We start from the raw sequence: 51,981 nt of genomic DNA on the forward strand, positions 1-51,981 counted from the left end.
TATTTAAATGTAAAAGAAACGTGTTTTCATTTACATTGTTCAAACTATTTGATTTGTATTCATTTACCGTATAGTATTTAGATGAAGCAAACTGTTGTACTGGGTCATTGTCATCAAAGTTAAGGGACAACTCTTCTGAGTTTGTGTTTAAATCATAAGAGATGCTGTTGTCGTATTCGGGATTATGTATAGCTCTAGTGATTTTCCTATCTGCATGAAGCTGGAGCAAAAACTCGTCGTCGTCAATAGAATTGAAAGGAAATTCTGTTGCTAACGCAGGAGAGACTGAGGAACGAATCCCAATACTACATAAATATTTTTAGTTATAAATACTTTCAAATTCAAATTGAGCAAGCCAGATAATGATCCCAACATTTGGAAATAGGGACTAGATAGTGCAATGCATGTGTGTAGTGAGATATAACTAAGTGATGAGAAGGAGACAATGATATGGGAAAAAGAAATAAAAGAAAACATGACATGAAATGAAAACATAAAATTTAAGTAGAGCATGTTTGAGATAAGCGAAATTGTGAAACGGCGGTGGTTAACCCCTGTTTGTATACATAATACATAATACATATATACACATGTATACATAATACATATGTTAATTGAAGAAAAACCAAGTGCAGCCTAAAATCGAATTATTCACCATTTATCACAAAGAAAACTCTGTAAAGAAACCTGTAAGTTTATCAAAATATAGGATTTATGAGAAAAGATTACTATCTTCGGACCTTCCCGCACACTCACATCCCACCCCCATCACACTCAAAACCGATTCACGCACAAACACCCCCTGCCCACACACCCTAACACACACACACCCACACCCGCACACACACCCTCACACACACATACCTCCACCAGATCAAATGCATTTCATCTGTCCGCATAAGTGTTAAGGCAGCTGTCATGAAAATAAGTGCCATGCATTTATTAAAAACAAAAACAAATGGATTCGGAGTGCCTCGTCATCATGAAGTATGAAAATTGTCCCACTTCCTCAGGTGACCGGATAATTTTCCACGTGCCTCTGCTATTCTTTTTTCCTCCTTTTCATTTTCCAATATCTTTTTCCTTATCTCTTGAGGGGTTGGGGGTCTTCTTTTAGCCTTACTATGCTCAAATATCATAAATTTAATTAGAAAGATAATATGATTTAGTAATTGTTCCTTCCCTATATCAAAAACCTTAACTCCAATATGAATATCCTTCCAATTAACATTTTCTATTTGACGTAATTTAAATGAACAACCACAGTCTTTCCATAAAGTTTTTATGTATTCGCAGGTGAAGAATATGTGCTCGTATGTCTCTTCACATTTTCCACAGAACGAACATAGATTATGTGTTGATAATTTAAATCTAAACAAATATTTTTTAGTATATACAAGTTCATACAGCAATTTAAATTGAAACTCCCTTAACTTGCTATTTAAGGTAGCTACCCTAGGTCTTAAAAATATTGTATCAGTATCTTTTTCAGAAAAGTCATATATTCTTTCAATGTTTTTAACAGCGCATGACCTCTCAGATTTCATGTTTAACAAAGCTTTATAGATTTTCTTTGATGTAACATTAGCTATTGTGTTCACATTTCCATGAAACATAAATTCGAAATTTAAAACTGTGTCCCTGCATGTGTCTGTTTTCTTCAAGAGACATTTCCACGTTGCTGGAATATTTTCATATACTGTGTGGAGATATTCTATCTCATCTTCTTTTAATCCCATCCTCTGGAAGGCTCTAGATGATTTAAAATTACCCCTGTCATCAACTAAATGATGTATTTTATAAATATTTTTAAGAAATAAGCTTTCTTCAAATAGCATATTTCCGTCCAAACGAATAAATTTATTATTGAAGAATATCTCATTTCTTTTTGACGTTTCCTTTTTAAGCAATATTTCTTTCGTAGCACCCCATATTTCCAACATGTTTATGTAAAAGCTTGGTAAGGACAATCTGCACAAATTTAAAGATATGTTACTAAAAAGTATTAGTAAACCTCCAAAATTACGTGTCCTATTTATAAAAAATCGTTTCCATCCTATTTTCGAATCTCCGAGTATGAGTCTCTTTAACCACATAATCCTTTGTGCAAATACAAATAAGTGAAAATCTATCATTCTAAGCCCTCCTTTTTCGTAATCCATGCACATAATGTTCCTTTTTATTTTGTCTTTCCCATTCCATAAAAATTCAAACATTAACGTTTCAATATCATGAAAAACCCAAGGTGGTACTGGGGTGAGTGACGATACAAAAATTATTTTCGAGAGTGCAAATGTTTTCAACAATTGAATTTTTCCCATTAGAGTGAGATCTCTCTGTTTCCACCAATTCAACAAATTTTTAATTTTGCTTAAGATCTCTTTATAATTTATCCTTTCCTGTACCTCCACATCCAATGAAAAAGTTATACCCAATATTTTAATGACTTCTACTACTTTACCAAAAGGCATTCTAACGTTTTCTTCGGAGAGGGGGCCTAACAGCAAAATAAAGGTTTTGTCTTTATTTATTCTCAAACCTGATATTTTTTCAAATTTTTCAAAGGTTTTTTCTATGTTATTTATTGATAATGTATCTTTTATGAAAAGGGTCATATCATCTGCATAAAGTATTTGTTTAACTTCAAAATCACCAAAGTGAATTCCACGTATATCGGAATTTTTACGAATCGAATGAGCTAAGACCTCGATACATAAAATAAATAAATAGGGAGAGAGCGGGTCCCCCTGCCTTACTCCCTTTTCAACGCAGAAATACCCTGTAGATATGCCTCCATTAAAAACACAGCTTGAGGCTTTATTATATAATGTTTTAATCCACCTACACCAAGATGCTCCAAAACCGAAATGACGTAAAACATTTTGTAAAAATAAGTGGGACACAGAGTCGAATGCTTTTTCAAAGTCTATTGCCATTAAATAGCCAGGAATATTATTTTGTTTCGTATAAAAAATCATGTCGTCTATTAACCTTACTGCCTCTCCTATATTTCTGTCTTTTATATATCCAACCTGATCAATATAAATAATTTCATGCAATACTTTTTTAATTCTTATTGAGAGAGCTTTTGCTAAAATCTTATAGTCGATACGCCAATTCGATCGATCAACATCATGGGCATGGAGAAATGGCTTGTACTTTTCGTTGTCGTACTGGTGCTATCAGCCTATGTGGCATAAAATCTCAATATCAAAGCAAATATACTATTGATTACAGGATATCTTTATTTTCCAATCATTCTATTAACTTTGACTAATGAGTGGTGTTGGTTTATAATTGCAAATGCAATTGAAACGTCGCCCGCCTGGGAAGCGGGGTTACTGGGGATGCAGGGGCACCCGCCCTACAATGGTAAATTGCCAATTCGTCCACTTCCGGCCAACTCGTCCACTCACCACATGGTCTACCTTCATTTAGTCTATAATGCCATTCCGTTCATTAACATTTCGTCTAACAACCCAGTTTGGTCGAATAACCATTTAGCGCAATCGTCACTTCATCTAATCACCAGTTCGTCTAATACCGTTTCTTCTAATCATCAGTAACTGTTTGGTCTAACACCCATTTTCTTTTCATTCCCTTTGCACAATAAACACAGTTTAATCTATAATATAGAGACTGAATGGCTATTGGACCAATCTGTTATTAGACAGAATGGCGTTAGACTAAATGAAAGTATACCATGTGGTGAGTGGACGAACTGATGGTAGACCAAAATGGACGAGTTGGCAATCGAACAAATTGGCATTAGACGAATTGGAAATAACCCTAAAAAATCCTTGAGGTGCTGCGTTTTCTCCTTAAGCAGCACCCCAAGTATTCTGGGACGTGTGTAAAAATGGAAAATGTAAAACGAAAACGGCCTTCCTTTTTGGGGCCAATTTGACTTCAATTCTTTAATATTTTTTTTTGCTTTTCAAATTTTACATCATCACCCAAACTTAATTTTTTTATCGTTACGTATATAACAACGAACGTAGAGGGCAGCAACACACAAGCGTGTTGCTGCCCTCTACGTTCGTTGGTACACACCATACTTTCGTTAATATTAAGCCTAACATAAATCATTGACTTAATTGGGTCATAAGATAGTGTTGCAATAAAGTAGCATGAACATATTAATTGTTTAAAACGATTGTAGATTGCTGTCAAATTGGTAAAAAGGTGCACAGTGGCGTAACTACGTGGGGGCACGTGCCCCCCACCCAATCTGTTGGCAACAATGAACAAAAACAAAAACGGGAAACGGAGAAAAACATGGAGAACATGCTCGCATTGTCTGTTTACCGAGATATACTAAAACCTCCTGTTTTAAAGTCAATATACACCAAATATATTTGCTCGCACTTCGAGTTATTGTTTTATGTAATGACATAACATGCTTCTTTTTCATGACTAATTAAAGTGATTGCCCCATTTTAATGCCTTAATATAAAACATTTCCTGTCCGTTCGCATTAGAGAATTGGAGAGATGTACTCTGCTCTTCATAAATTCATAAAGTCAGTCCTTAAAATGTCTCTTTTTCTGATCTGAATATCAAAATTTTCAGTTCGCGCTTCGCGCTCGAATCATTCGGTTAGTAAAATACGTATGGTCTTAGTGATTTCATACAAACAAACCTTAGAATGCCCCTCTTCAGGTCTTAATTTTCTTAATTTTCAGCTCGCGCTTCGCGCTCTCATTTTCTTGCAATATTTTGATTAGTGAGATGCATATGATAATCATGATTGCAATGACTACAAAGAGTGTTTCATGTGTTAATTTGTAATTCTAACAAAATCAGCATGCGTTTGGCACTCGCATTAGGTGACTATGGTGAGAAATGTTCACTCTTGATGGATTTCGCAAAATGGTCCTTAAAATGTCCCTTTTTAGGTCTAAATATCACAATTTTCAGCTCGCGCTCGTATTGTTCGTTTAGCAAGACAGGTACGTATCATGATTACAAAAATTTGCCAATAATGTCCCATTTTAGGTCTAAATATAAAATTTTCAGCTTGCGCTCGCATTATTTGATCAATGAGATACATATCCGTTTAATGGCACTGTCCTTAAAATTTCTCTTCTGGTCGGTATACCTTGCAAACTATACCAGGCAACTGAGCGCGCTTCGCGCGCTCACTATAAAGTGACTAAGATGTTTTGCTGGTGCCCCCCCCCCCCCGTGACCCACGGTACGCCATTGGGTGCACATGATCTTGATTAAGATTAGATATGTTAGTCAAAATGAAAGCAACCCAAATGGACATAAACTTGTTGAAGTTAATTAGTTTTTCATGCTGTACTTGTCGCCGTGTCGTTCTACTGTGTCTTTTTTACTTTCATCTCTCTAGAAACTTTTAGGAGCAAATTTACAAGCCCTGTCTAATAGTCGGTTTCCATTACGCAACATTTTGTAATTGAATGTCACAACCTAAATTGCTCAGTTGCCGAATTTCTTGTACAATTCAATGAAAATTGTGTTTTTATCCAAATTCAGGAATGTATCGCTGTTTTTAAGCTCAATTAACGGTGTTCATGATCAGAATAAAGTCGCCGACTTTTTCCGTCGAGGAAAAAAAAATCGAAAAACAGAGGAAGGGATAACATTTATATTTAAACATGAGAAAAACGTTGGCCTACCAAATTTCTTTAAAAGTACATTACTTTTGCAAAGTACCTTTGACCAGAATCCTACGAAGAGTTTATGAATCTAAATATATATGTGCTTATTTAGTTAAAGTAGACAACCGAAGAATCAAAAGTATTTTATGATGACTTTTTTTGGTCATCATTGTAAAGGGGAAGTATTACTAATCAGATATATAACTTCACCTTTTAAAATAGTGATTAGAGTTTGCAGAAATCAGCTCTCAAAAATGACTTATTTTCATGGCATATTTCTGCCTTCGTCCGTCCTCTGGCGAGCTCCAGCTGAGTGACGTCACACCACGAGCAGTGAGCGGCTGAGCTGACAGCAGCCCATTGAAGACGATCTTTCCAATCAGCGTTTTTGCTCTTAGAATAGTTTATTCCTCTCAAGATTGGTCTTATTACATAGATAAAAGTTTGAATTTTCTGAACAGTAAAATGAAATGCACATTTAACATATTTTGGTAACCGATATTTAGCTTAGAAAAAATTATTTGTTTTCAAGAAATATACGTGAATAAACAAAGCATATTTTCACTTAGAAATCATGCTTGCACCACATTGATATTATTATCAATATAAAGCATAGACATTCGTCTTCACAACTGAATAAAAAATTATGAAATTCAATTACGTAGCAAGTTCAGGAACCACAAAAAACACGGCAATACATGATCGCGAAATGATTGGAATTGCAGTTGGATTGCCGAAGCATTGCGAGGCAACAGCAGCGAACCCACTTTGTTCATATATCGTTATGAACATTGTCTATATAAGGACACGGTCTGTGGACAAATCTGTACGTTACGAAGGTTTTTTTAAGAGTGCGGGGATCCTGGTACGAAACTCTTAAATTTTTTTTTTTGGTTCTGGATTTTTTTAAAAATTATATTCCTTCCCCATTCCTATCAGCTCTTTTTTCTCTTTTTATTTTCATGTGAGATTTTATTCAGTCCTGTATTTATTAAATCTTACTTCTTAATTGCTGCTTAATTGCTGCTTTTCAAGTTCTTGATTAGATTCTCTACTTATATTATTTGGGCAGCGACTCACTCACTGACTGGAGTGGAGCAACACAATGACGACTGCATGCAGTGGACAAAATTGGTCTTTACAGTCCACAATTCAATAAAAACGGGCAAGGGGACACAGTTCTGATTCACGTTTGGTCTGAAGTTGTCAAAAACAGAAATTGAATATCACATTACATGAAGAAAACGGTAAATTCGGAAGATATTGAACAGGTCAGTAAGGTACGTACGTGATTCAGTGCATGATGCACAGAGAGATGATGAGCACGTCGATTGTGTGACGTCATTATTCTCGACCGTTTTCGGCTGTGTGATTGTCGGTCTGGGGGGCTGAGAAGGGTGTCTAATAATTTCATTTCTTGCATTTCCACGACATCTATAAGACTTTTTAGTGACATATTTGTGTATAAAAAGACAATACCTTTCCATCCATATATAATTTGTCTATAATCATCACTTTCGTGAATTTTTCTTCGTGTGTCTACTTTAATACTTAGAGAAAGCTTATGAAGAATTGTATTGATTAGTATCAGATTTTTTTCGGAGAATTCAATTTTTCAGTTTTGGAGATTATGATATGTAACAGGCGTGCCGATTTCGTTGCGATCAAGCGGTCGGCGGTAGCCATAACATACCCCACCCCCCGTCTTCTTAGCCTTAGGCGTAAAAAATAAAAAAAGGTCGAACTTTATATTAGGTTTTAAAAAAAGATCATGCCAGATTTTGCGAAATAAAGATTGAATTGAATTGAGATTATACCAAGGACAGAGACACAGGATATAATATAGTGAATACGTAAGACATGGAAAAGCCTAAATAATGATGTTGTCACTGCCCCAAGTGTGTACAGTTTTTAAAGCTGCTCTAGATAGACACACAAACTCAGCTTTTTGAATGTCTCCGCCTCTTTCATGACATAATCATTTTACATATTTCTTTATATAGATTTTAAGTGAGTGCGACAATCGATGTACTTAATAAAGTTATTTTTATATGAAGTTGTTAAATAATGCTATGTAAAAATGTTGTGAAAGAAGAAATAATGAACCAACTTTGAAAGCCATGTTGCCAGAAATGAGCCAGTCATCTTGAGGAAGAAAAACCTGAAAAAACTGAATACAGAGGCGTCTGCGTAGAATCTGGCGATTATATTGCTTTCACGGGCAGTTTCCTTACGAACGTAGAGGGCGGCAATTAAGAGAGTTTTGATGAAGTTTGCTACACAGATACAATCTTGTAAAATCCGATGTGTTATTTATAAAGATAAATTATTCGCAGAAAATAATCTATGGAGCAATGATTTTTTAAAATACCATTACAATTTCTGAATACTTTACTCTGAAGTGTTGCAAATTATGACGTATATGACCTCAAGTTCGAATAAATGGTAGAGTGGTTTGGATTTTTTTTCATTTGATTAATGCCAGCATAATACATTGCATAGGGCCTAACCTAGGATACATTCTGTGTATAAAGCAGAAAGGTACAAGGTATAAAGACATGTAAAGAGGTAACAAATTTGGGAATACAAGAGAGATACATAATTCAACAGAAGAGCAAAACAGAAAATGGTAAAATAAGGGGAGTACATGCACTTGAAAAGGGCTTTGATTAATAGATTATAAACCCTGAGTATAAACAGTCAAAAGAGGATCTTACCTTGTGGGTTTATATTATATTATGTAGACACTATTTGGCAAAGCAAATCTCTTTGAACAAAGGCATTTCCACCGAATATATACATTACAACAAAGCATTTGGCGCGTTTTTGTGTAAAAAAAAACACGCCGAATGCACACTTACTCCAACAAATAGTACAGTTTAAAAACAAGCACATGAACCCCTATTTTAATGTTTACACCATGTTTAAAAAGTACAATTTGGTTCCTTTAGAGGATTGCTATATAGTTTTGGTTAAGATCACATGGACTTTGAGCCGTGGTGTAGTGGTTCTGACTCTCGCCTTGTAAACAGAGGGTCGTGTGTTCGAACGCCAGACCGCGGTGGGATCCCACCGCGGTCTGGCGTCCTTTGGCAAGGCGTTAATCCACACTTTGCCACTCTCGACCCAGGTGTTAAACATGTTAAATGGGTACCCGGTAGGATGTGAAAGTCATTGTAGCTTGTCCAGTATTGTGTGCGCCTCACAGGCGACTGACTGGAATACTCCCCAGGGAGTGGAGGATGTGCACACATTGTGTGCGGGAATGACTGATTGAATCCGATGACCGGGGTAATAATATATCTGTGAAGCGCTTAGACACGTCGTTCCGATGTATTAAGCGCTATATAAAAGCGGATTATCATTATTATTATTACTTTAATAAAGTGAGGCATTTATTGTATTTTTGATATTTTTTTGAATAAAAAAATCAACTTTTTGAGATTATGTCTTTGTCATCTTTCACACCATTTTGAAAGAAATGAAGGTGCTGCTGGCCTTGAAGGACAAACGAATAGCAATATGAATAAATCATCCATCTTTAGTATGGCGATTCTAATCCTTACTGCAAATTTTTACCTAGATTTCTCTCGTGAGGTTTTAAAAATGCCAAACTCTTTTAAAAGGGCAATCCTTCCACTTTGTTGAACTCAAATGTTCAATAGCAAATTATCAAGCTCACGAACCACTGTTATACTTTTTTTTCCATATTTGGAATACCTTGCTGCAAAATTAACTCTGTGCAAAATGATGGTAAAAATGACATGATTTTCATTTTTGAATATTTATTTGTTACCACTAAAATAATAATGAAGCATATAAGCCTACAGGTGCAAAAGAAGGAAAAAAATGAGAAGAAAATGAAAGGGAAGGAAAAAAGAGAATGATCGAGAAAAGGAGAAACAGATGGAAAGAGTGTTCGCTCTATCTTTTGAAATTTACCCCTCTCCGCAACCAAGCCCCCGATAGGGTCAATGAATGTGTGCCTTGTTTTAGTACCCGTTGGAATATCATTTCAATGATATGCCAGCTGAAGAATGTAAAGGAATGACAATTAAAATGATGATGTGTATGAAAGAGAAATAACAAAGAAAGTATCAAACCATACAAGAATCCTCAAAATTGCATTTTCATTTTTCTTTTCACTGAGTGTAAAAATAATTTATACACTGTAAAAACTGCGGTGTTAAAACTGACACCAATTGACGTGAATAGAGGACCACAGCCTGAGGTATTAAAATTACACCCTAGAGATTAAACATAACACCAAAGAGTGTAAATGTAACAACAAAAGGTGTCGTAATAACACCTATAGGTGTAAAACTAACACCACCAATTTAACACCGTTGTAAAAAAACTGGTGTGGTCTATGTACACCGGTTAACACCATAAAATAATTTAGGATGGTGATGTTTTTTTTTCATTTTTGGTTGAAGTTTTTATACGAACAGCAAATTCCACGAATTCCGTTATTAATGGAACAAAGATTTTGTTATAAGTGGAAATAAATTGACCATTTTAATGTGTGATGAAAATCATCACCCGGCCCCCGCACAAAATAAAGTCAATCTTTTTGAGAAAATTACAATTTTTGGAAGTCGTGTCACAGAGAAGCTGCTCGTCTGTGATATATCAAAATAAAGACTTCAAAAATTTACTTCAAAAATTTACCGTTTATCCCGGTTCTTTAACGTATATTTTCTGTCATGTATTAAATTGCCTTGCACCAATATTTTCTCTATACCTGCGGTTTGTGCGCTTTTATCGAAACAGCGCCATCATCAGCCAACGAGTGTCCACCCCAGAAAAAGTTGATTTGAATAAAAAGAGAAAAATCCAACAAGCATGATACTGAAAATTTTATCAAAATCGGATGCAAAATAAGGAAGTTATGACCAGGGCACATCCCTGTTATGACATTTTAAATTTTCGCTTAATTTCACAAACCAGTTATATGCAAATCCTGGCTCGTATGTAAATGAGGAGACTATGATGTCATCCAATCACTATTTCTTTAGTATTTTATTATGTGAAATATGAAATATTCTAATTTTCTCCTCATTCAAGTGATGCAATTATTAATTCCTCCCTGAACACAGTGGTGTAACTACGGGGGGGGGGGCATGGGGGCACGTGTCCCCCCCCTCTCCCAAAAAAACGTGGAAAAGGAGAAATTAAGAAAAATGTAGTGGGAAAGAAGAAATTATTGTTCATTAGGATGTTATATTATAATATCATGTTATATTACATAAAACACATCTTTCATATTTTTATGAAACACAATTTTCTCAGGGCCTATATTTCTTCATTGCTCCTGGTGCTCGCATTTTCTGTTTAACGAGATATAAATTATCCTGTTGTACTAAAACCTCCCGTTTTCAAGTCAATATACACCAAAGATATTTCCTCGCACTTCGGGTTATTATTGTTTTATGTGACCTATGCTTATTTTAAGACTACTTAAAGTGATTACCCCATTGTATGGTCTTAATATAAAACATTCATAAAACATATAAACACAACCTGTCCGTGCCTATACGTTCGCATTAAGTGGATTGGTGAGATATGTATACTTTTAATGGATTTCTTTAAAATGGTCCTTGAAATATCTCTGTTTAAGGTCTTATAAAAAGTATACAAAAATTTCACCTCGCACTTGCATAATTTGGTAAGTGAAATACGTAAGATATTCATGATTTCCTACAAACAAGCCTTAAAAATAATATGCCCCTCGATCTTTTCAGGTCTGAATTTCCTAAATTTTCAGCTCGCGCTTCGCGCTTAATTGCAATATTGATTAGTGAGATGCGTATGTTAATCATGATAGCATACAAGTGCTTCATGTGTTTAGATGTCAAACAAAATCAGCAATTAAGCGCTTGGCACTTGCATTAGATGACTATGGTGAAGTATACTCTTAATTCCTAAAATATATTAGTATAGTCCTGAAAATTTCCCTGTTTGAGGTCAAAATCGGATGTAAAATAAGAAAGTTATGACATTTTAAAGTTTTGCTTAATTTCACAAAACATTTATATGCACATCCTGGTGTGTATGCAAATGAGAGTCTGACATCCACTCACCATTTCTTTTGTATTTTATTATATGACATTCTATTTTTCTTCTCATTGCTCCCTGAACATGTGGATTGAGTTTTCAGTCAAGTTGGCCCTATCCACAAATCTATAAGAAATGTAATATTGTATAATTCAAACAATAAAAAAGAAAAGAAATAGTGATATAGGGACATCATCGACTGTCTCGATCATTTGAGTTGTACATGAAACCTTTTTTTCTGAGCAATAAGTAAAACTTTAAAATGTCATAACTTTCTCCTTTTTTCGCTCCATCGGGGAATCCCCATGTTAATCGCTTGACCAAGATTTTCAAAGGATTGATATTGGCATTGTTATTTGCCAACAAAAAAACCCGGCGTACAGTCATTGCCGTTTTTAATTCATGATCATTATTCTAATTCTTTGATCTATTAATGTCATTATCTTTTTTTTTTTTGGGGGGGGGAGGTCGATGATCGAGCTATAGCCTGACAAACTGCAAATTAGTCCTATCTCTACACAGCGGTGTTGACCTAGACGTTTTTTTATTATACCTGGCGAATTATGAAAGAATTAACGTTCCTAATCCAAGCATAACTAATGAAAGGAAATCCCGTTCGGTTTAATAATGTGGTAATAGAGAAATCGTATTTTGTGAAAACAGATATTGGACAACACTGCGCTCTGCACACGCCATCCAGCAAGTTTACATCGTATGCAAATTAGCTGTCGGCTTCTAGAGGTCAACTTGCTCATCGAAAGGTCAGCGGTTGTCGCAAAATGGCGGATAAGGAATGAGAATTTTGTACGGACAATCGAAAATGTTTTGAAGTTTATTCCACTACTCATCCACCACTGTTCGCAGTTTTAGCACTGGAAAATATCCTGACACCATGAAGGATAGAAAAAGGCGAAGCAAAGGAAGAACTTGGGTCGAGGCAGCGCGCATGGTAAGTTTTATGTGAAATGTTTTGAGGCATCGCCTTGCATTGTTTGTTTCTGCGGGCGGCTTATGTACAATTTCTATGGCATTTTGTAATGCCTGGCGATGCGAATTTTGCGATGAGCCTGGGCCTTCCGCCTCGCCTGGCTGGCTGGATTCAGACTTCAGCTGTGTTGGCAACAAAGATTCTTCAAACTCCGAACTCAGGTAAACCCCTCCCCTATGTGACGGCCCCCGGGGGGGGGGGGGCTCACATGGTCGTAGGCCCTACGGACTACGGGCGGGGGGACGTTTTCAGACTTTTTAAAAGAAGGGGGTCATCACATCAGTCAGAGCGGCGATAGACAAGACAGCTGGCAGCCGTCTGTTTCGAGGAGTTTTTTAACATTTAAAAAAAAATTCTCCTCGTACACAGACGGCTCGCTATCGTGCAGCCACCATTCAGCCATTAGGGGACTTGCAATGCAAAATCCCCCCGTCGGGGATCTTCAATTTTTGTCTTTAATGAATAAAAAAATTTGCAATTATTGTGACCAAAATGCAAATTAATATTCCCTCTTGGCATTGATTGCCAAAAAACAGAGAAAAATTAAGTTAAAAGGAACAAAATCAGTGACTTACCTCGGCTGTCACGCAAATTCACTTCGCCATTTTGTCCGATCTTAAGTACATAAACATATGGCCATTGAGTCCCCTGTACAGATCGCACTAGAACTTCGGTCTCTGTATTTGGTGAGTGAAGCCAACGGAGTTCAGCTGAACAACCAACATAACAGAGACCGAAGCTTTTGGTCTAGAGTGGCGAAAGCTTTTTCAGTGAGTCAATAATACGGTACGGTACACAACTAAGTCAATGTACCGTAACATCATTAGCTACGCTCGTTTTCAGAACGAAGACTTCGAAGTAGCGCACAGCTGAGCGAAGACTTTCGACGTTCAGAGCCGAAAGTATCTCGAGCATGTCGAGCGAAGTTCGCGCAGGCTCCACTAGCCACTCCACTTCACTACCGCTACACTGCACTCCACCTTCCCGAACTTCGGGACGGTGAACTCGATCGGATATTCCGAGGACAAAGGTGGGATGGAAATGTTATTCATTGTAAAAATTATTTATAGAAAAAAAATATAACGAGAAAGAAAAATCTCTTAATTTTTTACTCTTCACCCATATTTCACTCCGTGTCCATCCTCCGGTTATCCTTATTCCTTAAAGGACAAGTTCACCCCAACAAAAACTTGATTTGAATAAAAAGAGAAAAATTCAACAAGCATAACACTGAAAATTTCATCAAAATCGGATGTAAAATAAGAAAGTTATGGCATTTTAAAGTTTTGCTTCATTTCACAAAACAGTTATGCACATCTCGATAGGTATGCAAATGAGGAACTGATGACATCACTCACTATTTCTTTTGTATTTTATTATATGAAATATGAAATATTTTTATTTTCTTGTCATTATGTGAAATGAAATTTCATTCCTCCCTGAAAATGTGGAATTCCATTATTTTAACATTTGTGCATCAGGCAAGGAGGTCATAATCGTCAAATTCGTAAAAAATGAAATATTGTTTAATTCAAACAATAACAAACAAAAGAAATAGTGAATGACATCATCGACTCTCTCATTTGGATGTAACTGGCTCGTTCATATAACTATTTTGTTAAAAATAAGCGAAACTTTGAAATGTCATAACTCTCTTATTTAACATCCGATTTTGATGAAATTTTCAGCATTGTGCTTGTCTGATTTTTCTCTATTGATTCAAATCAACATTTTTCTGAGGTGGACTTGACCTTTAAGTTAAAATTTATGATTTTGGGCAAGTATCTATTTCCTCACATGTATTAATCACGGCTGATTTCAAAAAATCTCAGGCGATCGGTCGCAGGTCAAACAGCCAACAAATATTTATATTATATTGGATGGCTCAGAAAATTCCAAAAATGTTTTAAGAGTTTGGGAAAATATTCCACGAATCGGGGGGGGGGGGGATTGGGATGTGAATGTAATTTTGAAATTAGCGACGTGATCATATTTTCCAATTTCATTTTTCAAAACGCCATGTCAAAGTGGAACATTCCAAGTTTATGTCCTTGACAACTAAAAAATCCCCAGGGCAGGCAATTGGAGTATGGAAGACCAGAACAATGTCTATCGTTGATATGTTGATTATTGCTAAGATTTCTGAATGTCTAAAGGCGGTTTCAAACCGCCTCGATCACAAGAATCCCCGTTAAATTACGAGAACTTTTTAAGGCTAAAAAATACCCGTTAATTATTCCTGCATTCACACCGCCCCAAAACACATCCTTCGGGATAAGTTCCCGAAGTTACGAGCATGCGCAGTGTGGTCTGATAAGCAGGCAAGGCGGGAGATTTAAAATCACTAGCCCAGCAGCCACCCACGCCGCCGTGCCCAACGACACGCTGGGATAAAAGTTCCCGTAATTTGCTTTCACATCGCCAAAATACCTGCGACCTTGGAAAAATCCCCACGAAAGTTCTCGTAATTTCGCCAAGTACCTACTATTTAGCGGGTATTTTCTTTCGGGGAGATTACGCGTAGTTTGCTTTCACATTACCAAAATACCTGGTATTTTCTGATCGGGGTAAATTTCCCGATCAGAGAATACCTGGAACTGGCGAACTTCGAGGCGGTCTGAAACCACCTTAAAAGAACTTTTGTCAGTTTCGCTTGTGATTGCACAATCCTGATTTCTCACACTTCATATCCAGCCATTTTCATGATGATCTGATAACTTGATCACACTGATATTGGAGATAAAAACCAAGTATGCTGATTTCACTTTCTAAGTAGGCACATTTTATTGTATGAGCCTGTATGTTATAGTGAATAACTTCTGGGAAGAAATAGTGACCCGCATTGGCTCGCGGAAGTGTCAATTTTATGTGATGACATGTTTAAAAAATCCATTAACATCGCGAAATCGCTGAAAAATCCACTTTTTAGACCCCAATAATTATGATGTTAAGTTAATGCGATTGTGACATTTTTAGTGCGAGATGCGGTCATTTAGAGAAGAAAATTTTACTTTTGTTCAAGATTTTGCCCATGTCATCGAATGATTTTGTTGTGTGATAAGGAGCTACACATGTACATCTACATGTAGTGAATGTGTGGGGTGTATATATTATTTGTGGCTGTGTTCAGTGGTATTTTGCAAAGTATGTTGAACTGTTGAATGTTTTATTTTGTAAGACAATTACATGTACGAGTGTTGAACTGTGTTTTCTTGAGTTAATTTTACGATTTTATTTTTATTTGAGGAAAACTAGTTAACGTTCCAAGGCTAATGGCGAGGCTGGGGGCGGGTGTGAAGTACATTGCACTGTATGTAATAAATGATACCACGTACCCCAGCTCAATGATTTTCTACTGCATGTGCGCACTTAAGTTACTCTGCCGATCCATTTATTGTATTTACACCCTAGTAGTGTGAAATTTTATTGAATTTTATAAATGAAGTATTCAATAATGGATGATGTAAACAAGTTTTTAGTATGGATTGGCAGTTACATCAATATGAGATAGTGAGTGACATCATCGACTCTCTCATTTGGATGTAACTGGCTCGTTCATGTAACTATTTTGTTAAAAATAAGCGAAACTTTGAAATGTCATAACTTTCTTATTTCACATCTGATTTTGATAAAATATTCATCATTGTGTTTGTCTGATTTTTCTCTATTGATTCAAATCAACATTTTTCTGAGGTGAACTTGACCTTTAATGATACAATTGTTTTCCATCAATGATCTTTTTCAGGTTCTTGAGAAGCATCCAAAGACTCCTATGAGCTACAAGGAGATTCTTCGTGATATCCAGGAATATGCCCTTAAGGACATCAAGTAAGTTTTTCAATCTATGTCTGCATGGTTTTGCAGCTCTTGCTTTGGTCTCTATGTGCTCCTGCGTTCCTGCTCAGCCCTGTTGCATAAAAGTATCTACTGTAAATGTAGTACATTTGTCCTTGAATGGTATATATAGTAATGCTGTAACCGATTTTTATTCCAATTCCCGATCCGATCCGATTTCCCCCTTTTTTCTACATTTTTCCGAACTCCGATTTTTGACCAGTGGGGAAAAAATCGGATCGGAAAAACCAAAACATAACAAGACAACAAAAAAACACGTGGCGACATGTTTGCCGTCAAAATGCGCTGGTGATTTGTTTTTATCTCAGACAAAAGCGGTGGAAGGAAAAGAAGATAAAGGGGAAGAAAATTATGATTTGTTTTTATCTCCGATATTAGCGGAAAGGCAGGTGGAGAAGAAGATTATGATTTGTTTTGATCTCCGACATAATCGGGGAAGAACAAAACGATGTTGATGATGATAATTTGTTTTGATCTCCGACAAAAATGGAGGAAGAAAAACAACGAAAAGACGATATGTTTTGATCTTAAGCGGAGGCAAATAAGATTTAGTTGAACACGCTGACATGCGCGGTAATATTTACGACTATCTGACTATACGTCCTCTAAGAGTTTACGATTACCTCCGCTATCACTACGATGTTGTAGAGAAGGTGAAAATCATCTCTAACAACTTTGGATAATAGTGCGTCTTTTTCGGGAGGTCATGCGACCTTTATGAGTTTACGATTACCTCCGCTATCACTACGATGTTGTAGAGAAGGTGAATATCATGGTAAACAACTCTGGATAATAATGCGTCCTTTTCGGGAGGTCATGCAACCTTTAAGAGTTTACGATTACCTCCGCCATCACTACGATGTTGTAGAGAAGGGGAATATCACGGTAAACATCTCTTGATAATAATGCGTCTTTTTCGGGAGGTCATGCAACCTTTAAGAGTTTACGATTACCTCCGCCATCACTACGATGTTGTAGAGAAGGTGAATATCATGGTAAACAATTCTGGACAATAATGCGTCTTTTTCGGGAGGTCATGCGACCTTTATGAGTTTACGATTACCTCCGCTATCACTACGATGTTGTAGAGAAGGTGAATATCATGGTAAACAACTCTGGATAATAATGCGTCCTTTTCGGGAGGTCATGCGACCTTTAAGAGTTTACGATTACCTCCGCAATCACTACGATGTTGTAGAGAAGGTGAATATCACGGTAAACAACTCTTGATAATAATGCGTCTTTTTGGGAGGTCATGCGACCTTTAAGAGTTTACGATTACCTCCGCCATCACTACGATGTTGTAGAGAAGGTGAATATCACGGTAAACAACTCTGGATGATAATGCGTCTTTTTCGGGAGGTCATGCGACCTTTAAGAGTTTACGATTACCTCCGCCATCACTACGATGTTGTAGAGAAGGTGAATATCACGGTAAACAACTCTTGATAATAATGCGTCTTTTTCGGGAGGTCATGCGACCTTTATGAGATTACGATTACCTCCGCCATCACTACGATGTTGTAGAGAAGGTGAATATCACGGTAAACATCTCTTGATAATAATGCGTCTTTTTCGGGAGGTCATGCGACCTTTATGAGATTACGATTACCTCCGCCATCACTAAGATGTTGTAGAGAAGGTGAATATCATGGTAAACAATTCTGGACAATAATGCGTCTTTTTCGGAAGGTCATGCAACCTTTAAGAGTTTAAGATTACCTCCGCTATCACTACGATGTTGTAGAGAAGGGGAATGTCACGGTAAACATCTCTTGATAATAATGCGTCTTTTTCGGGAGGTCATGCAACCTTTAAGAGTTTACGATTACCTCCGCCATCACTACGATGTTGTAGAGAAGGTGAATATCATGGTAAACAATTCTGGACAATAATGCGTCTTTTTCGGGAGGTCATGCAACCTTTAAGAGTTTACGATTACCTCCGCCATCACTACGATGTTGTAGAGAAGGTGAATATCATGGTAAACAATTCTGGACAATAATGCGTCTTTTTCGGGAGGTCATGCGACCTTTATGAGATTACGATTACCTCCGCCATCACTACGATGTTGTAGAGAAGGTGAATATCATGGTAAACAACTCTGGATAATAATGCGTCTTTTTCGGGAGGTCATGCGACCTTTAAGAGTTTACGATTACCTCCGCCATCACTACGATGTTGTAGAGAAGGTGAATATCACGGTAAACAACTCTGGATAATAATGCGTCCTTTTTGGGAGGTCATGCGACCTTTAAGAGTTTACGATTACCTCCGCCATCACTACGATGTTGTAGAGAAGGTGAATATCACGGTAAACAACTCTTGATAATAATGCGTCTTTTTCGGGAGGTCATGCGACCTTTATGAGATTACGATTACCTCCGCCATCACTACGATATCGTAGAGAAGGTGAATATCATCGTAAGCAACTTTGGATGATAATGCGTCTTTTTTGGTAAGTAATGCGGCCTCTAAAAGTTCACGAAGGACTCCGCCATCACCACGATGTTGTAGAGAAGAGGCCTATCATTGATCGGCGGTAGTGTCGCGCGCTGGAACGTCATCTTATTTTCCTTCCTCCGATTATGTCGGAGATCAAAACAACTCATCATCTTCTTCCTCCGCTTTTGTCGGAGATCAAAACAAATACTGCCATCAGTGTAGCGTGCCGCATTTGTCCACGCGCCGGCCACATACAAATTTTAATGTATTTTTTTGTTTTTGAATATCTTCCGATCCGATATCCGAACCGATTCCGATTTTAGGAGCAAAACTTCCGAACCGAACTCCGATCCCGTAATGGCTCTAACTTACAACATTAATATATAGTACATGTACCTTCTACAGAATCCTTGAACTTGATTGGCTGTTGAGCTTTGTTACAATAGTGTACAAATAGCGAATAGGCATGAGTGCGATGGTGCGAGATTTCGCACGAGGTGAAAGAAAGATGCTCTGTTCAACGAGGCGTCAGCCGAGTTGAATAGAGCGTTTCTTTCTTTCACCGAATGCGAAATCTCGCACCATTGCACGAATATGAATATTCGCTATTTGTGTTGTACAACGCCTCAGAATCTAGCGAAAATATGAAAAAACAAGAGTTTTTCCCTCCAGTAGCTATGAAAAGGGAGCAAAAATATTGAAGCAAAAAGCAAAATCCCACAAGCCGGGCCCACAAGCGCACATGATCTTGGACAGCAATGCGCATTTAGCCAGCGGGCTGTACGCTGTGACGTCACCTCCTAAAGCCGTGCAATGGTACATTTTGGATGGTACGTCTTGTGTGCAACGGTACGAATGTGTGACATTCAGCCTCCCATTTGATCGCGTACAACAAGCTAATTAGGCGTTGTACAGTAGTTACCATTGGATGGGTGTGGGTATGTTCAATCACCATGTTGATATTTGATGTAGGGGATATGAATGAAAAGGCTATAAAAAATGAAAATATACATGTAGGTACAGTAAATACGCTGTATAAATGTTTAAAGGGGATTTCAGGAAAAAAGATCATCCGACTAAGCCAGTGTGTTGATCTCAATGATGATTTGATTGATGGATTGATGACCTGTATCAGGGGTTAGGTTCAGATAGGATCCAGGAAAAACATCAAAATCCTTAGCAGATCATGATTCTAAATAAAATAAAAAATCCTTGTACTTTTGTGGAATTAATTCATTGAAATTGTACACCTGTATACTGTATGTGAAGGAATGTATTGTTGGACTGTTGGCTTGTTTTTTGTCTTACAATAATACATGTATTTTTTTGTTCAGGCATTGTGGATGTGATGTTTCCCACCTACATGTATAAAGTATGTCTTTGTTTTTTTGTTTCAGGTGTTTAGATTCTAACCCAAAATAATGAAGTGACAGTGGGAGAAGTTACATGTAAATTGCACACGTATGCTCTTGCTTTATGTTTGCTTTTAAATAGATAATTGTTGCATTGTGCCATGATACATGGTGTGTTAAAATATTGATGCAGTGATTTAAAAAAACAGTTTAAAAAATGTGAATGAAAATAAAGAGCTGTACATAGTAAATTCAGCAATCCTGGGCCCCATCTTACAAATAGTTACGGTTGATCCAATCAATCGTAACTCTTTGGAAATCCATCAGTGTCATATTTTTTTATACAGGAAATTTGTAAAATGTCCTTTGTATACAAAGGAGAACACACAAAATTGTCATGAAATCGATGAATTTATGGATATAATATACATCTCAAATTTTTTAAAACAAACTTGCATTTATATGTTGACTTTGCTGGCTTTTTAGTTGCGATCAATCAGATCAATCGTTACTCTTTGCGAATTGGGGCACTGGACCCTGTCTTACAAAGAATTGTGATCGATTTGAATAGTCTCAACTATATGGAAATCCATCATTATCATGATTTTTTTAATACAGGAATTTTGAAAAATGTCAATTTGTGACCAAAGGAGAACACACCAAATAATGTGTATCAAGACAGCGATGAATCACATACTCTACATGTACGGTACATGTATGGATATACATGTACATCATCATCTAGAACACATTTTGAACAAACATGTATTTTACATGTAGATGCTGGCATTGCTGGCTTTCCATCAATCACAAATCTTTGTAATGTACATGCTGGACTGCTAGTCTCAGTCTCTCAGACTTACATGTACATGTAGCTCTGGGATCATATTGGGACTGGTGTTTATATTCTGTTGCCCATTTAGCTTGTATATTGCCACTTGGTCTGTACTCTACACACAATTTGTCTACAGGTGTACAGTACTTTCTGTTTGGTATCATGATCATCCCACAGATACCGTGTTTACACAGTGACACGGCTCGGGGGTTCGACACGCGAGCCGTGCTCAACACGGCAATTTTATGCTGTGTAAACGCGATCAGTGTGATCCGCGAGCCGTGTCGAACACGGCTTTTTCGATCCGCCAAAATCGTAGGTTTCAACCCGCGAGCCGAGTCAGACTCGGCAATTTTTTCGTGTGTAAACAGAAAGCCGTGTCGAACTCTCTTGACCTAGGTCACTGCGCGCGCTTTCACTTTTGGCATTGTTGTTGTTCGCACGGACAAGATTCGATTCCGGCGGTGAATTTCCCGCCTTTAATTTGCGACGTCATAATTCTTCTTCCGTTCGAGATCTGCGAGCCGTGTTGAACTCGCCTTTTTATATGTACGTATAAACGCGATCTCTGATCCCTTCTTCGCAGTGTTCAACCCGGCTCGCGGATTCAACACGCGAGCCGAGTCAATGTGTAAACACGGTAATAGTCTAGATCTCTTGTCCCATTTTGTCCACCAATTTGTCTACTATTTTGTCTAATTACTGCTTACGGTATACTGTATTTCATCCAATACATGTATATGGTATAGGCTTTGCCATTTGGTGCAACACCAATAGTCCATTCTACATGTAGGTACATGTATTCTTACATGAGATTTATGACCAAATTTTTCATTTGACAAAGTGCTTTAAATGTGATGTTGTATGTTTGTTACCTTTTTGTTGCACTGTCAGTACCTTAAAATCAAATTTTATGTATGTCAATATGCATCACTGAAGCAATGTTGTTTTTATTTTTTATTCCCCACGATCCATTTCTTCTTTGTGCTACTGCTTCTGCTAAAAAGAAGGTAAGATTGTTGTTCATTTGTGCATAAATGTGTTTTACCCACAGAAGTGGTTAGATTTCATGATGTTATTTTTATTTTTGCTCATCAAATTGGCAACAATGCAATTTTCATTATTTTTTTGATCAATTTTGATTATTTTGTATACTTAAAGAAAATCAAATACATAGATAAAAAAGAGTGAAAAATGTAAAAAAAAATTGCAATTTGATATAGTGATTTTATTATTTTTTTAAAATCACATCCAGTATTGTCAATTTTGAGTGCCTTCATGTATTGGCAAAATGTACATGTACTTTAGAATTAATTTAGTATATTTTCTCTTTTTAATCAAGACCACAATCAAATTCAACTGCAAAAGTGTCTCCTACAGCAATTGCTTTGCCTCTTGTACATGTACCATTCCAAATGTGAATTTGTTTTACTGTAGATGTAATGCTTTTGTGATTCACCAATGTTGTGGGATTCCCCAATGCACCAAATTAGGGGATTTCCCAGTGCACCAATGTTAGGGGGTTTCCCAGGCACTGAATTGAGATACAGTACTAGTATGTAGGCCTACATACATGTAGTCGGACGTTTAGCAGTCTTGTCTGTGTTATTGATTCTATACAGCATTATGTACATATGATTTAAACCAAGCATGGTTGAAAGTGACCATGAAGTAAAAACAAAAAGCAAATTAATGCCCTTACTGGTTGAAGATTGAGTTGTCTTTTATATTTGGAAACGGAATATCATCTTGACTCTTTCTGTAAAAGGGCCAATTCCATATATACTTATCCATGTGTGTCTTTTTTAAAGATATGGTTTGATTCCTGACAATTTGATAAAAATTAGCCTGATTGTCACAGACCTTGAAATGACCATTAGTACTGTAAATATTGATTTTATTTAACACATGGTTTATAAATCTCAACATGGCCCATGTATCTCTGATTTATTTGGAAGTTGGAACAATAGCACAATCTGAGCTACTTGTATTGAAAAAATAATGACTACAGTAATTCAATAATTTACCCAATAACAACCATGTTAGAAATCTCTTGTGGTTTCTCAACATCAATGTTTGTTACATGTACATGTACCTAATGCAAATTGTCCTTTTGTCCCTGTTTTTTATTTTTTTGTTGTACATGCAGCATGTAAATATTATTTACATTGAAGACTTGATGCTATTTGTTGCTTTGGAAAAAAATATGTTATTAATGATTTTTATTGTGTTTGATTTCAGGATCACTTTATTCAAGTTCCTTGTAACTTTTCAGTGATCCTTCCACTACTCTTAAATATACTCACTTTTGTTAGAATGTATTTTATTGAAATATTCATACTTCTTGATTTATATGGTTTTTATAAAGATTGTGGTAAATAAAGTTTCAATTTCAATTGTATTTGATTTCTAGTGGTACACAACCCCTTGCCTGCCTGAATGCTATGCTACACTCTGGGTCAAGGGGTAAGAACAGTGCTTTCTACAAGGTTGGTGGATTGATGGGAGTATATGGCTTAAAGGTAAGTGCCAGTTTTGGTAACGATATCAAAATGAGTTCTTACAGAATCCAATGAAATGACCACCAAAGTGTCTGTTTGTATAAATAAAGAATATGTGCCAAAGGATTCTGGAAGAAATTGTGTAATTGCTGAGAAATTAGCAAATAAGCACAGGATTCGGGTCAAGCGTCGGGCCGACATTCAGAGCAATAATATACACTGTCCCACGTGCGCTTATCTGTGTTGGTGATCTTCAGTGTGAATATTTTCAGCGTAGATTTCAAGATTTCACGAAGTTCGGTTTAAGTGACTATACCAGATCTAGATCCTCGATGATATACTGACAATTAAGCCTGGTTTTACAGACTTTCTCATGAAATCAGTGTTTACTGCAACTACTGGCATTTCTCTTTAAAGGTGAGTATTTAAAGAAGTCAGTGGGGGACATTTCACAAAGAGTGTAATATACACTGTACATGTACAGTGTATGGCTGAAAATCACACTCGATTCCCTGTGTGCGGTATGTATATAACATGTTGCCAGAATGCTTAGAAAAAGAAAGTTTAATCAAAATAATTTAGGCTTGCTTGAAATCATATTCATTTCATTACCACATGCTTTTCCTGGTGTGGCTACATACAGAAAACAACATGTTGGACCACTCTACGAACAGACAGGCATTTTCTGTCATTTCTGATTTTCATTTGATAATAAATTAACATTTTCCTGAAAATCGTTTGGGAGATATCAATGTAGTAGGTTTATTGGGAGAATAATAAACATAGATATGTGTAGTGCATTGTTGATATCAATATATTCAGCTGCGCTTATTCAGAGCTCTTTCTACATATTTCTACATTAGAAAATAATCCTACATTTATTCATTTTTATGATTCTGTGTAAGTTTTGTTAAATTCTGTGATACTAATTACCGTAAGTAACGGTGTATTAACCGCACCCGTGTATTAACCGCACCCCCAACTTTGGACAAAAAAAAAAAAAAAAATTCTTCTCACATTTACATGCATATTTGAAGTACAAAGAAACAAAATCTAAGTTTTTAAAATTCAAAGTATCCAAAGAGATTACCGGTACGCGGAATCTGCTGTTCTTGATCAATTCATCTACAAATGTTAGAAAGAAAGAACGGTCCCGACAATATTGGCAATTTACACACTCACTCACCTCACAGTCACAGTGTACACACACACAGCACTGCCATTACATTGCAAACTACGATACAGTACCAGTCATGCCAGTACATCTTATCAAATTATGATCTGTCTTTCCCAGCGTAGGAGGAACAAACATTCACATTTCTTGCATCGTAACCTCACAATCACTTTCAGAAATTTGATGTCTTAGCATGAATTTTGGATACGGGATTATAGGAAGGTTCAAGAAACAAAGAAATTGACATTTTTCCCAGTTGTTTTTTACGGCTTCGTGCTGTCTCTCTCGTGCATGGTTTACATGGTATCTTCTGAAAAGCAAACAGGAAGGAAAAAAAAACAAGCTGGCGCGAAATGGGATTTTGAATAGCGCCAGCTTAAGTCGCACTATAACCACATTACAACGCAATCTCTAAGCTCATTCAACTCTCGCTCACAAAATATTACCGAGTGTGCTTGGCGTTTCTTTCAAATTAGCCAGGGAACTTCACTACTTTGAATCGAGAATAAAGTCAAAATTAGTGTCATGAAGGTGGGTGCGTTTGTTATGGACAACATTTAATTAAGATCGTAATTCGCTTCCCATTACCCGCGGCTCATACCCCTCTAAACGACATTGCCTGGGCGGCTACGCCCGGCCACTCAATGTGTTGTGAACTGGCAGACATCGTACATGTACGGGAGGGGTTACGGCGGGCTGGCTCAGACCCGTCACCGTGTATAAACCGCACCCCCGACTTTTGCTTCTATCCCGCCGAGAAAAAGGTGCGGTTAATACACCGTTACTTACGGTATTTTCTATTCTTACCAGTACCAGAGAGTTTATCTTTTAAGGGCCCAGCCACTGACAAATCATGGGGAAATTGAATCATTACGAAATTTACAAAAGGCCAATTGAGACTTGCATAATATAATCTGTCCATCATGAGCGCCCCTCGGACTAATGCGATAAAAGTTTGGACAGCACAAATTTGACCGAACTCGTGATGGTTTTACTACAGATCATTGCAGTTCCAGTTTCCAAAAATCCCAATTCCTAGGCTCATAGCAGGTCTCTTGATTGCTATTTAAATGCTGAACCAAAATAAATAACCTCTGTGAAGTTACCGGTACATGTTTCAAAGTCAAAACATTCAGTTTACAGGTTGGTTAGTCTACCAACTATTGCTCTCCTATAGACCTCCCAGACATGCCGGCGTCTATGACATAACATCCCCAGGCATGCAGCCGAGTGAAAGACTTGAATCCCTTCTCTGTTCTGAGATTAGCATTGATTTCCCCATGATTTGTCAATGAAAGGTTGCTTTAACACCCTACAGTTTTTAGTAACATTATGATTTGTTTGAATCTCAGACTGACCTGCCGAAGGAAGCTACAGCCATGTTGGAGCTGCAGAGTGAAGATGGAACAGATGTGTTTCCCGTAGAGTCATCTGATGATGATAACGACGATGAGACGGATAGACCTTACGTTCCCATCAAGAAAAGACGTAAGTAACCATAGCCATGGCAATTTGACAAGAAGTACTCAATGGCCCGAATTCACAAAGGTGGTTTTGAAAACCCACGGTTGAATCCATGGTTGATGCAGATTTCCTGTGTAAATTACGCTTAATGTAGCACGTGCGTAAGAAATATCCAATGCTGATCTGCGCTTTTGTCACAGTGCGCCAAATTGACACCTGTTTCCATGGTTAGATACACTATTTTATTCATGAGTCCACTGTTTAAAGAGTGGACTCATGAATAAAATAGCGTTGATAACCATGGCAACAGGCATCATTTTGGGACAATATCCTCTAGTATTCTAAATAACAACCAGAACTATTATCTTCAAAAGGAATGCTCTAAAATGATTACCCTGTTCAGTGTTGAGCCATATTTAATTGGTGTCTCAACACTGAAATAAATCAACGTTTTAGAGCATTTCGTATGAAGTATATGCATTCATAATTTTGTATGATCCAGGGCAATGTCTTACACAGAGATTTGATCCAATCAATATCAACTGTGTGGAAATCCATCCATAACAACAAATTTTCTACAGGAAATACGCACAATATTGTATTAAAACAAAGAGAATCACACTGAATTTTCAATAGAATGATGAATGTATTCATATCTATAGAAAATATTTTGAACAAACATACACTGTACTTTATGAATCTGTATCATCTGTGTTAAGATCCTTGCATTGGTTGCCTGTCAGGTCACGTATTAAGTCAAGATCTTACTACTCTCTTTTCAGTGTTTTCGACAAATGGCTCCATCTTTACTGTCAGAGTTACTTGTAAAATATGAACCTGTTCGAAATCTTAGATCACTTCATAAGGATTTATATAACGTACCGATTGTTAAGACAAAGATTTATGGTGAACGGTGGTTTGCGCATGCTGCGCCGGAACTCTGGAATAGCATCCCACAAAATTTAAGGCAAGTTGACACAATTGGGCAATTTAAAACTGCATTGAAAACATATTTATTTAACTGAAAAGAATATTAACAAAGCATTACCAGCAGCTTACCCCTCATCTTTCTTTTTCTTCTAAAGCGCATTGAGACCTTTGTAAGGTGTAATGCGCTATACAAAAGCTGTTCTATTATTATATTACATGTTGACATTGCTTGCCGTCCATGGTTGTGGTTGATCAATCAAAACTCTTTGTAAGATGGGGCCCAGGAAGGAATTGGAAGAGTGACATGCATTTTTTTTGAGGGGGGTTGGAGATTCAACTAGAACTAGGCTGTAAGAAAACAATTTTTCTTTCTCACAGCTGTATGTGTTCTGCCAGAGAGGGGGCACTTTGCTATTCCATCTATCGAGCGTTTCAAGCGAGACAGTGGATTGGAGGCAGCCAGTGGTAGCGGCACAACCAACGGCCAGGCAGTCTCAAGGCTAGACACTGATGAGTTAGATGACGATGACGCTAATCAACAAATCTTTAGGGTTCAAAGCCCAACGTCGTCATCGTCGTCATCGCATCGACATCGACGGAAGCAAACCATCATCCCCCGTATTATCCTCAAACCGCTGAAACCACCTGATAAAGCCGATGGTGAGTGTTAATCAGGATAGATAGCAATTCCAATATGCAGGGTTTCCAGCCCATCAAGGAAATCAGGGGAGCGTTTCATCAATATATTCATCCGACAAGTTGTCAGATCTGACATCTTTCCATGATTTTGATTGGCTGAGAGGCACTGTTCCTATGGTAACTGTCGGATACTGTGGAACTTGTCGGATAAAACGTCTGACAAGTCCTTTCATGAAACGCCCCCAGGGATAACTATTGAACTCTTTTCCAGTCAGGGAAAAATCAGCGAATTCGATGAAAATCAGGGGAAAATGCCTCAAATCAGGGAAAATAAGGGAATTTTTATCAGCCCAAAAGTCGAAAGCACGGTAGTCAGTCAGACTCTGTTATATTTTGTTGCATATCAAAACAGCATTCATTGAATGACTGGTTATGGTGGTTCTATTGTTTTATAATCAAAATACAAGTAATTCACTGCAACTACTTATAAAACATTCGAAACTGGGAATGGGTTTAAATAATTATCAGGGAATTTTTAACTTCAGGAAAAAATCAGGGGAAAATCAGGGAATTTCGTTTTCTTGAAAAGCTGGGAACCCTGTCATGCTATTGACCTCTTGATTACATTGTCTTTTACCATTGTTGCTGATCAATCATATTGCAGTCTGTGGTCAGTCTATGGAATGATTCCATCATTGTATTGCCTCAACTTTTTTTCTTTTACCCGCAAGGCACAATTTATCTTTTAAAAGATTTTTTTGTTACCTGCTATGATTACACAGCAGATTTAATGCAAAGGCTTTTCCAGTCCTTAATGTATTGGTGTTCAAAATACATGTAGGGGAAAAACTTGATTCTCACTCAGGAAGAAGAACAAATTGCAACGTGAGACTGTTAGGCAAAATACATGCATGTGTCCAATTAAAACTGTCAAAAAAGCATGTGGGGTTTGTACGAGTACGTTCAATTTTTCAAGAGTGGTCATAAAAAAAGTATACTCTTTCAAGAAATAATAAAAAGCCGAAATTCTGACCAAAACCACTCTTGATGTCGATCTACTGAAATATTAAACAGTGTGAATTTTTCAGAGTTTTGCCATGCCTGTTCACAAACACGGCAAATTGAAGCCATAAGTTTTGTTGGTGTATGTGTTTTTGAATTGCACTCCTTTATATGTTCTTTATGTATGATCCCTTGTCAATATTCATGACTCCTACATGTACTCCTGCTTACCTTTTGTGATATCATCCCTGTGTGTAGGGGGTTATTTTCTACTATTTCCTTCTCAAATAGACAACCATCATGTTTGTTTTGTGATTCTGTAGGGAGTTATTTTCTACCATTTCCTCCCAACATGTATAATGGCAACAGTAATGTTTATTTCTGTGATTTTATTCTTGCTTGTAGGGACTTATTTTCTACCAGATCCTTCCCAAAGTATCAACAGTAAGCAAATTTATCTTATAAAAAAATGCCATCATTAACATTCATTCAGTTTATTTTCATTATTTAAAATAATACAATGAAAAAAGGTATTTAAGATTTTACGTCATAAACCATTGTGATGTTGAGACTTTGAAAAAAAAATGATGGTGATCTTGAAGTTGAAGTCCATTGCTACAAATGTTTATTTGAATAGGGAACTGACTACACTGCAAACATATAATTTGTTTAGTTATTCATGAAATATGAAATATTCAGATTTTCTTCATTATTATAATTATTATATATTGGTTGATTCCTCACTGAACAAGTGAACCTTCCTTTGCATCATTCAGTGTACATGTATGTGATTCAATAAAGAGCTTTCACTTTATCAAAACCTTTTGAATTTTCTGTGAAAAATTGCTGCCAAATTACAGTCTTCCACTACCTAATAGAAAAATTAAATTTGGAATAAAACTTCACAAAGGAATACATGTACTTCTTAGCAAATCTCTATAGATACAGTGTACATTTATGCACATGTACAAAGTCCTAGTTCATGCAGTGGCACTGAAGTAATTGTGTCATGGAGAGTACTACATATTTATGATACAACATAAATCTTTATAAAACGTTATCTTTCATTAAAATTTGATTACATGTATGGTACATGTATCTTGAAAGGATTTCAGGTTCAGACCTTCAATTGTTGATGTTGTTAGTACAGGGATAATCATACTTTGATCATCATTATCATGCTTTGATATTCATTGTTAGACACACTAATCCATTGAATTGCCTGTCACACTTTGACGTATGGCAAGCCATTTGATCATTTTGCATTTTCCTTCCTTTGACACTCAACATAATTTACTGATATCAATAATTGACATTTGTTGACAAGAAATGGAATACAATGTTAAAATGGCTTGCCATAGGAATGTTAACATGTATGCTTGCTGAATTTCCATTTTAATTTCAGTTTCAATCTTTGTTTCAGATTTTCAATTTCATTTTCAATTTTTTTCTTCAATTTTAATTCCAATTCAAACTTCTGTCATTTCCAATCACAATTTCGATTATAATTTCAATTTTTCAAAAATGTCTGTCTATTTATTTTTTTAAAAACTTCAATTTCAGTTTCCAATTTTAATTTTAATTTCAATTCTAATTTCAATGTTATTTTCAATTTCAGTTCCTTTTGCTCATAAAAATCATCCAGGTGTGACAGCCTCATTAGAAAATTATCATCCATTGAATCACCATTCATTTGATAATTTCATTAACAATTCAATTTATCTTTTACATGCCACAAACCTTAAAAATATTGTTTTGTTGTACATACAGTGATTTCAAGTACAGTCTTGTTAATTGTCCAGGCTGTTTTTGTTGGTTACACTGTAATTTCGAAGGTTCGTAATTCCGAAACACGTAAATCGCCTATACCTCGATGTTCGTGAATCCAAAAACGTAATACGGTTCGTTAATCTGAATATTTGTGGTGTTATTCCGAAGGTTCGATAATCAGAAAACGAAGTAAGGTTCGATGTTATGAAGGTTCGTAAGTCCGAAAACAAAAAAAGGTTCGTTGTTCCGAAGGTTCATTAGTCTGAAAACAAAATAAGGTTCGTTTTCGGACTAACGAACCTTTGGACTTACGAATCTTCGGAATTACGTACCTTCGGAAATAGGAACCTTCGGAATAATGAACCTTTGGAATATCCAAACCTTCGGAATAACGAAGCTTCATAAAAACGAAGCTTTGGAATTACGAATGTATGCAGTTTTTGTGATCAATGTTGGGATGATTGTGTTGATAAGTGACATCATCACTCAATATTGAACTGTTGACGACTAGGGGCCCGTTTCATAAAACTTGTTACCGTAATTGTAATGACTAATATTAAAAGTGTGCATGTGTTTTGAGTCTTTATGAAACTGGCATTTGGTCGATAAAGTCTGATTTTTGGAGCTGTGTTTAGCATCCCTGTTTAAGCTCTCAGAATCCACACCAACAGTTCTGTACTTGAAATCACCCATTTTAGTTATTTTAGATTTTAAAATTTTTTTGAAAAGTAAAAAAAAGGATTGTTTCATGTTTCCTTTTCTCACAGATGCATGTTGTTTCATTTCTAGCACTCTAACAACTAACATGGTCCTTTGAAACAAATCTCGGCCATTGATCTTATGACTGATTTACATGATGGATTTGATTTGCTCAATGTCCATTGAAAACAAAAAGAGGCATACTTCATTGTCAAGAATGTGTGGTCCAGTGGTTAGAGCATTGGACTCATAATCGCAAGGTTGTGAGTTCGAATCCCAACTCTGCCATTGTCTCTACTTTGATAAAAAGGCCCAAGATTGATATCTGTCATCTATTACGTCAGCCACTATGACTGATTAACCTAGACGTTAAATGTTTCCAAGGTAATTGGTTATATACCAGCTTGGCGTTTACCAGCAAAAATTGCTGTCCTGCCGAGTTCCTACGGGAGTTACCACAAACAGAAACAGAAACAGAAGAAAACAGTGAATGTATGAATATACATCACTTCTAAAGATATTTTTGATCGGATCAATCGTAACTCTTTGTAAGACGGGACCTTGATGTGATGTTATGGGACTCTTTATGTTCATCACCGACACCAGCTAGTTGGATGAAAATGACATTTTTGTTTGTTATTTGAAAGCAGATGAAGTAGATAGTGCCAAACCAAGTCCTGATGTTGATCATAGAAATCATATGCTACCAAGATCACAGACTATTAGTGAGATATTAGCCTCCCTTCCAGGCTTCAGTGGAAAGGTACGTTCAATTTTGTCTTACTTTTTTTTTACATCTTCGTTATATTTATGTTATACCCAAAAAAATGTTATGTTATTATTTTTGGCCTAAAGCATGACATTTCATCACAAAAGCAGTCCTGAGATATTTTGTTGATTAACTATGTAATGCGTTCAGGAGACAATGTCAATGAAGGATACCAAATTTCTGCAGAATGGAAAGTAAAACAAAATTTAATGTATTTTTTTTTTGCAAAGTTCATTACAAAAGTGAAAGGCTTTACAGCTATAGAAAGACCATTGATTGTCATGAATGTATTTTTTTAAAATCATTTTCCAGATAATCTGGCGATTATGTTAAATGTTGATTTATTTCCCACCATAATACAACTCTCAAAATCATGTATAGATTATGATGTGGCTGTTGATATAATGAATCTACATGTACCATATCATATCTTGGGGCGCGCCGTGGCCCAGTGGATTAGTCTCCGGACTTTGGTATAGGGTTGTGGGTTCGAATCCCAGCCATGGCGTAATTTCCTTTGGCAAGAAATTCATCCACATTGTGCTGCACTCAACCCAGGTGAGGTGAATGGGCACCTGGCAGGAATTTATTCCTTGAAATGCGTGTGTGCTGTAATCTTAGTAATTACGGTTGCCAAGCTACAGCTGGGGTAATAATATCCAAGTCCTTTGTAAGCGCATAGAGACATTATTCGTAATTGTGATATGCGCTATACAAGAGTTGTATAACATTATTATTATGTACATAATTCTATGGCACCATTTCAAAGAGATACTGAATCTTTTTATGTTTGTTTCCTGTGATGTTTTAGTCCAAACTTCAAAGTTTAAATCCAGTTTTGTCTTCATCGAATTTTGGTTGGATTCATCTCGTACTCGCAGTAGTCACAGTTACCCCCTCCCACCAAGGCTAAATAAAAAAGACTGTTGACTTGGCATAACAGGCCAATGAAAATTTGGGATGGTAGGGCGGATTTTTGTTGTTGTTGTTGTCGCTAAGTAGCAATTTATACACACACGTACAGTGGCATAAATAGGTCCTCAGACCTTGGGGATGGTCTGATGAGAGGGGAGAGTACACGGGCACCGAATTTGCCCGTGAACAGGACGCCATATTCAGCCATCTTGGATCGTCCATGCAGCTCTGCCAGGCCAGCAGTAATCGGCCTACTGCCCACCCAGCCCGCTGCACTTGGCGTGTGAGAGGTGGTAAATACCTTGTACAGCGCGGCGATGCATACAACGTTCAAGAAGCAAACAACATCCAGGGTTTTTTCCGCACTGCGATATCGATATTTACACAATCGATATCTGATAAAATTTTTTAAAAATGTAGAGTAGCCCGGGTTACGCCAAGTCAACAATTCCCCCCCCCAATTGTTAGTATGCAGTGCATCTCCCATCCTCTAACCAAACCCTCCAACTCTGCTCTACTTGCCTCTGCCATGTCTTCTTTGTCCAACCCCTCCTCCTCCAACCACCCACATCAACCTCAAAAGCTATTCTTTAAATATTATCATCATGTGGAGCCTTGTGGCCCAGTGGATAAGTCTTCTGACTTTGAAACAGAGGGTCGTGAGTTCGAATCCTAGCCATGGCTTGATTTCATTCAGCAAGAAATTTATCCACATTGTGTTGAACTCAACCCAGGTGAGGTGAATAGGTACCCGGCAGGATTAATTCCTTGAATGCACCGGGTGCTGAAAGGCAGCCCTAGCTAAAGCCGGGGTAATAAATAATAATAAACGCTGCGCCTCGGAATAGAATATTTCTAGATAGATGGTGCTATATAAATGCCTATTATCATTATCCCTCTCCAGCAGATGCCTATCTAGGAATTTGAATTTTATTTTTAATTCATATCTAATAATAAGAAATTTTTTTCTTCTGTAGCCACGGCGGAGGCACAAGAAAAACAAGAAATATGGCTCATGTAAGTTGACAACATTGCAAGAGATTTTTCTAGTATTGACCAGTTTACCTTAGGCTATAGTCTGCTCTACATGTAAATTATAGAAACCAAGACAGTTAAAGTTTTCTTAATATTGCATGTTTCTTTTGTTTATTTTGCTAATTTCTCATGCTTTAATGGCGGAGGCAACTATTTTAGAAATTATTCCAAGACAATTATAAATGATTGGAATGTCAAATGAACTGATAAATGAACCTTTACTGTTAGCACTTTGTATTACAATTTGCGATCCACCACCTTAGACCAGAGGTTAATTCATGCATGAGATTAGTAATGGCTGTTTAAGTAAATTGAATGCAGTGACACATATATCTTGCACAGACTGGCAAACTTGAGCGAAAATTCTCCTGGGTTTAATATTGTGGGTTTTTTTAAATTCTAAATATGTTTATTAATTGAAGTTATATTATAAATGTTAATCTAAGTTTGATTTAAAATCAACTTCAAATTACCGATTAAAAAAGACAGATTTTTTCCGGGTCATGTGTCTGTATTTATTACTTGTTCATGTAGATATATTTGATGTAGAGTACCGACGTCATCAATTTTCACTTTTTGCATATCAGCGTTTCTGATACCATATTTTGGTAGAGCATGGTGAAAAACCCAAATTTGGTGATATTCAGTACATGGGGCCCCAAGATATGACCTCATGAATACAGAATTAGCCCCATTGAAGTCAATGTATTATTGGCCTTGTTCTTAACATTTAGAAACAGGCCAATAATACAGTGGTTTCAATGGGGCTAATTATGCATTCATTAGGTCATATCTAAGGCTCCCATGGACCGACTCCCACCAAATTTTTGTAGTCGGGGTGTTTCATTATGCTCTACCAAAATATGGTATTAAAAAACGCTGAAATGCTAAAAAAAAATTGTGACGTCATCACTTCGGTACTCTATAGAGGAATTTGATGCTTATTATACCTCTTTTTTCTTTTCTTTCTTTGGCAGCACCTTTTCCAGACTTTAGGAGAAAGTCTCAAGTTGACCTAGAAACCCCCAACTCTGTTCTTGCCAATGTAAATTTAAAGGTTAGTATATTAAAGGGATGAATTACCTTTGTTGAACGTAGCCAAACTTGCAAATGACAGAATAAGAGGTTTATTCTGTGTCTTTTCCTTGGAGTGTTGTGGCCCAGTTGATTAGTCTCTGGACTTTGAAACAGAGGGTTGTGGGTTCGAAACCCAGTCATGGTGTACTTTCCTTCAGCAAGAAATTTAGCTACATTGTACAGCACTTGACCCAGGTGAAGTGAATGGGTGCCCAGTAGGATTCATGTCTTGAAAGCTTTAGTGCCTATATGGCGGCTCAGCTATAGCCAGGGTAATGATATGATAACAAAGTATCAAGTGTGGTTGAGTATATGCATATTGCAACTGCAATATATGATGGACCATATTATTATTATTATTATTAATAATACCTTAAATTTTTAGACGAAATTGACGTCATTAACCATCTAATAAGGCAGCAAGTATTGGAGGCCATGCCTGCCAGAGTTTTATATATATATATATATTGATGGATATTCTAATAAAATAATATTTTATTATAAATTTACAAGAGAAAACTCAAGTTTCCCTATGATTTCAAAGCTGCTTCATTATTTTCTCCAGTTGCTCTCCTCTGCAGTTGTTTCATCTTGAAATGTGTAGATTTGTTTTGACAGCTGGGTTAAAAAAAAAAAACTGAGAGAAGTCAACATTAAAACTAGACACACAAAACCCGACACACAAAACCCATTTGTATAAGGTTTTCAGGAACCAGTAAGATATAAAGATTTTTAAAAAATAATAATATAATAATAATAATAATAGCGGTATATAAACCCATGGTAGTCACTTCAGTTCCGAAAACTGTTCTCCCAGTGGGCCTTGCTATTACCTCGGCTTTAGCTTGGCTACCTAGGTGCTCAAGAATTCAAGGAATTAATCCTGCCAGGTACCCATTTACCTCACCAAGGTCGAGTGCAGCACAATGTTGATAAATTTCTTGTCGAAGGAAATTACGCCATGGCTGGGATTTGAACCCACAACCCTCTGTTTCAAAGTCCAAAGACTAATCCACTGGGCCACAATGCTCCACTAAAACAAATGATAGAAAGATACATAACCTGTATGTTGCAAATTGTCTCCAAGTGGCTCAGAGAAAATACATTATATATATGACTTATTATTGTACTCATGGAGAGTTTAACATGATGAAGAACTCTCTCGTGTAAGGGATAGACTATAGTTTACTATTTTTCTTTTTAAAATTCTAACCCTAAACAGAATCTGATTAACAAGCACACATTTACTAGCCTTCCTGCTCATCACCAACACAAACTCCTTAAGATGCTCCCTAACAACGATAGACATAAAGGACCTGATAATTGTCTGAGGTAAGACTCATCTAGCAACACAGTGAATGATGTTTCTCACTATTCAGCATGTGCGTACAATGCATCTTTGAAAGTGTGGAAATGAGTTTTGCATGGGGGGAGATGGAATTGGGAGGGTGAGATGGGATGAGAAGGGGCGAGATTAGATGGTGAGGGAGGGGTATGGAATGATGGGGGGCAAGGAATGATGAGGGGGCAAGATTGGATGGGAGGGGGGGGCAAGGAGGGATGGAACAGGTAAGATAGGATGAGAATGGGCAAGATAGGATGGTGAGGAAGGGGCAAGATAGGATGGTGAGGAAGGGGCAAGGAATGATGGGGGGGGGCAAGGAATGATGAGGGGGGCAAGATCAAATGGGAGGGGGGCAAGGACGGATGGGAGAGGTGAGATCGGATGAGGGAGGGGCAGCAAGAGGGGGGCAAAATGGCATTTGGAGGGGCAAGATAGGATAGGGATCAGAGAGATTTGATTTGGGCAAAAACGGATGAGGGAGGGGCAGCAAAGGGGGGGGGGCAAGATGCAGAGATGCCAACCCTCCCGATTTCATCGGGAGGCTCCCGAAAATTCATCCCAACTCCCGCCCTTACGATTACCATCCTTATCCTCCCGAAATTACGATTTTTTTTAATTGATCAAATTGGATTGGAAGGACATGTATCGTCTGCTAACTTTAACATGTAGTAACTCCATTACGTTCGCTGCTACTAAATTCTGTGTGTTAAAGGTAGACAAATAAGGAGCAGCGAAAAGCTGGTGCATGTGATATGCCCAACGGGAATCCACTGTGCACCAGGCCGGTAGGCCCGGCTAGCTTCGCGAGGCGTGTGCGCTCGCGGCCACTGGATTTGTCGAGTCGTGCGGTGGAATATCGGTGTGTGATTTTGGCGTATTGATGGGTTGATATTGACACGAAATGGCGGAAAATCAACAAAAGAAGACCAAGAAATGGTCTCAGAAGTATAAGACTGAATACAGTCTCCAGTACCTGTGTATTCGGAAGTCGGAAAGAGGAATTTACCATGCATTTTGCGCAACTTGCAGCGTGGACATTTCAGTTGAGTACGGAGGTCGTGATGATATTCGGAAGCACCGTTCGGGAGCCGGAGCAAACGGCATAGGCCTACGGACATTACGAAGACAAGATCTTCGAGCTCCACTAGTACCCTGTTGACTTTATTTCACCAAGCAAGGGACCAGCGCTGAGCTTTTCTTTACTGGATTTATAGTGGAACATAACCTGCCTATAGGATAGCCGATAGTGATAATTCCTCCTTATTAATTATTATTGTTGAACAGGTACTTCTTTTGTCCCCTCATTTTTTTTACATGTAAGAATGCATATTTGATATTTTTTATGTTAAAAAAGTGGGAACAATTTTTATTTGAAAACATGTGAAATGCCCCAAAATAAGGGTCAGATTGCACCAGAGAGCATCTAGAAACCCAGAGCTTCCAGGGCCCTAAGGCGGGCCCTGGACCCCGGCCACAAGGGTCGAGCGCTCCGCGCTCGAGCGCTCCGCGCTCGAGATGTGCGCTATGCGCACATAATTTGGTGGCAGTTGCAAATCCTCCCTAATTCTGATTTCCAAAAGTTGGCATCTCTGAAGATGGCATGTGGAGGGGCAAGATAGGATAGGGACGAGAGAGATAGGATAATAATAATACGCTTCATTTATGTACTGCCTTTTCATCAGATACAAAGCGCATTAAAGAACGAAAGAAGAACAGAACACAAATAGGGAGTATGAAACATAAAAATGATAACTACAAAATTATGAACATTATATGGAAACCGTACAGAAAAAATTAGAATAGGTAGGTTTTAAGAGATTTCTTGAATGAGGAAAGTGTTGGGGAAGTCTTTAGTGAAGGCGGCAAGGAGTTCCATGTTTTAGGGGCAATGGTAGAGAAGGCTCTATCACCTATTTGTTTATCAGTACGAGGTACAACAAGAGTATTACTAGTGGCCGAGCGTGTGTTGTATGTGGATGTGTGTGCAAAGAGTAGGTCAGCTAAATAGATTGGGGCTTGATTGTTAACACATTTATATAAATATAATAATTCTTTATTCGCTTCTTTAAAAAGCACATACAACAATATAATCATATACATTTATACATTATAAAATTAAAATCTCCGCCTAAACATATAACATCAGCATTTGTACTAAGCATCAAAACTTCAATATCATTTAAAACTTTTTCAAATTCACTTAATAATGTCAGAGCGCCTATCATCACATGGCATATACAGGCAGCAAAGTAATAACTTTCTGCCGTCACCCAGAGTTACAAGAACAGTGCACAATCTTTCAGAATCCACTAACAAAGGAAGAACTTTTAGGTTCAAATCATGTTTCCACAAAATTGCACTACCGCCATGCGGTCTTCCTGTTCATAAAATACGTTCATCCATTGAACTGACACAATGTTTACCCACGCCATTGATGCTGTTAAGTTTATCAAACCATTCATATTGTGATTTATACAGACCATGTTCTTGCAATAATAAAAAATCACACTGTCTAAAAATTTGGTTCATAAAAGGTAACTTAGCGTCATTACAACACTGACAGTTATTTAATACCTAGACCATTCAAGTATGAATTCAGTTGCTCATTACTAGTTGACTTCAGTACCCTAGAGACAAAAAAATATCTCTTGGGAGGAGGAGCTCGGCGTACATGCAGCCGCAGCATACGATTGCTTCACATTTCCTTGACGCTGAATCCATGATTCATGCGAGTTTACCATGGAACCCTGCTTGCTTATTACATCATCAGTCACTAACGACTCGGCTTTTGTCTCATCAGTCGTAGTCTCCAGGGCTACTACCCTTTTTTCTAGCGCAATTACACGTTGTAACGCAACAATGGGATCAAAGTCTTTAGGATCACACTGCGGTAGACCAATTATATTCTTGGCGACAAAATTAGTTTCCACACCAAGCTGATCAAGTTCCATCATTGCTTTAACTATATCTTCGGCAGTTTGTTCATGTCTCATTCATGTATTAGTGTGTCTCCTCATTTTCAATTTGGAAATTCTTTTGTCATTCATAAGAACATCCCTCCCCGCATTACCTCTTCTGGGGAAAAACACCTCGCCACACATTCTACTATCTTGTCCTTGGTGGTTCTCTTTTTATGGTTTTGAATAAAACAGAGAACTTCGCAGATTACTACTGGTTCCTAGTCCAATTCACTTTCAGATGCTACAACTCGACTAAATGTATCTCCCTCCTCATCGTTAACATGGCTGGTCATTTCATCGCCAGTGTCATTAGCATTATCAGCCATTATTTCACGACTCAGCTCACAAAGTTGTGTTGAATCACCCGCTCACAGACACAGACTCAAAAGTGGGTACATGGGACTGTACTCGCATCAAACAAAAATGTTACCATAAAATGTACCTAGAAATCATGTTTAATCACTTTCCATCATGCTGCAATCTTCTTCGATCCCGATTGTCCATAGATCAAGAAGGCAAGCAATCCACTCGTACTTCAGAAAATGTCCACAATAAGGTGAAATTTTACATGCTATAAGACATTAGTCCATTGCACGTAACTGAATGCCATGAAGAATGTTCATTGAAATGGATGAAATCTGGAATCACAAATCGCTCAAATCAAGTTGAAACTATGAATTTCCGAATGTAACTGTATATCAACACAGCGAGTTAAGGTCTTATGTTTGATACGATCATTAACATGGAGCCAATGGAGATCATTTATAAGAGGAGAGACATGGTCATACTTTGATTTACAGTGTATAAGCTTTGCTGCTTTATTTTGAAGGAGTTGAAGAGAGCCAAGTGAGTTACAATAATCTAAACGTGATAGGACTAGTGATCTTATAGCTGCATGACAGGAATCTTTAATAACAAACTTTCTAATTCTACTAATATTACGTAAATGGAAATTAACTGATTTAGACACATTAGACACATGTTCCGACATATTCACACATTTATCGAAAGTAACACCCAGAATGCGAACAGACGGTGAACATTTAATGATAGTATGTTCATCAATTTTAAGCTGAACATCTTTTAGCTTCTGGTGATGCTTAGAAGATTCAGCAATCATGAATTCGGTCTTGTCTTGGTGGGGGGGGGGGGCAAGATCGGATGAAGGAAGGAATATACTGTGTATGATACGCAGTCATCAATCCTATTTTTTTCAGTAAGATCATCAAATGCTGAATACAAATGCAATTAATCTATTTTGTTTTTGATAGATTGGGAGGTACGGCCCTGGATAATGAATTCTTTGCGAGGGCGTGTACAAAGTGGCGTGAACGTCTTGCCAGCGGAGAATTCACACCCGAATCACAAGCCAAGCTGAAGGCTGAGCTGGACAAGGAGAGGGCCAAGTTAGATCCTTGGAAGGTCAGTATCAAAGACTGTTTGATCATGACTTATTCAAAGCCTAATATGATCATCTTTATTCCTCAATTCGGCAACATTAGTATTTTTGTGTTGTTGCTCTTATTTTCTGTTAAAATGCCATGTGATAAATATAGCTTTTTAGAGATGATCTCTGATAATTTGCTTTATTGCATGGGAAACAGCAAGTTTATATCACTATTTCAATGTTGCCAATTGAAGGATTTTAGTGATTTTTCTTCTTCGATCATAGGCTATGCATTAGCAAGATCTCTTGCCTGGTACATGTATACAGTGTATAGTGTTCATTATATTATACATTATTTGTTTGGTACAAAATGAAGCTGCGCAATTTGATGATAAAAATTTACTGTCTGCCTTTTTCTCATCCCAAATGGTCTAATTGTAGTTTCTAGCAACCAGTTGGTCTAGTTAGCATTTAGCTCGTTTACTCTTTTTGTCTTATTTTTTTTTGCGGCTATTCCCATTTTTCCAAATATCCACCGGGTCTGACACAATTTAGTCCATGCGATCTGATGGATAAAGAACCAAATTTTCATTGGATAAATTGTGAAAAAGTTAATGAAACAGAGGAAATTAGACTAAATGAAAGTTGGTCCAAGTGATGGATGGCCAAGTGGCAATTGGACCAATGAATAGTAGACTATGGCCCGTATTCTGAACTTGGGTTTAACTTAATTAAACCATTGTCTAACTACATGTACATGCTAAAATTATGGGAAGCCAAAAATATGATTTGTTAACATTATATTTTTTTAATACGTTTATGGTGCTCTTTCCCAATTCTTAGTGGTGAAGACACCTTTTTATTTATCCTTCCCAGACAGTTTAGAATGATTGAGAGTCAAATGAGCTGATGCATTGAACCTCTACTGTTAGAAATTTATGTCACCATTGGCTATCCATAGTTAAACCACAACTTTAGACAAGTGTTTGAATTAAACCCGAATTCTGAATACAGGCCAGTGGGTTTAGCCATGATGATGTTTATAGATGATCTGAGAATTAGACGATCTGCTAGTAGACCAAGTCAATTCAATCTGATCGACTGATCATATTTTATTTGTTTTATTGATTGTTTTAGACAAAGCACTTTGAACCAGTGTGGGGTCAGTCATCTGTACCTGAACTTCAGTCCAAGTATTCAAGTTCTTCAAAGGCTACGAAGACACCTCCAAAGATACATAAAGCGTCATCCTCCTCCACTTCAGTCTCGTCATCGTCGTCAACGTCTGTGTCAAGTTCGACTAAAGCTTCACCAACCAAGCCTCAGAAGCATGTTGTTAATCACAGAGTGCAAGAACCACCGGCGAAGATCATCCTCAAGATCTCTGTACCCAAAGATGGTGTTGCAGGAGGGGTGTCCATCCTGAAGAAATCGTCAAAGACTATAAGTAAGGAGAGGAGTTCAAGCAGTAGCAGCAGTAGTGAAATAAGCAGCAGCAGTTCATCTTCACAGAAAGCCAAATCATCTATATTGACGAGTATTGGGACTGCAAGCCCTGCTCAGTATTCATGCAGCACTTTGCTTTCAACAATGGCTGCTGCAAGTCAGAGGCATCAGGCTGCAGCAGGAGGAACCAAGGTGGGTGAAGTCAAGAGATCTGCTCAGCTGATACCACCTGACTTGTCTGTCAAACGTCCATCAGATTCAGAAGAGTCACCCGAGAAGAGACAAAGAGTCGACTCTGATGCTTCATCAAGCGGTGTTTCTAAGACTAGGACTCTGGCTCAGATCAAGAGCCAAGCACAACTCAAACCGGTCCAGTCTCAAACGAGAACCCTGGCACAGATCAAAGCTCAGATGGCCGCCAGGGCTCATCAAGGACAAACGCGGACACTTGCGCAGATTAAAGCACAAACTTCTGCCAAGGTACATGCTAGGTTGGTGCCTGGGAATGCGCAAGGTGCTGCAAGACCCTCAGTACACTCGCCAGCCATCTTGGGTAGACCACGTGCCACATCGCACAACTGGATGAATCTCAAATCCATTGTGCCTAGCAATGCTACTTCCGTTACTGGAGGTGGTGCTAGGATGCATTTAGAAGGACTACACGGTGATTCTAAGAGTGGTTCTCCAAATAAAGTCTTGACGGTCACAGTTTCAAACTCCACCCCTGGCCAACCTGTGATACAGACAGTCAAACCCATCATCATAAAGACTCAGCCAGGTTTGAGTGTTGTCTTAGTCTCTCAATCCAGTATGAGTATACTACCTAGCAATGCCTCTAGAGTAGTCCAAGGAAATAGTCAAAAATCCAGTCTAAAGACCACAAACTCTGTAGCAACACTTGTTTCAAGCAAAGTAAGCAATAATTCAAAGACAGTGGCGTATATAACGCTACCATCCAGCAAAGCTGTAGCCAGTGTCACCCCGCCCAGTACGGTCACAAGTGGTTCATCGAACGCATCTCAAGGGAACCAGAGCTCTGCTCCAAGCGCTGGCAAGGTGACGCAAATATCATCTGCAAGCTCTGAAAACAGGACTGTCAATCTAGTGCATGGAAAGGTGAGCATAGCGAATGGCGCCATACACACGTCCACCGTTCAGCTTCCCGGCAAGGATGCTGGGTCGACGCACAGTCAACCCACGGTGGCCAAGGTGGTCCCGCTTTCCAACAACAACTCATCCATTCAGAACACCGTCTGTTCCTGTCAGAGTTCTGTAGTCATGTCCAGTCCGATTACGAGTAAGAGTGGTCTGCTGCCCTCTGGTGGCAAGGATAGTCCAGAAGGCACCGCTACTACTCTGGCAGGCAAATGCACCTGTCGTTTGAAAGCTATGGTTATGTGTAAAGGTTGTGGAGCATTCTGTCATAATGACTGTATAGGTCCTTCTAATCTATGTGTTTCCTGTCTAATAAGGTAATATAATAGGTATTTATATATATAAGCCTGTATTCTGGACTCCAGATTAACTTCACCCATTGCTTACGGGAACTGGGTGGTCCCTGTTTAAACCTATGGGATTCAAAGAATTTCGGAGGCAACGGGCTAAAACCATGATCTAAAGTTGTGGCTGGACTATAGGTAGCCAAATGGGACATGCATGTTTATTACTAGGTGATCAATTTATCATCAATTTTTGCAATATAATCATGAAACCAATTTTTAAAAATAATTACAATTGATTTCTTCATAATCAAACCATGGGAAGAATCCCAGTAAATGGAATAAGCAAGAGCGACTGGTGATCCTTTATTGTGGTAAGTGGTATGCACCAAAATGTTCATTAACAATGGTTTAGCGCGTAAGGAAGGTTCACCAGTCATTCTTAAAGTCACTCTCAACTTGATACAAACAGCTTATGAAACGACCCCTGGACACACACTTATTAGCTTCCCATAATTGTAACCCTGACTTAAACCATGATTGAGTTAAGCTGGGGTTCAAAATACAGGCCATTACATGTACGTCTAGCAATTTGTGCATTGTGTAAACTGGGTTTTCGTCTTTTCACACATAGAATGAGCCTTAGCTCTGAGTTTGCAGGAAAATCAGGGTTGGATGGTAGCAACATGCCTTGGTATTATAAATTAGATACATGTCCATGTATTCTGTCTGGATGTTTAATCTTTGCTTGATATGTGTCCATTTAAAAATGTGACTTCTCCCCCCCTCCCCAAGATGAATCATTGTTCCCAATCCGAATTGTCAGTTTGAATTATCATTATCCAAATATCACATGCATTTTATTTAACTTACATAGTATGATAATTTTTGAAAGAAAGTATTTTTTTTTTAGTTTGTCCAAATTATGAGCTGTAATTCTCACAGAGAATCGATTTCAGATGCATTCCATTTACTACATGGATACATGATTTTTTTTAAAAATCAGGTTCAGTTTGTCCCTAGGTATAAGCTGTAATTATTGCAGAGAATCAATGTCAGATGAATTCTATTTACAATACATGATGATTTAAAAAAGGTATAAGCTGATATTATGACAGAGAATTAACTATAGACCCAGTCAGCAATCTTTGAGCATAGATTACACTCGATTTAGACTCGAGCCAGAACAAAGGAAATGGTCCGGTGAATCCATTGTTCTGCTATTGTTCTGGGCCCGAGTGTAGATTCAAGTGTAATTACGCTCAAAGATTGCTGACTGCCACCGTACAGGCGACCTGTCTTATCCGGACACCTTGGGACCAGCACCAATCCGGATAAGGGATTTATCCGAATCTGGGAGACCCAATAATATTAAATACATGCAGTTGCCTCCTCTATGGTAGCTACATGTAATCTATTGTAGTACAATGGGCGTAGAGTCTACACAGACCGTATTCACTGCAGTCTTAGTGCAAAGTAATTTTTTTTGCAGAAATGAAATCTTTTTACCAAAACTCTTGGATTTACCTGCAGAAATGATTGAGGTATACATCGAGCATACCTCGAAAGAAGTTTTAAAATTGGATCATCGCGGCGAGCATTGCAGCTTTGCAAAGTCAGCCATTGTTATGATTGTAGGCTCAAACATGATAGATAGCGCTGTACGGATGTCCGTAATGGAGGCCTAGCGCTCGCTAGTGAGACGTGTTGTTTTTTCCCGGAAAAAGAGAGAACGTGATGAAATGGTTGCGATGTGCCCTGATTTACTGGAAAATCAGCCTGTCTGATTAATTTTTTTCGGTGATTTGGGTATTGATATTTTCATTGAAAATAATTTTGTTGTAGGTAGACTATATTGGAAAATGTATGTAAAATAATGTAATCAAAGTGAGTCAGCATAGGAATTTTGAGTTAAGATTGAAATCGCATTTCCCCCATGTACTAGATTGAAAAAAAAAAATCTCAGCAAGTTTGCATCCAGATAAGGGGAGGCCGGATAAGAGAGGTCGGACTGTACTTCTAATTAAGTCATTACATTCGCGAGTTCAAAATCAGCATCAGAAAATAAGAAATCTTACTTCTGTATATTGCCATTAGTGCATTTGAAAACAAAACAGATGTTACAAATACTGTACATTTATGCTGAATATATCATTGTGAAAGTTCCTGTATGCTGGTGTTGGTTCAATTTATCATCTCATTTTAACACTCGAATCATTCGTAAATCTCTTCAAATGATGACCAAAATAGTTTCCTTCACCACTAAAGCATGAGGAAGTGCACACAAAACATGAGAAACATACAATTTGGACAAAATTTTGATATTTATGGCTTTTCATATAAAGCGTAGCACAGAGTTGGACCATGGTCTAAACTCAAATTGGACTTCAGAATAATGGGTCATTTTATTTTGCTGCAGGTGTTTATATTCAATCCTTTTATATTATATCATCTTGACTTAAGTCCCTCCATAATTGTCTTTTTTAGAAACAGGATGTCAGGCACAGTATTTTCTTTTTATTTCCTCTTATTTTTATACAAGGAAAACAACAATGTGTGAATGGTAATCATTTGTGGAAATAGTGTGGAATTTGAAATATGTGGAAAATGAAACAAATGTTTTCATTTATTTTGTCTACACCATGTCATACTAGTAATAAATGTTTTTTAAATGTATGTACTTTGATTATTTATTTTTTTTTTTAAATGTAAAATCAGTAACATTGATTTATAAAGCCCCATATGACACATTTTCATCAAATCAAATGTAATGGCAAGTATGACTTTTGGTAATATGAAAGTATATAATGTCAATTTAATGATGGAGCTTTTGCAAATTAAATCTTTCACTTTCCATATGATTCAAATGCTTATTTCATTATAAAGCTCTCAACTTATGAATTTCTTTTTCATTTAAAATTCTATTTCATGAAAACCCAGCCGTGAAGAGAATATCAGATCTATGAATTTCTATGTAGTATACATATGAACTGTGTGTGTTCGGTTATGCAGGCTTGAAGCACATCAAATTGATTATTAATGATTGAATTAGAGCAGTGGTGCAATGATCCTAAAATTTTGAGAGGCCCAGAATTGGCGTATCTGACCAAATTTATAAAAAGTTGCAAATGAGTGAAGCAAGCAAACAAATATTTTGACATTTTTATGACAAAAATCAAGTTTTTACGATATATTTTGACATAATTAATATTCCTTAAAAAAATATTTATTTCAACCTCCTCTCTTTACTCATCTTTTTTTTTGTTGTGTGAAAAATTTGTCTTGCCCCCCCCCCTATGTACGCCACTAAATTAGAGGGACTTGTTCATGACCTCTTCGTAAAGTTACAAATGATTTCATAAACAATGAAAGTATGAAAGAAAAACTCAGATATTTTAACAAAGTGAGTTTACTTCTTATTATCCCAAAATGAAAAAGGACTATTACTATTATTTAGGTCATGACAAGTTAGGAACTGAAAATATAAATTAAAGTGGTAGTGTGGATCTACTTTGATGATATTTTAAATTCGGCTCGTTTAATTAAAAGTGTACTGGGAGTTTGGCTTGTCATTTTGGAGTTATTCGTTATTTCATTTGTAACATTGCTAACAGATTTATAAAAGATCCTCTGGTATTTTGAAAGTAGATTCACAAGAATTCAACTCTGATCAAATATATAACCACATGGCATTGTAGAGAGTAAATTATTTGTAATTGAATGATAAAACCACTGTGGTATGAATATATGTAAGTCTTATGGGGTGTTGCAAGAAACTTGCGATCAATTGCAAGTCTATTTTTGGTCCTTGAATCAATCATGTGTCTTGCAGTTAATTGCAAATCGGTGATTGATTGCTAATTTGCTCCTTGAAATGAGAAGTTTAATCTGATTTGCTACAGCTAACGTTGATCTATGAGTTGTAAAATTGCAACCGAATATTTGCAATTGATCACAAATATAATTCTTGCAACATCCCCTTAGTTTGAAAATGCACTAGTTAATCTTGATTATGGGGGGGGGGGTGTTTCACAAAGATATAAGTGTGACTTATGGGTTGTTGCAAGGAACTTCTGAAGTCAAGCTAATGCCAAGCAATTAATTACAAATTTGCGATTGATGGCTACTCTGCTTATGAAACAAGGAGTATAATCTGATTTGCTAAATTTAAAATTGATCCATTGCTTGTAAAATTGCAACAGAATATTTGTGATTGATCGCAAATGTTTTCTTGCAACACCCCCTAAGAGTCATGTTTAAATGCTGATGTGCACATGATATGTAACGCACAATCCTATTGATTAAAAGTCAGTAAGGCACATCTTTTAAGTATGATTTGACCAATGCGGTAATGCCTTTCATATCGCACACAACTGTGAATAAAAGTTTGACTTTAAAGAGTTACACTTTAAAAAGGGGAAGTTCACCCTGACAAAATGTTTATTGTAAAAATAGCAGAAAAACTAGCAAAATTTATTGCCAAAGGTGTGAGAAAAATCCATAAAAGTGTTAAAAAATTATTAGAATTTCAATCATTTGATATGTGACGTCATATGCGAGCAGCTTTCTGACATATCCTACGGGGAAAAAATCAATGAAATGCCATTTTTTCAGAAAATTGAAAATGTTTTTTATTGTACATTCAGTATATCAATACACAACTCATTTTACACCCGTTCGTAGAAAGAAACAAAAGTCGTCATCACAAACCATTGAAAAATTGAAATTTATGCATTTTATATTACACAACAGTGGGCTAGCTGTTCGTTGATGATGTCACAAATCCATTTCATTAAACTTAATATTTGACGACAAATTTGCAATAACAGTTAAAAGCTACTGAAATCATTTGATTTGATTAGCTAGAAGTACCATAGATAAACTTATAGCAATTCCTCATGAAATGGGACCCAGAATAGTTAATGGAAGTATAAAGATGATATTATGTTTTACTTCGCAGTGTCTTTTGTTTTAGAAGAATGTCAAAATCATATATGAATTAAATATCGTATTTAGGTAATTTTTTTGTTAATTGACATGGTTTCAGGTATGAGGGGATATGGCAGTCTTTATTTGCATAGATTTTTATAGTACTAATGAATTGGAAGTTTATTGCAATTGGAATACTGTATGGATTCTGATTGCCCATGCCTCGGCTGTGTATGTGCAGAATAGCTATGATTAATCAATAACTTGTAGATCTAAAGATGATGAATTTTTGTGAATATTGTGATATTTTGTAAATGATAAAAAGAAGTATAACAGTAATATATTGTCATTTCTATTTCTGGTTCCTTCCTGAATGTTGTGGTTTTTTTCCTTGGTGAAAATATTTGCATTTATTGAATAATTGCATTTATTGTAGAATTTAATGCAGTTTGTGATATTGATTGTATATACAATGGAAGTATGCAGAACATCTCATTTCACCCGTTTCTGTTATTGAAATAAAATAAGCAAAATGCTCTGCATAAGAATCACTCTTGTATATTTAAATCATTTGATGTTGTTATTCAGACTTTGCTAGATATAGTAGTATAGCTCCTTCAGATATCAAGGTTAATGAAGGGTAATGTACTTTTATCATATGTGTGGAAAATATCAAAATCAAGTTTTAACACAGAATTGTGAAAATTTGAAAATTATAAATGTTTGAAAAATTAGATCAACAAGAATAATCACATTGGCAATTTGTAGAGTAGATTGTGACAAGTGTTAATGAAAACTCGTATAATGCCATCACTATTCACTACTACTTTTGTCATCACCACCAGTACCACCATCATCATCATCAATCACCATCATAATCACCACTATCAATTCATCATCAATCATTCATTATCATGATTCATCATCATCAATCATTGTCATCATCATCATTATCACTCATCATCATCACCACCACCATCATCATCATCACTATCAATCTTCACCATCTTCATTATCAATCACCACCACCGCCACCACCATCATTATTGACATCGATCACCACCAGCATCAAGTGTATAACATTTCTTTTCATAAGATAACTCCATACTCGAGACCAAGTGTATTACTCTAATATCAAAATTATTCATATTTCTCAAAAACTTCAGTGAAATTTATTAATTACGTCATTTCATGATCGAATACCAGACAAATCGTCACATTTTGATAAAAAACTATTTTCATTTCACAATTCTAAATTTTAATGCATTATACAAAATTAAACTAAACATATAATACCCTGCACCACTATAATATAAAGAAATAAATGACTTCTCTTTTATTCATCTGCATGTATAACTTATTTATATCCATTTTTCCCCCATTGACCATTACGATAATGATGTGTTTAGAGGTAGATAGGGGTCCTATTGTGGAGTGTCTGATCCAATAAACCTCAAGAGCCCGCAGCAACATAACACATTGGCTTTCCATAGTAAATTGAGATTGATTGGATCAACCATACTCCATTGTATACGTACCACGGGACCCTGGTATTCCAAATCAAAGACCGACAATGCTGTAAAGCTGTTTACAAAGACTTCAGGGGACCCGTTTCATAAAAAACTTGCAAATGTAACTTTGCCATTAGGGCAACTACCACGGTAACCTTGATTATGATTGGCTGCTGAGCCCTGTTACCATGGTAGTTGCCATTATGGAAAATTTACAACAGTTGCAAGTCCGAAATGAAACAGGGCCCTGGTTAGGTGCATAATTAAAGCATGTGACTTAGCATGCCTTTAATAGGTATACATGTAGGTATTAAGCTTGTACTGTGTTCATGTTGCATAGATATACATGTAGAACCCTGATATAGAGTAACATTATGGCAAGTTCCCCCAAAGTCTGCACAGTTCCCCTTGTCTGCGCATACACGTATCTGCACGATTCTAGTAAAAGATACGCGACGACCACAGACTATACACGTGCAACACATAGAAAGATGCTAAAAAATCAGACTCAAAATGGTGGAAAAATAATGAATTTTGGGCATTTCATGTGACGGCCTCAAAATGCAGCCTGTTTCATTAAAATCCTGAATCGCATGCAAAGTGAATGGGTGTGCAGACATGGCATACATTTTTTTGTTCAATCTGAAAATGACTACCCAAGGTTTTTCCTAGAAAATCATACATTTCTATCAAATTTTTGTGAGATAAATATAAGGAACATTAACAACAGAAAAATTTTGGGAAATAAAAAGAAATTAATGTTTAATCTTAACTCAAATCGTTAGGTGCAGAGACTTGGGGACCACCATCATACACTTGGTGATAGATTGGAGCATTTTAGCAATCACTACGCAGATGCTGTCTATTAAGCAGAGAATCTTTTGTCAAAAGCCCTTCATAACCAAGTGAATCAAAACAGCAATGCTGTTCTAGGGTCCGTTGCAGAAAGAGTTGCGTTTAAGCGCAAGTCAAAAAATCAATCGCAAGTCCCAAATGCGCGCTGTTGATTGGTTGAAAATCAAGTTGCGCATGATTTTTAGAGTTGTGATTGATTGCAACACTTTCTGCAACGGGCCCCTGGACAAACAACATATTTGCAATATTTTGTCCGATCCGAATCTTTAGACGTGGTGCTGTCCTGGTCCACCACCTTTCGACAATGACGTCTAATCTGTCCATTGTGATTTGAAGGGCATTTCAATAGATACTGAACGTTGTAGAAAGTGTCTGCAAAGTGGATGCTAAAATAAGCTCTTATCTCTTGAGTAGTTGTGCTCAAAAAAAAAATACTGGCAAGTACTTTAGTCAACAATAGGCATGTGTTATACTAGCTGTAACTTCTAGAAATAATTCAATATTCGGTACCGGTAATGGTAAAGTTGTCAGTACATGCATATAACATAACTACACTATAAAGCAAATATCGAAAATATAGCAGTTTTGGGAAAACAGATAATGGGAAAGGTGATAATGCTGGTTGGAATTTAGACTGAAGAAAAAAGACGAAAATTCTGAATCGTGCAAAAAGGAGGGATCCAGAGGTTGTAAAGGTTAAGTACAATTGTCACGAGTGCAATAAAGACACAACACCAAGGGGGGGGGGGTAGTATGACTTTACAGCCACACTTAAATTCCCATCTGTGTGCGGTATAAAAGGCATCATCCAATTGGTCACATTGTAAAGACGACACAAGACTCCTGCATATATATTAACCAATAAGATTGTTCGTTACAAACCATGTGTGGAGTGGCAATTAAGCATGACCCTGTTAAGTCATACTTAACTTTAACTCTGTGAAACACCCCATATTTTGAACCTTTGAATATTTG

General features: G+C 37.1%; 1 protein-coding gene across 5 annotated transcripts; it reads left to right on the top strand.

The window, feature by feature from the left end:
- Positions 1 to 12,403: 12,403 nt before the first annotated feature.
- Positions 12,404 to 45,820, top strand: LOC121430526 (putative Polycomb group protein ASXL2). 5 transcript variants are annotated; one of them, XM_041627814.1, is made up of 13 exons: positions 12,404 to 12,633; positions 16,418 to 16,500; positions 17,178 to 17,180; positions 23,573 to 23,681; positions 26,187 to 26,322; positions 27,607 to 27,888; positions 29,275 to 29,313; positions 31,986 to 32,101; positions 34,000 to 34,039; positions 35,035 to 35,114; positions 36,357 to 36,466; positions 40,711 to 40,861; positions 41,964 to 45,820. In XM_041627814.1, exons 1-13 carry the CDS (start codon positions 12,577 to 12,579, stop codon positions 43,746 to 43,748), a joined length of 2,991 nt encoding a protein of 996 aa, XP_041483748.1. In that variant the 5' UTR covers positions 12,404 to 12,576; the 3' UTR covers positions 43,749 to 45,820. The 5 variants fall into 5 exon arrangements, with proteins under 5 accessions (XP_041483748.1, XP_041483749.1, XP_041483752.1 ...); XM_041627815.1 differs by having other exon boundaries at positions 31,989 to 32,101; XM_041627818.1 differs by lacking the exon at positions 29,275 to 29,313.
- The last annotated feature ends 6,161 nt before the right edge of the window (positions 45,821 to 51,981 follow it).

Source organism: Lytechinus variegatus, chromosome 17, assembly GCF_018143015.1.
Source record: "Lytechinus variegatus isolate NC3 chromosome 17, Lvar_3.0, whole genome shotgun sequence".
NCBI lineage: Eukaryota > Metazoa > Echinodermata > Echinoidea > Temnopleuroida > Toxopneustidae > Lytechinus > Lytechinus variegatus.

What these genes read in the sequence shown, in the direction of transcription:
- LOC121430526 (XM_041627814.1), top strand. Translation starts at nt 12,577, where the DNA reads ATGAAGGATAGAAAAAGGCGAAGCAAAGGAAGAACTTGGGTCGAGGCA. An exon ending in GGGTCGAGGCAGCGCGCATG is followed by an intron (nt 12,634 to 16,417) that starts GTAAGTTTTATG and finishes GATCTTTTTCAG; the next exon opens with GTTCTTGAGAAGCATCCAAA. An exon ending in TGGGAGTATATGGCTTAAAG is followed by an intron (nt 23,682 to 26,186) that starts GTAAGTGCCAGT and finishes TTTGAATCTCAG; the next exon opens with ACTGACCTGCCGAAGGAAGC.